The following is a 72,089-nucleotide window of genomic DNA, read 5'->3' on the forward strand; positions in this document are numbered from 1 at the left end:
CTAAAAGTAGTACTTTTGACTAATGGAAACAACCCCATTGACTTGCAGCAGTAGCAATTAATAGAAGGAGAAATGGATTTTAAGAATTATTAGTCAAAAATTATTAGCGCTTGTTTTTTCTCCCTGTAGATTGTGGGAATTTTCGAGCTTAATCTTGGTGTTTTCGGTAACAAAATGTCATTCGCACCCTGGTTGCATGAATGTCCACAGTTATATTCAAATTTCAGAAGCGTAGAACATGGAAAGTAACTTGGCGACGAAGCGGTTGAGCAATCTTGGCGACGCCTTCTCACAAATGCCGGTATTTCTCGAGTAACTACTTCAGGGAGCTGCCATTCATCGGTTCATCTCGGAGAGCAGTCGGAATCATCCGCTGCAGTTACCGTTACACAGATGCTCGTCATCCTTTAAACTTCGAACAAATATTTCATGACATTTTCGGATTATGGAAAGTAAGGTGAATTCGAATCATGGCAACTGTTCTTTTCTCTCTTATTCCTTCCCTTTTTTCGCTCTTCACCATCTTCTACTTAATATCCGATAACAGTTTTGTGCCTCCGACGAACATTGGATTTGACTCCGAGTATGATTACATCATTGGTGAGTAAAATAATTTTATAAAACTTATAGATAATTCAACTATCAATGCTTCAAAACAAATCTTCCTAATTTTTAGGCAGAATGTTATGTTTAATGTTTCGTAAAATCAAGTATTTAGCCGTTTAAAATCCATAATGAGACATTCATGTCCCGAAAGTTCAAGTTTATTTAATACTAGTGGTACCCGCACGGCTTTGCCCGTAATAGAAAAATTAAAAGGTCTTTTGGTTCGCCTGTGTATTTACAAATGATGTATGGTGAATTTTCTCGCCAATTGGCTTGTACCCATGTTACGGTTCCACATTATGATAATTTCGTATCTCGCCAGCTGGCTTGTGCCTATGTTACGGTTCCACGTTATGATAATTTCGTAATTTACTCGTCCATCTTATGATAATTTCGTTATTAAAATTGGAATAGAAAAAGAACCACATTGAATTTTCGAAAAATCGCTTCGAGGTGCACACCCCCATGCTACAAAATACCTTTGTGCCAAATTTCATGAAAATCGGCCGAACGGTCTAGGCGCTATGCGCGTCACAGCGATCCTGATAGACAGACAGAGATCCGGACAGAGAGAGATCCTGATAGACAGAGATCCGGAGAGAGAGACTTTCAGCTTTATTATTAGTGAAGAAAATATGGAATACCATAAAAAATTCTTTATTTTAGTAGCTTATATGTTCTACTGCACATTAAGTGGAAAATAGAAATTTTAGCTTTTGATGTTAAAACAATTGTTTGAATTTTTTTATTGGTTATTTTAGGGTAAATATCGAAACAGTATTACTTTTCGAGCATACAGGTTTTTTTAGAACTGAAAAATCTTCATTTTTGACCGAGTTATAAGGAAAACAAAAAGTACTAGGCGGCCATCTTTGATCCGCCATTTTGGATGGAAGCTCACATGGGATCTTAGGGGACTTTTTAGGATTTACTCTACATGCTATGAGGAACTAATTCTGAAAATATTTCTTAATTATAAATTTGTGGTGCAAAAAATCCTAAATTTACTGGGCTATTAGAAATTCAACAATTGAGGCAGTGGGAAGCAAAGGGATGTGTGTGAGTGACAAAATTGAAAATTTGGAGATAACCAGTACAAATGGAAAGTGAACCTCTCTTCTGTTCTGGTGCAAGAGATGGTACAAGTAGCCCTGGTAGGTGCTTCTATTCAGCATGATTTAGGAAAACTTTTCAATGAGAGCCTACCTTGGATCGGAACTTTAAAAGCGTTTTACTCAAAACTTAAAAATGTCCACTCACATCCATCTCGCTGCTTCATTTGTGTTCTTCGCTATTCATTTCCAATACCTTTCGATAGGTGGCAGTGACAGGTGTACCAAAATTTACTTATCATCGTTCCCTCGATTGGGGATAACTGTTGCTCTATGTTAAAAGCGAGAAAGCGACACACATTAAGTATCAAGGGGGCATTGGTTGGATTACAAAGTAAATGAAAAAATAAATTAATAAATTAATAAAATAAATCTTTACTAATAATAAAGCTCAAAGTCTCTCTGTCTGGATATCGAGATCTCTCTCTGTCTGGATGTCTGGATCTCTCTCTGTCTGGATGTCTGGATCTCTCTCTGTCTGGATGTCTGGATCTCTCTCTGTCTGGATCTCTGTGATGCGCACAGCGCCTAAACCGATCGGCCGATTTTCATGAAATTTGACACAAAACTAGTTTGTATCATGAGGGTGTGCACCTAGAAGCGATTTTTCGAAAATTCGATTTTGTTCTTTTTGTATTCTAGTTTTAAGAACATTTTACCGAGCAAATTATCACATCGTGGACGAGTAAATTACCAAATTATCATAACGTGGAACCATAACATGGGCGAGAAATTCATCATCCATTATTTTTAAATATACAGGCGAACCAAATGACTTTTTAATTTTCTACTACGGACAAAGCCGTGCGGGTACCTCTAGTAAATAAATAAAGCTCAAATTGTCAAGAAAAGTCTTCATCAGTGCAAAAGTGTTCATCGCACAACAAGAACGTTGTGAGAGAACACGCGTACTCTCAAAAAGTGACAAAACCATGCTGTGTTTTTGAGATTATTACAACTGTAAATATTAATTTTCAATTTCAATAAAATATCGGCGTCAACTACACAATTTTGATCAAACTTCGTGAGCTTCCTTTGAATGAATATTAAGTGGCTATGTGACGTGACCGCCTGTAAAACCGTTTTTCATGATTTAAGAAATATCACGATCAGAAGAAAATGGAGCGGTGTGACAATTTTTGAAGAAGGACTGCAGAAGCTTATGTTCATAGTCTATTTTTTAGGGCAAGAAAAGGAATTATTGAATGGAAATTTCGTGATTTTTTCTAGTTTGATAATTTTTACATATGGGAGTAGGAGTTGCCTACTGGTTCTGTCGGATCCCCGTTTGATCTCTCTCTCTCTCTCTCTCTCTTTTTTTTTTTTGTTTATATATATATATTTTTCTTTCTTTATTTTTGAAATGTATTTGGAGAGATTTATTTTGCATTTGATTCTTTGATTATATGAATTGTTTATATTACCAACTCACGATCGAATTGTTAATAATATTTGTATTGAATAAAGACCTATTAATGATCAGTAAGTTTTAAAATTTGTTCATTTATGAATTTTTGTAAGTTGACCCCATAAGAAATATTTTTACGTTTTTTATTAAAACAAAATAAAATAAACAAATGGTTGATACGTTTATCAAATATTATTTTAATATCCAACTTTTTACTTTCTATTTTTATAATTAAATAAAATTCAACTATTGATAATATTTATATCAATTTTCTGTTTTACTTGGAGAGCATTGTTATCATTTGCCACACTTAATTTCAATAAAATATAAGAACTCTTTATAACGTAATTAAATTAAAACAAATTTATAACTGCTTATTGAGTAGAAAGTTCCCAATTCGAAGATCTGAAATTCGGAAAATTCGCACATACCGGAGTCCCGAATACCGTCGCCAATTAAAGTCGCCTCCCAGTAAATTTGCAATAGCTACAAGTCTGAGCCCTCAGCCATATATTTCTAATGATAATGCTGAAAGAAGTTTTAGAGCTATTCAGAAAAACTCCTATAATATGGCTCTGATAAGTTGAAATTTGACCTTGACAGTATTTACTTCGTATATCTTCTTACTTCGTATATCTCGATGGCTTCGTATCCGTGCCTATAACTTCGAGACGCGTTATAGGTACGGATTTCGGTAGGAGTACTTTCGCAAAACCACTGCAAAATTAACCCAACGCAACTCAGCACCAGAAATCCTTTTTTGCAACCCAAAACGAAGTAAATACTGTCAAGGTCAAGCTTTACCTTATCATGGCCGCACAGTAACTTCGTCGCCACAAAAACAACAATTGCGGAAAAGTTAGATGAAGAAAAAACCGGGTCATTGAAAAAGAAAGATGCTAACTAAAGGACTACTAAAGGAACAGGGCTTCAACAGCTTACGAAGAAAATGGGTTATTTTTCACGTCTGTTTTATATCTATTTGAACTGCAAACGAATGATTGATGAAAAACAAAGTTATTTTATCTTGCTTTTTTTGTAGTACCCCCATAATAAGCGCCATCCTGTGAAAATTTCCCGATTTTTTTTTCAAACATAAAAGTTATGGTTAAAAGCTTTGAGCTTTGAAACTCAATTGATTCTAATTCCAAAATTCAATCAAAAACAAAAGCTACCCCGTATTCGGTGCTTTCACACTACCAATAAACTGCATGAAAAAAAATTTCAACTTTTACTGATAAATAACGATATAACTATATATATATATATATATATATATATATATATATATATATATATATATATATATATATATATATATATATATATATATATATATATATATATATATATATATATATATATATGTATATATATATATATATATATATATATATATATATGTATATATATATATATGTGTGTGTGTGTGCGTGTGTGTGTGTTACTTCTGTGAAAGATCCAACTGGTAAATGTCTATATTCGCCGGTGAGTACCAACATTCATGTAGCAAAGAAATAGGCGAAAAACAGTATATTTCCGGTGAATTTTCGGTGAATGTTGACATTTTCTAATTTCGGTGTTTTGCAGTAACACAACTATTTTAAATATCTTAGACACCTACTTCTTTTTTTCGGAAATCATAACATTAAACTCAGAAAGACTTTCAAGAACTTGCCTTCAAAACATTGCCATTTTTTTCTTGAAAACTCTGAAGAGCATACCGATACATTAACCTCACATTGACATGTATGTCAGACCGTAACTGTACAAAATCGGGCAGAAATAAGAGCTACCACCTGTTGACAAAAAGGGTGGTGTCCTGTAGTTGGAAACTTTTCCGCACACTTGGTGACATTTCAAATAAGCTCATCAAAAGGGGCAAATTAAAAATCGGTGACGCTTTTTTGGATCCTTCTCGGAATGCTATTTCATTCTGACGTAATAAGGACAAAGATAACAATTTAGTAAAACTAGAGCCAGAAAATATAATTTGTGCCATTAAACTAGCAAACATAACTACTATGAAGGAAAAAACATTTTTTGAATGAAATGTATGGTCATGTCAACGATTGGTAAAGTCGAGCTCTAAAATAATGCAACAAATCTTATTTTCATGGAAGTCAAGCATGATTTTGTTTTTATGCGGTCTTCAGGCGTAACAATTTTAAATGAATTTTTCCTCTCCGTTATAGTCAACAAGTCACATCATTTGATTTATGAACAATGAAAGAAGTTGAGTTTGAACTTCCATCATCATATTTAGTGAAAATCTTTGTTGTCAAAGCAGATGAAAATTATTTAACTCTTACGATCACAAGAAAATAACTCTTAAATTATTAAAAGTCAAGATTTCTTCTTTCTTCTTCATTTTTTGAAAAAAAAAATATTACGGAAACTTCGTTTTTTACAGAGCTTTTGGAAGGGAAAGGCTCACGTAAACTCTTTTTTGAAAAATGCAATTGACATATGGATGGAATAAAAGAAACATTGCAAATCATCTGAGTCACAAAATTAAGATTGTCTCTTTTATTAAATTCGCGCACTGACTAAGCAGTTTTTTAGCTCAAAAGAAGCAAATGAAAAATTGTAGCTTCTCTTAGATAGTATAATGTTAGATATGTGTCAAAAAATTCAAATGTTATAAGTAGTTTTAGAAGTGTAGCGTATAGTAAAGTAGATAAAATCCAAATTTATCGTCGTTTTAACCTAGCCGAAACCAAAGCATTCATTATTGTATTATATTACTGAAAAAAGTACATAATACAACAATAGTCGATGTTTTCCCTCGAGTATTTTTTGTTAAAAAAATACTGATGCATGTATCCGTCCGTGTTATCAGCTTTCAAAATGGCAAAGCTATACCCTACTCTTTTTTTCATGGTTTGTATTTAAACAAAATATTAGCAAGTATCCGAAAAATGAAAATGTTATTTCAACACATACAACTAGAATTAAAAATTAAAGCTCCAATAGAATTTAAAGTTTAATTTAGTTAATTTTTTTAAAGACTTCATAAATAAGTCTAAAACTGGGACTCTCCACCGCTGGTCCGGCGGGCCGGTAACGGTCCACGGAAAAATTTGACCGGCTCTCAGCGATTCTTAACTATCTGATTTAAAAACACGAATCAAATTAAAAACAAATAAATAGATTAATTAGTTGCATTAAAGTAGTAGCATTTAAATTTTATTGTTAGGTCAATAATAGAAGAAAAAAACCTTGCAGTTGACTAATGTAACAATCCTTTAGCACTCAATAAATACTTTTTAAATTTTTTTTTTCAAAAATGTTTTCCAGTCTACGGTTCAAAAAAAAAAAAAAAAAAAAAAAAAAAAAAAAAAATGCAGATCTTAAGCAGAGATTTTCAACCTGGGTCCCAAGTGGTCACTAATGCTTTATCAAAACACCAAAGTTTCAGTGAATTTTTATTATTTACAAAAGATCAAACTCTTGCGTTTTGCTGGTAAAAAATCTCTTTCTCTCAGAGAAATCTTTTGACGCTCAGGAACTCACATAAAGAAAAAATTGTAATCTAAACAAAATCCAAAGAGGCCAACACTTACATTTTGAGTTATAAAATTGCTATTTTCTACTCGTTAACGGGACATTTAACATTACTTTCTTTTTCCTTTTATTTAATCCTAATGGGTTGTTTCCTGCAGTCAAAAGTACCACTTTTAGTCACTAAAATTGAATAAGCAAAAAGAAAAAAAACAAAAAAACATGGCGTCACTTGACACAGCTTTTATTTTCGAGGTAGATCGTGCGGCGCAGCAACCAGCCGCGCAGTTAGTTAATTATCAATTAACATTTCATGGATTAAATACTGTCATACCAGCTTTAAAAATCTGCAATAAAAAGCGATAAAAAGCAATATATTTGCAATAAAAAAAAATTTCAGCCGAGTCAAAAAAAAAAAAAAACTTTTTATTGTTGTAATTTTTTTTTTATTTTTAACTTATTGTTCATAGAATACATTTTCGAAGGAAAAAAAAACATTAGCTAGTTTGCTATTTAAAAATTTTAAAGATATTTGTATTATGACAAATTTAGAATGCAATTATTATCTTGTAAATTTAATTATGGATGAAACTTTGTTAACTCGTTTTTTCTTCTCATGTGATCAAGAGGTTTCTTCAACATGATGGCAAGCTCAAAGGATTCCCTACAAAAATATAAGTTTGAATACCTTTGGTAAAAAGAAACAATCAAAAGTCTTTATTTTAAGTCTTATCGCTTTTATCATGCATTATATGATCAGTTATTTTTTCAATGTTCAGAATGCAGACTTTAAGTTAATTTATACACTTTTGTGCAGTTCAAGAATACAGAAGACTGAATTATTTTCTCAAAAATTCTTAAAAGTGTAGGGGAGGAAGGGATAAATAAAATTTCCTTACTTGCCAACTTTTTAACTTTGAAGGCTCATTTATTTGAAATGGAGGAGTAAGCCTAATACTTTTTTAAAAAAAAACTGTTTTGTTTTATGTTCAGTATTTGGTAGAGACTGATACTACAAATACCATGATGAAAGGTTTGAGTAAATTTAAAACTTTCCGTCGTAAATAAATCAAAGAAAATAGGCAAAACTAAGAGATGGTATACTTGGCGAAATTTCATGCAGGAGTGTAGTCTACCTCACTATTGTTGACGCTTACTTAAAAAATCAATTATAATCAAACTTAAAAAATCAATTTATGAGCATAACGCTTTGCAAAATCGTAAGCAACGATGCTTCGCGAAGAAAACGTGTTTTGACACTTCTTGATTGTTTCAACCCTCGTTTCTCTTGCTCTCAATCCATTTTGTGGATCATTTAAAAACAAATGCTAACAATCGATAGGTGGACAATAATAAGATTAATGGCACAAAAATGTGTGTTGCTGTGGCTGGATGAATATATTCTAGATCGTGTGGCTATTGAACATAAATTATGGTTACATTACGGTAATTTTTAAATGCAAAACGCATAGGCTCTCTCGAATAAAACCTCGATACAAACCTCAAAAATTTGCGTGTTTCAAAAGCTCTTTGAGCTTGGTGAAATATTTGAGCTGTAATATATTTTGAAGAATTAAAACCAGACCAAACAATAACTTCATTTTTTTTCACTACAACAGAACAGACGATTTAAGTTTAAAAAAATAACATGAAGTGCTAGTATTTTGATTCAAGATTTGAGAAAACTACAAAGAGAAATGAAATCAAAAGGCTATGTTTTTTCCACAAAGGAGAAAACTATAGATGATTTTTTTTAAACTAATGATTTTTTAAATGAAATATAGTCATTTTTATACGTAATAGTTAAAATATTTATTTATTTATTTTGTACACGTGACAGTAGTTTTTGTTTTTAGTTCCGAACGAATTATTTTGTTTTCTCATATTTTTTGATATATTTAATGCACATATTTAATCTAAAAAAAACCCTTTTTTTTGTTGCTTTGAACAAAATATTCACTATTTAAACTTCTCACTAATTCATTAGAAAAAAGTGTTTTAAGTTTACAAGCATATTAATGTTTTCAGAATTAAACGTCACTTCATAATACGTATTCTAAATTGAAACAGAAATATTTTTTATGGAATGTTGTTGATAATGTTCTAATTCTGTGTCAATTTTTCTATGCGTTCCAATATATTTTTTAGCAGTGTTTGAAAAATTCTACGCTATAATTGTGCTTTTCTCTGAAAATTTGCAAGATTTCTTTTATCAGTGTCACAGCAATTCAAACTTTACTTTATTGTTTTGTTTTTTTTTGTAATGAGTCTATTGAAATGCAAAAATGTGAGGCCAGGATATTGAAGTAAGGCATTTTATTTACTTATTATTTTATTTCTCTTAAGCTGAAATTTGTCCACAGAACGGACCTGGAATGTTTGATTTCAAGCAGCAGTTCTGATTATTTAAAGATTTGAAATCCTCAATACTTGAGTGAAATTCACTTTTCAGGAGGAGTGACTACTTATACGAACGACTTATTTATTAAATGAACAAATCTAGGACAAATCTGAATAAAATGCAAAACCGTATTGACGCATGAAATTTCAGTGCGGGGAAAAAAACACGAAAATGATATCAAAGAAGAAGATCGTCGTCCTAATTTTTGAAATTTGAGAAACGTGCATCGCGATATCTAAAGCAGACGAATCATGCTTTAAAAAAGTCTACGCACGATGTGAAGTTTCCCCTGTTTTTATTGATTCTTGATCAGTTGTAAAGTATGGAATTTTTGATGAAGAACCCTTTATTTTATTTATTTTTCTTTATTTTTTGAAAGGAAGATGCCAAAGTGCAGAATATTAGACACGATTCTGGACTCATCGCTGCCCCTACAATAAGAACGCGTGTACAAAGCAGAATGCTTATAAAATAAGAGCACTAAGGGTAAATTGCGAATAAAAGCCTTGGTGGCCGATTGTTCTAACTTAATATGTGCACTTGTGGAAATTTGATCGCAAGTTTCACCTAAACGAACGCAAAGAGGAATGAACTTCGGAATTTCGGGGAGCGAGCTCGGAATTTTTGAAAACACTATTGGGCATTTTGGAGTAAACAAACTTCTTGACTTTTCTTGTAGCTATTACGTTTTTCTTAACGACGATTTTTTCAAATGATATCATTGCTGAAACTTCTTATATGTTCTCTACAACAAGCTGTTGTTAATGTAAAATTTATAAGGAATTGAAAATAGGTTTGTTGAAGAGGATTTTTTCGTGTTAAATAAGGGTTTAAAATTTTGATTGTTTTTCTGAAAATAAGCATATACAGTAAAACCTGTTTATGTTGACCACTTGCGGTGCACTACTTTAGTAATCAACTTATACAGGTGGTCAACTTACAAAGGTATATTTATATGATAAGGGCTAATTCCGTGCCTGAAAAAAGCTGTTAAATTAGACACGTGGTCAACTTACAAGGGTGGTCAACTTCACAGGTTTTACTATATTAGCAATCCTTGCTAGTATCATCAGATATTATTATGAATAGGATTTTTTGACTTAGCACGATTATTAAAAATCAAATATTCACTTAAATTATTTAAATGTTAAACTACAAGTAAATAAAATATTGTCATTTACGAAATAAATTCAGTTAACTGCAAGGCTAGTGATAATGCATTACACCAGAGGCGTACCTAGAATGGGTGACACCCGTGGCGGTAATTTGTGGTGATACCCCTTTCCCCCCGAGAAAAATTTCAAATTTGTAGTCTTAAAAATGCATTTCAGCATTATATTTTTTAAAAACTTGCAATTTTACTTTAGGTGAAACCTCCAACCCCAGATGGGTGACATCCGGAGAGAACCCCCTCCCCCCCACGTAGCGACGCCACTGATTACACGCAACATTTTAAGAAAAAGGTTAGGTCATTTTCATGAATAACATTAAGAGCCTTAAATTAAATCTTAAATCATCATAACAAAAAGATGAAAACCAAAAACTTAACTTTCATTTCTTTAAACTGCAAGAACATTCCCTGGAATTTTCAAAAATTTCTTCAAAAAATCAGAACGTTTTGATCCTGGGAATAATCCCAGTTGTTCCCCCCCCCTTTTTTTTTTTTTTGCAACCACTACTTCAGGTATGATTTCCACCAGTGTGCTCCGAAGTTTTGTCTATATCGGTTGTAGAATACATTACTGGCTGTCCGGAAATCTGCAAGTCTGAGCCAGACGGACGTAAATCCAAAAATTGCAATTTTCTGTTTATTAGTGCATTAGATGTGGATGCCTATCCCGCATCGAGCCATGTGAAGGTAATTCTTTAATAATTTGAATTTTTGGCATCTTGAATTCAAATTATGTTTTTCGCAATCACGAGCGTGTGTGTTTGTGTAGGCGCATGTGTGTGGGTGCGTAAGTGTATGTATGTGTAAAACTTAAAAGCTTTTATTCAATAACAACGTAAACATCAAAAACGTTACATCACTTAATCATCAAACGTAAATCTCTTTCTCAAACCCGGTAATTCCGAAAAACATCCAACGTCTTACAAAAATCGTAATTCCAATCCCCATCGTTGCCATTCTCAATAACCCAAGTTCTTGCTTACAATCGGCCATCCTACAATCTAGTCGCCCACGACCTAGAGTATATAGTCTTGCAAGTGAATAGGCAACTTCTTGGCTCTTTGCTTACGGAATGTATATACTTCGTCGTTCATATGCTGTGTAGTCTCATCAGTCTCGGGAAACGGGGAGATGAGTTCGCTCGACTGTAACGGTTCGCTAGCTTGTAATTCATCATCTGAATAGCTGCACGTCACATTGTCTAGTGTGCTATCTTCTTCGTTCACAATGTGAAATAGTTTGATTTGTGAAGCGTGTGCAGTAGTTGTATGTGGCCGCCTTTTGCGCCCTTGCCCTTGTGTTCGGAAGTCCGCAACTTGATACACATCTGATGGTAGGACTTTAATTATTGCAAAAGGACCTCGGTACTTGACTTGAGTTTTAGTGCTACTTCCAGTACATTCTGGCGCTCGTTTTATCACAACCACATCGCCAACTGAATACTTATAAGCTTCGCAATGACGTTTGTCAAAACCATGTTTCATTTTCTTCTGAGCTTTCAAAATGTTTTCCCGGGCTTCTTCTCGGAGTGATTCAGGTCGTGAGTATTCATCGGAATCAGGCAACAATTCTTTTGGAAAATCTCCAAGCTTCACTGGTTTAAAACCGTATAACAGTTCAAAGGGTGGTTTACCTGTCGATTTGCTTGGGGTCCAATTTATACACCGTTGAACATCAGATAGCGTTTTATCCCAATCTTTGTGAGAATCCTTTCGAACAGCTGACGATATCATTGGGATAAGAACACGATTTATTCTCTCGACTTGACCGTTTGCTTGTGGTCTTTGACTGCAATTCAATGTATGTTTTATACCATACTTTGAACAAAACTCTTCAAAACTATCTGACTTGAAACATTGTGCACGATCTGTTACCACACGATTAGGACTTTCAAAATCATTTATAAATTCTTCAAAGTGTTTTAAAACACATTTAGATGAGCAGCTGGAACAAGGACGTAAACGTACAAATTTTGTCAAGTTATCAACAAATACCAAGAGTTCGTTATTGCGATTTGAACTTAGAACAAAAGGACCCAGAAAATCTAAATGAATTATGTCAAATGGTCGTTTTCCTGGTGGGATAGGGTTTAGTTTTCCTTGAACTTTTCCTGATGGAATTTTCGCAAAGGCACATGTTACGCATTGTCGTATATGTTGTCTAATGTAGCTGATCATCCGGGGAAACCAAAACTGTTGAGATATTAAAGAGACAACTTTATCTACTCCAAAATGTCCAGTAAAATCATGAAATCGTACAGCAAGATACTTTCGCATTGACTTGGGCATTACGAATTGTTTTCTTTTCTTCCCATCTATAACTGGCACATGGTATAAAATGCCGTTGATTAGTTCAAATTTGGCATCAAGATTCTTCTGCTTATTCAGTTTAGGGTTTTTCAACATTTCAATAATAGCTTGCAGTTCCTCATCTTGTGACTGTATCAGGGCTACTTTGTCCTCTTCCGTAGCAATGTATAACACTTTAGGCTCCGACTGATTATCGTTTCCCTTGTCTTGCCTACACTGATTTTCATCATCAGCGTTTTCAATTGGAGCACGACTTAGGGCATCCACATGCAGCATTTGAGATCCAGGTCTTTGTTTTACTTCGTAGTCAAATTCGCTCAATTGCTCAGCCCACCTGGCAATTTGTGGTTTTATATTTCTTTGACTGTTCAAATAAGCTACTGCAGAACAATCCGTAACTAGTGTGAATCTGAGACCAAGAAGCAAGGGTCGAAGTCTATTAACGGACCAAACTACAGCTAATAATTCTAATCTGCTAGAGTGATACTTTTCTTCATCTGTGGTTGTTCTTCGACTAACACAGTAAACAAGATGTAAAAAATTATTTTCATCCCGTTGAAGTAACATACCCGCCAATCCCAAAGAACTTGCATCAGTGTGAAGTTCAGTTTCATGACGTGGATCAAATAATTTCAAAACTGGCTTTGACGTTAATATTCTACGAAGCCTCTCAAATGCTTCTTGGTGCCTATAATTCCAGAGAAACGATTGACCACTCTTCAATAATAGAGTAAGTGGAGCAGCAATGGAGGCATATCTTTTAATGAATCGTCGAAAGAATCCTGTCAGTCCTAAGAATCGGCGTACTTCTTCCTTAGACTTTGGTACAGGAAATTCAGAAATTGCAGAGAGCTTTCTCGGTCCAGGTCGAATACCTTCTCTGGTCACAACAAATCCCAAGTATTCAACTTCAGACATTCCAAACTCACATTTTGATAATTTCAGAGTTAATCCTGCATTACTTAAACGTTTAAGCACTTCTCGCAGTTTAATCATCATGGTTTCAAAATCTAAGCATCCAAAAAAAATATCATCCACGAAACACGATACACCATTCCACAATAAATCTCCCAAAGCTAGCGACATACACCGTTGAAACACGGAAGGACCATTCGCTAAGCCGAAAAACATACGTGTTGGTTCAAAATGCCCATCGGGAGTCGTAAATGCTGCTTTTCGAGAGGATTCATTGTCCATTGGGATCTGGTTAAAACCTTGGCAAGCGTCAAGTATGCAAAACAAATTATAACCAGATAGTTGGTCGAGCAAATCATCAAGGCATGGTAAGGGGAATTTATCTTTGACTGTTTGAGAATTTAATTGCCTGTAATCGATTACCATCCGATATTCCCCCGTTTTTTTCTTTACTAGCAAAACTGGACTACTATATTCGGAAGAGCTGTCTCTAACTATTCCTTGTTCTTTTAATTCTTGAATAATATGGCGTAACACTTCCCGTTCATGATGAGAAGCACGATAAGGTGAGCGAGCTACAGGTGAGCTACCTGGTTTTTCAGAAATACACATCAATGTATTATTGACGCATCCAAGTTCATCCGGTTTTAGTGCTATGCATGCTCTGTATTCATTCAATAAATTGCAAATTTCCTGTTGTTGTCGAATGTCTATGCAAGGGCCGACTTTAATGTCTTCACGTGTAATCTTTTGCCTAATGACTTCTTTTGCCATCAAAATATTAATTTTTCTACTATCTTCTATTGAATCAGTTTCATTAGGGATTTGGTCGATCTTGAGAGGCTCAGGTTGTAAAATCCCTCTTTTAATAACGTGATTTTTTTTGAGATGCATAGTTTGGTAACTAAAGTTGGCGACTGGTAGTATTGTTTTACCACCATCAAGGTAAACTGCTGTTTCAAGATCTTCACTTTGTTCCTTAACTAACACAATTCCATTTTTCTGATCAAAGTTGCTTACTACATGGATTAATTGCACCGTACGGGGTTTATCACCGTACGGGGTTGTATTTGAACAGGTTCGGAAACTCTGAATACAACTTTTTCTGGGACTTCATCGACTTCGATATTGCACATCTTCTTAAACTCACTGATATGAAACAGTTTAGACATCCCCTGCTTTCGAATCATGACTAAATCGGGAAAATCTATAATGTCATTTCCAATGAGAATATTAGGTCCCTCAAAAGTGCCATCGGACACCACATAAAGCTTGACATCTGTCAAATGTACATTGTCCACTGTTACTTGTGCTGTGACTATTTTAAAAGACTCCGTAACTCCACCGATACCCCGTATATTGGTTGAAATTTTACTTAAGATGATCGCATTTATTTTAGTTACAAATGTTTCTTTAATCATTGATATGTCTGCTGCGGTATCCATAATTGCCTCCGTAGTGATGCCGTTAATAACGATAGTCTTAGTACTTACGTTTCTGTCCGAAGGATTCGAATGAGAAATGTTCACTAGAGGAGAAATAGAGGGTTTTTGTGGACAATCCTTTGTTCCATGACCTTCCATTCTACACCTGGTACACAACTTGGGTCGTCTCAATTTTAGACAGTCACGAGAAAAATGTCCCTTTTCATTGCAGTTATAACATACTATGGATTCTGTAGCTCTAACACGCGAAATGTCTTTATTCCAACTTTCGTTTGAAGTATGATTCTTTCTCAAAATAAACTCTGGACGGTCATTCACTTGAAGTTTACCCTTAAAAGAATTGTCCAGTTCTATGTATTCATCTATCTTATTAGTCAATTCAATTGGTGTATTTAATGATGACCATGTGCTCAAATAGTAATCTCTTACTGCAGAAGGAGCCACCTCTTTGATACGATCAGAGATTATCAGTCCTTTTAAGTCGTTCACACTCTCAATTTTCAGTCCTGTAGTCCATCCGGTAAAATATGTTTCTAACTCATAATAATATTCACGCCAGCTCTTTCCATCCTTAATCTTATGTGAGTAAAATAGTTGTCTGAACTTTTCGGGACTTAATTTATATCGCTTTAAAAGCAAATCTTTCACGTAAGCATAATCTTCGGCATTTTTTTCTAGTTCTTTCAGAATTAATTCAACAATATCACTTGGCAATACTCCAGTAAGACACGCCATCCACAATGTCGATTCCATTTTAACTCGCGTCATCACTCTCTCGAAATGGACAAGATACAACCCTATGTCGTCGTTAATTGAATCGAATTTTCTTAACTGAGCTTGCCAATCCACCTTTGGTAATTCTGACACTGCGCTGCTGGTAATAGTCTTTGCTTCTGACTCTAATTTCTTTAACTGAAGTTCGTGTTGGCGCTTTTCGCGCTCAATTTCATGTTGGCGCTTTTCTCGCTCAATTTCCTTTTGGTACTGGAGCTGTTCCCTTTCAAATTCCTGTTGGCGTTGCAACTTTTCAATTTCCTGTTGGCGCTTTTCCCGTTCGATTTCTTGTTGGCGCTGTTCATTTTCATGTTGGCGCTTTTCCCGTTCGATTTCTTGTTGGCGCTGTTCATTTTCATGTTGGCGCTTTTCCCGTTCAATTTCCTGTTGGCGCTTTTCCCGTTCAATTTCCTGTTGGCGCTTTTCCCGTTCGATTTCCTGTTGTCGCTTTTCCCTTTCAATTTCTTGTTGGCGCAGTTCATTTTCATGTTGGCGCTTTTCCCTTTCAATTTCTTGTTGGCGCTGTTCATTTTCATGTTGGCGCTTTTCACGTTCTTCTTCACTGAGTCGTTCGACATCTAAGCTCGAAATGATGCCCTTAACTATTTCTTCTTCATAATTGTCATTACTTAAAATAACTTTGATCAAACGTATAACTGTTAGGTTTTTAACATCATCTTCTCCTAACTCAGTGGCAATATATTGCAAATCTCTCTTCCTAACTCTTGATAAATAGGACATTGCTTCAAAAAAAAATTTTATTATCCCACTTCTGAAGTGTAAAACTTAAAAGCTTTTATTCAATAACAACGTAAACATCAAAAACGTTACATCACTTAATCATCAAACGTAAATCTCTTTCTCAAACCCGGTAATTCCGAAAAACATCCAACGTCTTACAAAAATCGTAATTCCAATCCCCATCGTTGCCATTCTCAATAACCCAAGTTCTTGCTTACATATGCATGTGTGTGAGTGAGTGTTGTGTACGTGCGTGTAGGTGTTCGTGTGTGTGTGTGTGTGTAGGCGTTCGTGTGTGTGTCTGTGTAGGCGTTCGTGTGTGTGTGTAGGCGTTCGTGTGTGTGGGTGCGTAAGTGTATGTATGCATGTGTGTGAGTGAGTGTTGTGTAAGTGCGTGTGCGTGTAGGCGTTCGTGTGTCTGTCTGTGTAGGCGTTCGTGTGTGTGTAGGCGTTCGTGTGTGTGTGTGTGTAGGCGTTCGTGTGTGTGTGTGTGTAGGCGTTCGTGTGTGTGTGTGTAGGCGTTCGTGTGTGTGTGTGTAGGCGTTCGTGTGTGTGTGTGTGTGTGTAGGCGTTCGTGTGTGTGGGACATGGACGCCACCGCCCAGCAAAAGTGGATTTCGGGGGACAGTGCTCAGGACCAGCCGCGCCGCCGCCGGTGGTGCTGCAGGCCTGGTCCAAGCTGAAAAAGGAACCACAACGCCAAAGACAGTCAAATGAAAGCAATAAGCAATCGTGATTGCTCAAAAAAAAAAAAAAAAACCTTTTAAATTTTTTTACCGGGGTGAAAAGAGCACGAGTCCCATGCTTTGCATGCACCACAAAAAGTTTTTCCTCTGTCCTGTAAAATTATCATAAAGTGACTTACATTCTTCTGGCTCTGAGGTACGGAAATGATGTCGCTTTTTCAAGGGGAGAGGAAGGGTTCATGAAATTGTGACAGTTTGAGACAAGGGAGAGGGACAAGAAGTGTGGCATTACGCCTTTTTTATAAAAATGTTTATTAAAAATAGCGAGACATGTGACAATGGGACGGAGGGTATAGTGACATATGCCACTTTGTGACAGTACGGGAGGGATGTCACAAATGTAGAAAAAAAAGTGTGATATCATTTATATGGAGTGCCACTCATCTGTTATAAAATAAAATGCATGTAACGAATGGGAGATATTCTAAAAAAAAAACCTCTACTCAATAGAACAATGGCATACTAGTCGACCCGTACGGAACTCCGCACTGTGCTTCGAATCGTTTCATAAGGCATTTCGCTCCTTAAAAATTTCAAAGAAAGAACATTATGAAGAGGAACCGAAAAAAGTAAACGGAAAAAAGTAAGCGCACAAGAGAAGGCATGTAATTTGAAGATATCAGTAACAAAACCTCGTTAAATATAACGTTGTGATAATTTGATCATCGCTCACCTCTTGGTTGTACGTATTTTCAAAAGGCAAACATAAATATCATTAAAAGTGTGGCTGAGTGACTCGTGAAAAGCAGTAATTTTGCATGTGAAAAACAGGTTGTGGCAAATACAGTCCTGCCCATCTGAGCGCCTGACGGAAAAAAAAGAAATATTAAAGAGATATTTATTAGCACGGTTTCGAACTGGCGTCATTCTGATTAACAGCACGACACTCCAACAATCTGAGCAATTGCGCCTTCCTTTTCGAGTGCTATTCATTGAAGGAATGTGTAATAAAAAACAGCAAAAAAGCTTTTTGCCGAAAAAAAAAAAAGATCATGCGTCTATATAGTTTGTCATTAGCCAGCATGGTACCATTTAAAATTATTCGTAAAACATGGAATTTGATTAAAGAACGAGGAAGATCTCACGTAGCGATTGAAAGAAACATTCTAGAGATGTAATAAATTCGATTGAAAACAAGTGTTTTTATTTTTGAATATTGAACATTTTCCCATAGCTGCTTTAACCGTTACGGCTTAAATGCCCGCACATGTTTTTCTTTTAATCGAACAATTAAAATTCAAAACCAATACCAGTTGAACTGAGTCCATTTTTTATGCGTAATTTTTTCGAACGTAGACAAAATGTTCGTTTTTTTCCAGTCGAAAGCAGTGGAGTAGAAAATGGTTTCTTACTAATGAAGTTGATAATAATTTTAATGTTTGATATCGTATTTAAATAAGTAATTAAACGTTTACTGGGTGAAACTCGTAGTTTCAATTTGGCGTAGTATTTTTTCATTTGTACAAAAGGTTGAACGCTGCTATTGGAAAAATCTACATTTCAGAATACAATGAAAATGTTTTTCTCACAAAAAGGATTCCCTGGAGGTAAATCGAATACTTTTTTATGCTTACATTATGCTTAATGGTCTGCACGGAGTCAAAGCTTTAAAAAAAGAAGGAAGAACACCCTTCGATTTACAGTCAACTTTTCTGAATGTTAACTGTAGCCTGCATAAAGGGGTCGAAACACCAAGTAGCATTCCCACTGCATTTATTTTATTACGTGTGTTATCTGTTGTAAGTTATGAATACATGTAATGCGTAATATTAATGAAAATTTGCTATTATGTCGGACAGCCCGAGCTTGCCCGAAGTTCAGAGCCGAACGCTCTACCGAAAAAAATTATCAGTTTAACCGAACAACTAAGTCCAGTGCTTTCAAGCTTTATTAAACACACACACACACACACACACACAGGTTATTTTTTTTTCTTGCCGAAAGCGACGCAAAAAATTGGAAAATTGTATTAGAACTTTGCTTTAAAAAAATTGCTTAAGAACTAAAGACTGCATCAAGGTTTTGCAACAGCCAGGGGCGTTTCCGAAAACTTGATATTTAGACCGTAAGTCTATTTTTCGTCATTAGTCGGCCTGATTAGTTTTAAAATGAGGAGGGAATTTCTTCAAGAGATAAGAAAGATCTCGCATATTGACAGAAAAAAAATCCACAAAAATAATATGTAAGATAAGATATTGAAGAGAAGTGCTTTTATTTTTGAAAATTTTTACAATTTGTTATGGCAGGCTGCTTGAACCGTTGTGGCTTAGATGGCAGCACGTGTTCATCATTTAACAGCACGGTTAAAATACAAAATAATTTGAGCTAAGTTCTTTTTTAAGCATAGCTTTTTGAATGTAGTAAAAATGTGATAGGCTATTTGTTTTTTTTTTTTTTTTTGCAAAAAGAAGAAGAAAAATATATTTTATCGTTCAAATTGAGGTAGTATTTTTTTTTTTTGTACAAAGAGTCAAAAACTCATTAGAAGAATCTATATTGCAATACACGATTTATTATTTTTTTCTGAACAAAAAACAATTCCATTGTAGTCTGAAATCTTAAACCTGATACTTATATTTTCGCTTACATTACGCTTTAATTTTCTTACCGGAATCAAAGTTAAAAAAAAAAAAAAAACCTTACAATTAAGAATCATTTTAGCTCTATTTTGCTTCAAGTTTTCATGACAGCAAGGAGCGTTTCCTTCTCATTTATTCTATTCCCTCATATTTGTTATTCATTGTTATTAAGTGTTCATGTAATGCGCGATATTTCTCTAATTTTTTGATACAGATTGTCCGGGCGTGGGCCCGAACACTCGTTCTCCTGATTACCAGTCGAACGCTCTGCCAATCAAGCTATTCAGCTCTGTCGGTAACAGTTGAAGTTAAAGTTATAAATTTAACCGAAAACCTCATTCTAGTTCTTTAAAACAGACTTTTTTTGACAAAAAAAAAAAACAATTTTTAGACCGTGGGTCTATTTTTCGTCAGTAGCCTGCACGATAAACTTTAAAATAAGGTGTAAATCAAAGAAATCGATCAATAATTGAGGAAGATCTCGTGTAGAAACCAAAAAACAGAAATAATAGCATATAGTACTTAATGTAGATGATAGGATTCAAGTTCAACTGCAATTAAAAATTATGCTTCAATTTCGCAGAAACGCTTTACACAATCTTTCATTTACGGAAAACATGTTGCAGTTTCAAAACCAAACCATAGAAGAAAAAAATGTTGATTTTCATTCTAAGGTTTATTCAAGAAAAGCCAGTAAATCTCACTTCTAAACATGGTTGTTTGGTTTAAACCATGGTTTAAACCGTTGTTTAAACCAATTGTTTTTTTTAAAACCATTTGGTTTTTATCAAAAATGTTTTTATTGAAAAAACTTCATTGTTTTCCCCTAAATGTTTTCATAAATTTTACATAATATTGCAAAGAGCAAGATCTAAGTAATGCAAAGAAACTAGCAAAGCTTTTTTTAGATAAATTGCAGATTTAATAAATTTAGAAACTTATATATTTTTTTAAGGTAATGCACGTTTGCTAAACATTTTTTCTTTTGTTTTCGTTTTTTAAATCAATGCAGCTTTCCTTTTAAGTACATAAATATACAAGGCAGACTAACTAAATTTTTCTAACATTACATGGAGAAAAAATCCAAGTAGCTCTTTTTTTATTTATTCAATTATCATTATTTTCAGTCTTTTGCATTTCAAAATAGTCCAAAAAGCATATTTTAACCACAATTTTATTTACTACCTCATTTGCTTGATTACTTAAGATTTATTGAGATAGAATTTGTACCATTGAAGCAATGCATAATGTATATAAATCGTAGCGCTAGAATATTTAAATGACAAGAGAAAAAAGTAACTAAAGTAGTCCAAAAACACTTAGAGCAAGCATTGAATTGCGCTTATACCTGCACACTTTTTGTATCCTCGAAAAACAATACAGTCAGATCAAGAAAAAAAATATGTAAAATTATAAAAGCAGAAAATATCCGTGTAATCTGTGCTCTTATAAAAAAAAAAATAACGCCAAATTTTCATCTTTCAAAGAATTTTTTTGATCCCAATATAATAAAAGAAGTTTCGTGTATGAATGGTGGAAGAATCAATAAACATTAATTTTTTTGAGTCTTCATTATTAAAATATGTTAAAAGAGTATTTTCTTTTAAGTTTGTACTGTTGCTTTTAATTAAAAGATTTTTTTTTTCCTTTGATAAAAAAAAAATCTTAAATGCATTAAACCGGGAGAAATAATGTCTACAGTCGAAAACATATTGATTTTCTTAAAACCTACTTGTCCTGTTTCTATAATTGTTATCACTGATACATTAGGTAAATTAATTGCATGATTTGTAACTTTTTTAAAAATCTTTAAACACAATATGCGTTAATCTTTTGATTTTTAAAGTTCTGTAATGTGTACATCAGACTAGTGATTCATTTGTAGATACTGTTAAAAGTGTTTAAACCAACTTTCCATGTTTAAGAATGCGTGGTTTTAACTTTCCTTTTATTTTTTATTTTTCAAAGATAGATATGATTATGAGGAAATTAATTTACAAGAATTTTTTCGTGGTTCTTTGTAATTACTAATGTCTGAACTACCACAGTAAATAATTTCTTTGATTATTTATACCGAGGCCCATTTATTTTTTTAATAATAGTTAAAGATTTTCAAGCAATATTCTCCTATAGAAATAAATCTCTGCGCATGAGGAAATGAAATTACAAGATTTTACTTTTAATCATTTAATTAATTACGAAGAAATTAGGTACAAATATGAATATTAAACGATCCTTAATAATTAATTCATAAAATCTTCATGATTTTCCAAAAATAAAATTGATTTTCTTACAAAAAGTGTTTAAATCAAATAAACCCGTTTTAAACCGAAAAAAACTGGTAAAAAAACGTTTTTTTTTGGTTAAAAAAAACTTTTTTTACTAACTCTGTTTCTAAATACTTTCTGTGTGTTGAAAACAATAAAAGAATTATTATAATAAAACAACATGAGCAGTAATAGAGCAAAAAAAAAGTTATTTTACTATAAACAATAAACAAATGTAAGAAACTGTAAAACATTTTTATACTTCTCTAAATTTTTATGTTACATTTTGTTTTCTCTCAAACTACTATCTTAGCTGAATTTAAATGTTCTGCGAGCAAAATCTGATGCGTTCCGAAATACGTATACCATTAAAGTAACAAATAACAACATCATAAAGCACAAATTACAGTTTAATGAGGACACGTGTTTCGGCGTTACAAGGAACACCTTTTTCAGTGCAAAAAGTAATGAGTAATGCTCATTACTTAAAAAAAAAATAGTGATGACTAAAACTTGCCGCAAGGTTAAAATCCATTATTAAAGAAAGTAAAAAATTGTTTTCTAAATGAATTGAAGAACATGGGAAAATCCAATATCAATGAGGAACTGCTATGGAACTTGGTAACCGTTTAGATCTGAACTTTTTTTTATCGGTGACACCGTCTCCTACGAACTTCATTTCGACTGAACTTGGCTTCTTTTTCACATTTATGTTTTGTTGGGATATTTATCTTATGTAATTTATCTTATGTACACCATTGTTTCCATCAAAAACTTCAAACAACTTTTAATTTCACACACACACACACACACAAAGGTCGAGTAAATATTACCCTGGAAATGTTTTTATATTCTATATTTTTCAACTCTTAACTGAACAATAGAGAATTCAAGCTGTCCACTCCTTCTTTCGGAAATGCAGCTTTTAAAGGTAAAAAACAAGTTTTTATTCTTTTAATGTTCGGCATTGGTGAAATTAAATTTTGTAGTCAAGTTGAGATTATTGAATTCAATAGACAAGTAATCTATTGCATCACAGCTGCTCAAGTTAGGGATAATTTTGAAACGTAATTCTTTTAGTATTCCTAAACTTTCTTTTGCTTCTTCGACTTTACAAAACGACAATTTCATTTCAACATTTTAATAGACGCATAAATTGTTGCTCTAATTACATTAGATTACTGTTTTAGTGCATGAATTTTAAGAATAACATGGACTCTACTTCTATATAATATACAATAAAATTTTGAAAGTTTCCACAAACAATAATTAAATAATATTTTTTAGCTCAGTAGCGGGCACATCTTACGTCCGTTACTGAACGAAAAAAAAAATTAAATATTGTTTGTGGAACTCCTTACAGTTTAATTGCCTCATATAGTCTTGCCTTGAAACAAGGATCTAATTCAGGGGTTCCCAACCTGGAGCGACAGCCCACAAAGAGGCTAATTGGTTTCTCAAGGGGGAGGGGGATCAATTTTTCAAAGGAGATATGGGGCAGCGAGCATTTAAAAGATAAAGTGATGATAATAAAAAGCCAGCAAGTATCGAAATTGGAAACGTATACCACACCGATTGTTTCGAGTTCAGACGAGAAATTACAATTAAAAAAAAAAATTGAAGTTAAGGAGCTTTTTCCTCACACCTCACTTGAACCTTAAGGAGGTATTTCATCCTTCAACACCAAGTTTATGAATTTTCAAATTTTCATTTTTTTTTAAATTTAAAATCAGAATTTTTAATCCCCCAGATTCCAATTTAAAAAAGTCATTAACTATTTTTTGAAAAGTACGTCAATGATCTTAGTTAGGGATTTCTCTTCAAATAACTACGAGTCCGTTTAGAAAAGAATAGTAAAACAAGGTTCTTTTAACTATTATTAGTAGTAGAAGTCTTTTTAGTTTAATGTGATAGGGTGAGAAATTTATTACTCACAACTTACTTCAAATTAAAGTGAGACATTTGTATTTTCATTAATATGGATGTTCACAAGCGCCAACTTCCTATATAAGTCTTTCAACTTCTAGACGGGGCATTGGGAATCCCTGATTTTTTTTATTTGGAACCTTTGTAGCGTGTTTTGTTCAACCGTTGATTCTTCTCTTACCGTATGACTGACTTAACGTAAAATAGAATGCCAAAATGAAAATAATGAAATAATTTCAATCAATGACTATTTCTTGTTTTTTTTTACTCAAAAGTTGAGCCAAGGAGTTTTCAAAAGACTAAAAATCGCTTTCCCTCAAATTTGAAAAAGTTTTTTTCTTCTGAAAGAAATGACTTGGCCAAAAAAAAAAAAAAAGACTTAAAAGCATGTAATTTTTAAGGTAGATCACCGTACATATAAAGGAGGATTGGGGGAATAATTGAATATGAAATGCTATGTTTTGTAGGTTTGTACGGTATTGCTGCGTCTCCGATTAACTTTCTGTTTTCATAATCAATTATGTTCGCCAAGCATACGCCTGGGCGATTGATATGCGACATCGATGATAAAACATCGATGCTCAAAACCGAAAATGCTCATCGATGGTCGGTTGGTTACATTTTTATAAATATGATTATCAAGGGTTTTAAAGGAAAAATGTTAATAATATTATTGATTAAACTACAAAACCTATTGGTAAAAAACAAATATTGACCCTAATACATTGATAGTAAAACACTAAAATTTTAACCAAAACATCGATTTTCGGAAACATCGAAATCTAGACCAGGACGACTAACCCTGAACTGTGGAAATTTATACTACATTAAAGAAAAAAAGAATATAAGCATGACGTGGGAAGGTAAAGGGCAGTATCTGCAGAAATGAGTTTTTGAGATGTTTGAAGAAGCACGTTTTGGACTCCATACTAACCAGGGCCGTAGTCAGACTTTTATTTCTGGGAGGGTTTTACCAAACACATTTCTCGGGATATCTATATGATCAATAAAATTCAATTTCATTCGAATATTCTATTAATTTTTGTCACAATAGGCCATTGAAATGAGGGAGGACAACTTTAGCGGGCATTTTTTACATGAGCAAATAGAAAAGATACTTTGTCTATCAAATGAAGAGAGAAATCTGATACATGTAACATAACATATAACTTTATTTCAGTTTTCGTCTCAGTCCCAGTTTTCATCATTTCAATGTAACTTCAGCCCGAAATTTCGCTAAAGGGTTTGATCCTTGAAAATCCACTCCCTGAATACGACTTTGATACTTACAATAGTAAAAAGATGGAGCTTGACGTTCTTTTCGTGCTTTATTTTCAGCGTAAACTAGATATACAGGTTTGTACAACAAAGCTGAAATAAAATACAGGTGGATGAGAAAATGGCAAATAATAATAATAATAATAATGATAATAATAATTTGAATTTTGACATCTTGAATTCAAATTATGTTTTTTGCAATCACGAGTGTATGTGTGTGTCTGTGTCCAGGCATGAGTGTATAGGTAGTTGTGTGTATGTGTGTTTGTGTGTGTGGGGGGGGGTATCTGTGAGTGTGTGTATTTGTTTGTGTGGCTGTATGCGTGTATGTGGTTGTGTGTGTGTATGTGTAGGTGTCTGTATGTATGCGTGTGCGTGTATGTGTTTGTGTGTGTGTGTAGATGAGTGTATGTATGCGTGTGTGTGTAGGATATGGACGCAACCTCGAGACGGCTTTCGCTAGAGGAGCAGCATCGTGAGAAGCCGGTCGACGGTGATGCTGCAGAGGGTACTGGCAGGAAAATAAAATCGCAGGAACGCCAAAAACAGTCAAATGAAATCAATAAGCAATCGTGATTGCTCAAAAAAAAAGTGAAAAATTTGCGGATATTGCTCCTTATCTTCCCCCAGCGGATAAGAGCTTTTCTAAAACCTATCCCATACAAATGAAAATAATTATAAAAGCAAAATGAATGCGTGAACGTATCTTGTTGCCCAGTTTTTCTGGGGCAATGGGCATTCTTGAGACGTGAAATACACATTACACGATCTTTGTCTTTACTAATAGCCTGAATGGGAACTGAAGGGTAATAGACTCGTGCACTCATGCCACTGATTGCTCCGGTAGTTTTCATATTCCTGTTTGCATTTCGTTTTAAATGCTGCATGACAAAGCATTCTTTTACCTTTTGTCGAAAAAAGAATCCATCAAACTTTGTCGTCCCGGATTTGAAAGCGGTTACGTTCGACGAGAAATTATTTAACTGGGCCTGCTTCTGTAGAATATCGGTAAAGCGTAGCGCAGAATTTAAATACAACTGTTCGAAGGGCGTACCGTCATATTTCACTTTTCTTCTGCATTTTATTTATTTTCTTTTTTAAAACTTTTTACGTTCGTAAACTCGCGAACTTACACTTTTCGGTTTTGGATTCGAAGGCAGCCTCGACTTTTACGACTTTTGAAAAACGGCGTTCATTGTCACTTTTCATTTACGATTTAAGGGCTTCCACCGTCATGACATTGAAAGTGAATCAGCTATGACATGGAATGTCTGAAAGTGTTTTGTCGTCTGAAAGAAAGGTAGTTTGTTTGAAGTGGAATAAACGTTTTTATTTCTGAAGGAAATTTCGTCTATAAAACTGACAAAAGCCGTACCGTTATCTCATCTTTTCCACATACAATTCTCGAATCATTTATCGGAAAAAAATTAAGTTGTCTCCCCTTAAAAGCTGATGGCACCATAGTTCGATATTAAATTGAAACTTTGTAAGCATTTATAGTGTTACATTAATTTTATATAATTGAATAACACATCAGGTGCAAAGTTGCTTTTGATTTCATTTTAATGAACTACAACGTATTCCATATGTAGCACATTTGTTTTATGAATTTCTGGACGGTGAAGATACTCGCCGCTTTGCCGGATATATTAGCGCAACTTATCTTCACATTTAAATTTTGTATAACATATTCTGGTTCGAAATATGATTGTTACGTCTTCAGGGATATTTAATTCATATTACTGGAAGATTTAAATCACATGACGCATAACCAGAGCTAACTTCTTTAAAAAAAAAAAGAAAAAAAAGCCCTTTCCTAACATAGAGGAGTCCTATATTCTGCAGAATTTATATTTACGCTTAAAATAAATGAAATTCTTAACGAATAACATATATAATTGATTATTTTATAATAATTAAGTAAGTAACTAAATAAAATAATTGATTATTTTATTTTAACTGAAATTTTGCCTAATCTGTAAATATCATCGAAAAAGGAAATAATTGCAAAAACTGAGCTTCCGCGAGTTTCCCTGCAAATTAAGACCTGTTCGCAAGGAATCTTTAGGGACTCAGAGAGAGAAAAAGAGAGAAAATAGACTTGTGTTTTTTTTTTTTTTTTTTTTTGAACATTTTATTTGTGTTATTTATTTTCATTTACTTTGGTAATTACATTTGGATAAAATTCTCTTGCGTGGAAGAACAGTGCAATGAGTTAATTATGAAAGTAAAGTTACTTAACTACATTATGCAAATTTTAAAAAATATGTTTCAAAGCTGAAGAACTTTTTAAGTTTCGATTTTGTAAAAGTTTTATAGTGAAGTCCATTTTTGGGTAGATTTTGATTTTTATTAAATTTTGATGAAATAATAAAAAAATATATTGGAAAATCAAATATAGCAGAAGTTAGAGAGACATACTTCATTAAAACACTCTAACACATTTCATGCAGAAATCAGTTTCATGTTACACTTTAGGAGATCTATTCATATTGTATATTATTTATTATTTATTTATTAAAAGCATTGCACACTACAGAAATAATCCAATTACACTGCCAACCATCTAGAAAAATTAATTGAAACAAACTATACACTTAAAATATTAAAATATAAAGATTTAAAATTGTAAAATGACAAGTTAAAAATATCTAAATCATGACAATAAATGTTTAAAAGTTCGTAAAATTTAAAAAGACAAAAATTATCAACATAGTTCCGTCTGGTAAAAATATTTTTAAAAGAAGAATGACTCCTAAGAGTCCTACTTGGGACAGCAAGTTGTATCAAATGGACGATATCTGAGCAGTCAATTAAATTATGTGGAACCTTGTACAAAAGAAGAAGACACAAAAGCTCACGGCGTGATTTAAGAGTGGGAACGTTATAAATATTACATAAATGAGAGTAAGAATAAGTTTAAAAAAATTGATTATTAGTTCTGTAACATAAATAATAAACAAATTTGGATTGAACCTGCTTAAGAATTTTAGATTTATTATTGTAATAGGGATTTCAAATAAGACTGCAGTACTCGAGACTATATCAACCAGTTAACTTCATCCCTACTGTGTCAGTAATTATTTTCCCACGGTTTTTAACTGTGTCGTTTTGTCTTTAGTGGGTGGCGGTTCTGCCGGCGCCGTTATTGCCAATCGTCTGTCCGAAGACCCTAACATCAAGGTCCTCCTTCTGGAAGCAGGTGGTATTCCGAAGTTGAAAAGTGAAGTGCCCATCTTGGCTGCTCAATTGCAGATGACCAGGAACGATTGGAAGTACAAAACCGTACCCCAAAAATACTCTTGTTTTGGCCTCATTAACAGAGTGAGTAGTAAGAACTGTTGCAGTTCGAAACTTTTTTTATTTCTTTTTTTTTCCCGGAGTGTGGTCAGATATCAAAATGAAAGGTTTGACAAGTTGAAAAACCAAGGACTAACTCTCATTCGATGGAATATGTCACTAGGCTTCGACAACAAACTACACTTTGTTCCATCAAAATTTGATTTCAATCAAATCTTGTTTCTTAGCGAACGAGATTAATTCATTTTTCAATGTATTTATCTATTGAATATTTTCCTTCTTTTAAAGGAAGTCGATTAAAAATATATCGATTGTATCGACATATCGATATATTTGGGTGTACTTTTAAGTTCTAAGGTTGAAAAATTCAAACAGGATTGTGTAATAACTAAATGCAAGCAGAGTTGCCAACCTTGGAGAAACAAGCAACTCGGTATTTTGTGTAAAAATCAATAAAAAAAAATATTGTTTTTGAGCTTTGATAATCATTTTAAGTACTATAATAAGAATAATTATTTTTAAATTAATAGCACTTTAACCACTTTAACCCTATAACTTTAAACATTATGTCACGCACTTTAAACGCTATGTTCTGCTTTGAGTATAAGGATTTAATTTTCATATTTACATGCCTAACAAACTGGTAAAATATAATAGAAATAAATTTTATTTTATTCAAATCTTTGGTGAGCCTGGTCAGGATAAAGTCAAAACGGGAAGTGCGGAGCAAAATAACTTCTTTGCGGAGCTGCGGAGTTGCGCAATTTTTGCAGAGCAACTACGCAAAATGCGAAGCAGTTGGCAAACCTGTGAAAGTGTTTGCGTTCGCGGATCACAAAATTTAACAAAAAAATGTCAGAAATAAAAATTTAAATTTAATACCTTGAGCAGAAAATGCCATTAGATACGTAAAGATGCAAACACATTCCCGAGTTATACCATTCCCGTGGAACCGTATGCATGCTTGAGCTACTCTTAGCTTCTTAATTGAGTTAACAGATGGCAGCACTATAACAATGCAACCACTGTTAAGGAAATTTTATGTTTATCAAATCAATGGTAGGGGACGAACAACAAAACGCTGCAGAAGATAATTGTGTATACATTGATCACTACGATTTTCTCAATTTCCCATTTGTTCTTATTTTGTTATTCTTCACAATTTTAGTGTATGTTTCTAATTTGATAAATTGTATGAAGCATTGTGCTTTCCAAGGGGGGGAGCAAGACCGGAACCGTACCTCCGGGCGGCAACGGCAAATTCACCCTATTTCTGTGTTTTTTTTTTTTTTTTTTTTCATTGAAACGCGATACAAAACTTGAAGGAAGAAATGAAAAATCGAAGTTAGGCACAGAGTATAAAGCAGGGGCAGTCATGGGTGCTGGGAGTTCCGCATGAAAATTAAGTTAATTGCTTAGGGAAAATGACTGATATGCATAGCGCAGAGTTATTTAATTGGTTTTATTTTGCACATCTTACGCTTCTTGTTACATCATAAATTCTAAGGTATAAGCCTCTCTTTTTACGTCACATTTCTCAATTTCTAATGATCCTCCCTTTGATTCCTCGTTGCCTATTTTTGGCATTTTTCTTTAAACCGGCGGTTCCTCAACCTTTTTTTCAGTCGTAACCTTTTTTGATCCCTTTTAACGATTGAGCACTACGGTACGCGATGTAGAGTTTTACAGACAACTACCATACCCTCATATGGCACATGTTTACATGATTGTAATATGTTTAAGATATTTCCTTTATTAGTAAAACACACAATCATCCCAGGAAACAGAAAACGCTAGGTGTTAAAATTTTTGGTATCAGTTTTGAACACTAATTTTTGCATTTTAATGTTACTTTTCCGGTAAAATCTCAAATTTTTATGAATTTACGAGACGTAATAAAATTAATTATCCATAAATTAGGAACTGAAAATAATATAGGTGAACAAGATGGAAAAATGTTTCAGTTGGTTTCATACAACCAAAACTGCCAAACTATCAAAAATGTTTAACAAGAAAAAAAAAAAAAAAGAAAAGAAAAGAAAGATCAAAATATATGAAAAATTAACATGGATGTAATAATCAATTAATTTTTAAAAATAGAAATAGTTTCTTGACCCCATAAGAAATGCATCCCTACAATATCACGGTCACGACCCACAGATTGGTAACACCTGCTTTAAAAAAGTAAAAACAAAATGATTACTCGCAAGGAAGAAAGATTTAGAAACTAATGTATATAGTTGGGGCAAAACCAGATACACAACTGGAAGCTGGTTCCATGAGCAACGAACTCTTCTAGTATAGACGAACAAATTTCCGAAAAGCGCGTTCACGCTACAACTAACAGCACGGCATCCGCATAGGCTACGTTTTTGCCAGGTTTGTTTCAAGTTTCGCGCTTTCTATGGCGGTTATTGGCTTTCGCTACGGAGTTGCGCACCTAGTTATACCACATCTGTTGGGAAAACCTAACTTAGCAGCATTGGAAAGGCTTCACAAATCCTAATCACATCATTACGACGCTTCCAGGTTAGGTTTGCACCCTACTATAGAAATGTGTTATAGAAAACAAAATGCAAAGCCTATCTAAGCTTATAGTTTCTGCTGATTTCGTCTTGCTTTTACGTATCATTACTTTTTCCTGCAGGAACTACCCATACCACGAGGGAAAGTTCTTGGCGGATCCAGCGTACTGAATTACATGCTGTACATCAGGGGCAATCGCAGGGACTACAACAAGTGGGCTGACAATGGAGCGTACGGGTGGAGCTGGGATCAAGTGTTTCCGTATTTCCTCAAGTCGGAGGACAATAGGGATCCAGATAAAGTAATCAATGGTTTGTACGAACCGCATATCTCACTGGTGTCTTTTGTGACATTATCTCAAGAAATTATGAATTTGGTTGTTTGTAGTTAAAGAATAAAACCCTTTTGATGAATGTTTAGCACGCAAATAAACTTGAATGCTGATGATTTTTATTTTGAGGAGGATTCCTATATTAAGGAACGTATGAGGCACTGAGAAGTAAAGGGATGCAAGTGGACATTTTCAAGTTTTGAGTAAAACGCGTTTAAAGGTAAGGTGCTAGGTAGGCTTTCATTGAAAAGTTTTCTTAATCATGATGTAAAACAGAACCTACCAGTGCTACTAGTACTATCTCTTGCCCCAAGACAGAGGAGAGATTCGCCTACCATTTTTTCTGGTTATCTCCAAATTTTTAATTGTGCCACTGACATCCCTTTGCTTCTCTCTGAGTCATGTATTAAAATAATTATTCGTAAAAACTGAAGTGAAGTGTAATTGACCAGAAAAGTTGTCAGAAAGCAGCATAAAACAAAAAGCACATATCAAAATGTATAAAAAATACAAAGTGTAAGATATAATATTACAAAAATTATAATTTACTAGATTACTAGACTAAAAAGTACTTAAATACTTGTTTAAGATTATTAGAAGATTTGCTAATAATTACTAGACGATGTGGAGTACTTAAATACTTCTTAAATAATATAAGAACCCTCCTTAGCTGACTCACGTGACAGATACCGAAGCATCTAATGCTGCATTCAATACAAATTTTAAGTTAAATTGCGCAGAGATTTCATTTAAAGAGTTAAAAATTGAATAGTTCAATTAATCTGTAATATGGCGTTTTGTGACTGAAATTAATTGCAAGAAACTTCAATACTTTTCTAACTATTTAACAGAGCTGATTGCTTTTTATGATGCATCCCTAAGATGTGATTAATTGCAATCTGGTTGCAGACATGACTACAAAAAGGAAACTCCACCGGTATTTGGGGTAAAACTGGAAAGATTCCTTTTTCGAGGCCCACCCTGTATTTTATTTAAAATTGAAGGGCTGGGGGCAGAAATATAACAAGCCACAAAGAGTAAATTTTTGATCAAAATTTTTGTTTCTCATAACAAAAATTGAAATAAACATGACAATGGATAATGTCATTTGGAGAAAAACATATCTGGTTTTAGTATTGCAGAATATGGAATGTATAATATCTTTGAAACATTTTACAAATATTTTTTAATAAGTTGGAAAATGGCCAATTGAAAAATTAACATGGTGGCAAATCACATTCCTGCCCCGAACCCTTCAATTGATTTATTTTCGACATGTTTTGTTTCTAGTAATATGCTTACTTAACATTAAGCCTGCTTAAGGGCTTTTATTTGCATTAGTTACTATGGTTCCTGGATTTTTGTTATTTTTTTTTTGGAAATAAAGCTATAAATCAGTCTTATATCCCGTAATTTTTATGTATTCCTGTCTTTATTAATTCATCAGTCCTCCAGGTCTCATCCTTTCCCTTGCTTTCTTAAATACTGTCAATACTGGCAGAACGTCAGGCAGCACAAGCTGATTCGCTGTTGAAAGCTTGCTGCAGACTGGGAAAGGAGAAGATACAAAGACAAAAAGTATGAAAACAAAAAATGAAAGTTTAAAGTTTAAGAAATTCACTGAAACAAGAGTCTAAAATCGTACGTGATTACGTTTTCAACACTTTCCATGAAGAGTAAAAGTGATGATCATTCTTTTCAATCAACAATTTCCAACTGAATGTGTTTTTTTTTCTTTCTAGGTTACCATGGCACTAATGGTTATTTGACTGTATCAACTCCACCATTTTCAACTCCTTTGGGTTATGCTTTTGAGAAGGCCGCTAAATACTTGGGGTACCCGAAAGTCGATCTCAACGGTCCACGACAAACAGGTGATTTTATAAGATACTAAATAGAAAAATAAATTCCAATACATAACTTCTGTTAACTTTATTAAATGTTCTTTAAAATACTCTATTTAATTTGCTTCGTTACGATCCAAAGTAACTACAGTATCCGATAGATGACACCAGTAGCGTTTTGAAGGAGCGAGGAGTCTGCCGTGTGCAGGTAAACGCAGTATCTGCAGAAATGAGTTTTCGAGATATTTGAAGAAACGCGTTTTGGATTTAGTACTAACAATAGGGAAATGTTGGAATTATACGTCTTTTTCGCGCCTTTTTTTCAGCGCAAACCAAATAAGCGAGCTTGTACAGTAAAGATAGCGTACAATAGATGACAAAAATGAAAAAAAATGAAAAATGAAAAATTTGCAGTTACTGCTCTTTACCTGCACACGGCAGAGTTGCGCTTAAAGGCCAAGCGGCATACTGCCGTGGGAAGGTAATAGACTATGATCCAACTAATGAGAAACAGTAGTTTAAACCATTGAAAAAAAAAATGTATTGAGCTATTCTTCGAAAAAGAAGTCACTTTGTCCCGCACGTGATGGTTCATGTATTTCATTAAAAAGTAATTAAAAACGCAATGACGAAAACGCTTGCTTATCACACATCTGTTCGTAATTTATTAGGCAATAAAGTTTTTATGTTTAATATTTCAAAGTATTATTTTAATTGAAATATATGAGGCTTCACGTGCGGGACAAAATGACCGTCTTTTGTGGAATGACCCTAAATCACTTTGGTTCTAAAAGGCTCATGCGAAAAAAATGCATTTATATTTTGTATATGAAGTGCATCATCCACTAATATGATGTTGTCACTGACATTTTTAACTACCCAAGTAATATTAATGTTTAAACTTTTCAGGTGCTTCCATTCCTCAAGGAACAATTCGAAGAGGAGCTCGATGTAGCACGGCAAAGGCTTTTCTATCTTCTGCTAGCAGTAGAAAAAATTTAGACATCCTTCTGAAAGCATTTGTCACTAAGGTTACATCATCATGAAATTAATTTTGTTGCTTACATTCACATATTGCTCATTTAAGTAGACTTTCTTCAACATTGGAAAACAATTTAGCACAATCAAGTTTGAACCACAGGGTCATGGTTCAATATTTAATGAAAGTTAATAAAGATATAAAATAGTTTCTTTAATTCTCGCTAAAAAACCAAAGCGGGTTTTTTTTTTTTTGGCTAAATATCCTTGATGTACAGAGCATGTCCTAATACAAATTCTGCCATTAGATAGATAGATAGATAGATAGATAGATAGATAGATAGATAGGTAGGTAGATAGGTAGATAGATAGGTAGGTAGATAGGTAGATAGGTAGATAGGTAGATAGATAGATAGATAGATAGAGATGCTATAACTGAAATTATTACCATAAAATAGCATTTAGTATAATGTAGCGCAGGGGTTTCAAACTTTTCCGATTCGTGCTACTATGTGGAATTGGAATTTTCTCACGACACTCTTCGACACACATAATACATCATAACTTTAATTCTAACGAAAATATTAAGACCATACTTCAAAATTAATATGAATACACTCTTTCGACTAATATATTTACAAATTTTCAAAGCGGCTACCTTTAGCCTTAAAACAGGCTACAGTTAGGGGTTTAAACGTGCTTTATCGCATGCCTTGCGCAAAGATTTCTTAAGAGATGCCAAAGTTTTATATGGTTTAGCACATACCCTTGTCTCCACGATGGACCAAACAGGTTCCATTGGGTTCAAATTTGAGGAATACGGTGACCATTCAGGAGCTTCAATTAAGTCCAGAAAATGTGTCTTGCACCAATTTTGAGTGTCTTTAACTCTGTATGCAGGCGCGGAATCTTGTTAGAAGCTCCATCTTTTGTTTCCAAAGAACTTTTGCGACAAAAAAGAAACAATTCTTTCAAAATGCGTCTGAGGTACGTTTCTTGATTAATCTTTATCCCTTGATCAGCAAAAACAAGTGATATTTTCCCCTAGCACATATCCCACCCCAAACCATTAGGTTGGTGTCGTTGACGCCGTTTAACAACGCAAGAAGGTCTTGGGGACAAGAATGTGTGCTAAACCTCATAAAACTTTGGCATCCCAGGGGTAAAATATCAGTAAGTGAGTTGCGGCCCACAGCCGAAAATATTGTGACACGTTTAAAGCTCAAGGCTAAAGGTAGCCACTTTGAAAATTTGTAAATACGAGGCATGTTTTTAAAGTAAGTACGGTTTTTAAATAAAAAAAGAACAAGCACAGATAGGAAAAAGAAATTTATTGCACAAAAATTTACCACCGTTACGCTATTTTTCGACATTGCTTCCATGATTTTCCAAGCATTTATTATAGGTTTTTGCATACCTAAACGTAGAAAGTTTCCGCCTGTTTAATCAACCATGGGGTAACATGTTCTCTGAGCTCATCACTGATGTTGTGCCATCGACGGCTAAGGAAAGACTCCAGATGCCGAAACAAATGAAAGTTGCTGCAACCGAGGTCGGGGTAGTCCGGAGGATGTTCAAAAACGTTCCAGACATAGCCCTGTTAGAGTCCTTATGGTTGACTACACAGGCGGCAACTTTCTACGAATAGGTATACAAAAACCTGTACCACGCTACGATAAATGCTTGGAAAATCATGGGAGCAATGTCGAAAAATAGCGTAACGGTGGTAGATTTTTGTGCAATAAATTTCTTTGTTCTATCTGCACTTGTTCTTTTTTTATTTGAAAACGGTACTTACTTTAAAAACATTCCTCGTATGTTAGACGAAAGAATGTATTCATATTAATTTTGAAGTTTGGTCTTAATGTATTTATTAGCATTAATATTTTAATGTATTATGTGTGTCCAAGTTATTTCTTGTCACCCTGTATACATCCATATTGATACCAATGCACACTGCGCGGCTCCCCTCGTCGCTCCCTGCGGCACTCACTTTGGAAACCCCGATTCAAGAAACATAAATTGTTTTTCTTGCATTGATACTGTTCTAGCAGAAAAACACCGTTTACAGAATGAATTTACCTTTATTGAGTTAATAGGGTTCGGCGAGATAATGCCTGCTGAAAGTAAGGGGCGATTCTAAAACTTTCCCAGCTCGAGATCCGTAGTGTTTGACCTCCATATATCGAACTTCCACATATCGAAATTTTCTATATATCGAAATCCCAGCAAATTTCTATGTTCATTACATAGAAAAATTGTTTCTATATATCGAAAAGTCTCTACATATCGAAATTTTTTCGAGACATTCGTAGGTTTTTTTCCACTTTAGACTGTTTGTCTTATGAAAAGTGAAGGTTAGCGGAGAAAACTATAATCACTAAAGGTTGCTACGAAACTCATAAGGAATATAGGGGTTCAGGGGTGTGTAGATAGGGTCGTTATTCCGTTCTGGAGTTTTTACATTCCCTCAAGTTTATTTCAAATCTTAGTTTTGTTCAAGTTATCCCTTTTGTCTGTTGATTATCATTCCTAGTATTTTAGCTTCAGTAAAAATCATTCAAGTTAAGTAGATTGATTTTTTACTTTTCTCTCGATTACATTGTTAAAACGAAAATCCCCTATTGTGGCGGTTCAAGTTGAATTTCCGAAGAATGAAGGTGTATGAAGGAGCAAAAATGTAATTTCTGTTAATTTTTTAATTATTAACTTTCATTTAATCCGATGCTCGTTTAAATTAGCAGTTGGGTTTCATGCACGAAAATTAGTTTTAATTTTAATGTTTTAGGATATTTTTATGATAAAATAAGATTGTTTCTATGTATTGAAATTTCTATATATCGAATTTTTTTCCGGCAATTTGCTACTTCGATATATGGAGGTCCGACTGTATTTCCAAGATGCTAGACTCTTAGCCATAAAATAAAAAAATAAAATAAAAAAGTTGAAAAATAACTGATACATTAGGTAAGATTGTTATATGAGTATGATTGTGATATGTTTTAACAGCTTGTGATCGTTTTCAGAGTGATTAAAATATAATTTGGTGCCGGTGTTTGTTACTAAAAGGGTAGTAGTGCAGTTTCTGTGCAAATATAGACATACCTTAGTTAAACTATTCGTTATTTGACTGCAGTTTAATAATTGTCGGTAGCTCTTACAGATAACTTTTTTAAAATGCTTTAATTTATCCTAGTTTGGATCATCGCTGAAGCATCAACGTAAAAACAAAAAAGATAAGAGCAAGATCTCGCTTTAAAATACAGGAGAAACCTGTATAAGTTGAGTACTTGCGGTGTAGCAACAATTTCAGTACTCAACTTTGACAGGTGGTCACCTTATAGGGGTTGCTATTATATTATATAGAAATAATTCTGTGCCTGTGAAAAGCTGTGAACTTAAGCAGATGGTCAACTTTACTGGTTTCACTGTAAACATTTTTCGAGTTCTTGGTAAGAAGAAAGTGCTCCTGCACACGCTTCCTGATTTCGGAGAAAATTCCTTTTAACACTTTCAGAAATATAATTATAATTTGTATTGAGGTCTACAAGGATGAGTGCCAAAAAGCGCTTGCTCTGACAGCTGCCCACGAGCAGTCAAGAAGGTCTAGTGCAATAGTGCTCAAACTTTTTCTACTCTAGGGTCGCACCTCATATTAAGATAAATCTCGCAGGCTAGAATTCATACACAAATTATATAGATTTGATTGTTTTCCTAGGTAACAAAGGAGAACACGCAAAACGAAGGAAAATTGCAACCCAAGAATTGCTGTAATTATTACCCCATGCTTATCTTGGCAATAACAAGTTTCTATCTGTCTTTCATAGAACCCAATTTCTGACCATTTGTCTTCAAAGTCCAACATTCTTAACCCCAAATGGATTATAGGTTGTTTTGAAAGTTGCCAGGACTAAGTTTTCGTTCCGTAACAAAACACATAGCAACAGGCCAGACGGGTCAGCTGCGCGAGCCACATATGGAACGCAGGTCGTAGGTTGGGAATCACTGGTCTAGTGGGTACGATTCCCACCAGTGCCCTAATTTTTATTTCTTTCTCTTTGTGACGAAGGTCGACGAGAGGCCATGTTAGCCCTGTCGAAAACTAGGGGCCCAGCCTTCAGGAGGGACCTGTTCGGAATCGGAGTAATAAATATTTTATAAGTTTCATGGGGGAAGGGGGTCCGGTGACCAAACTGATAAGGGCCCCGCCTTGGCTCTCGGTGGCACTGTTTGTGATGTTAGGGTTTCCTGTGTATTTGTTTGAAGGTAAGGCGCTTTGCTCGTAGTCCTTCGCTGCATATGAAGCTGGTTAGCTTCTTACATAGCAATAGTAATTTTTATTGTGAGGTTTACAGTTGTTATTTAAGTATATAGTTTATTTGTTTATTTATTTTTCAGTTTTTGATTATTTTCTAGTGAGTTTTAAAATTCCATAGTTTTTTTAACATAATAATTTTTATTTCAAATGAAGCAAACTACTTGAACAGACAATGTTGTTCTTTGAAATATGGTATTTGGTGCCGCTTTATGAAAACTTTTACTTTTTTAACATTCGAATTAATTTTTGTAATTACAATCACTAATTTTTAAACAGTTTATTAGTTCGAATGCATAAAAAAGAAAAAAAAAAGAAAGAAGAATTAGTTCCCTTATAACACAACTTATCACGACAAAGTAAAAGGCAGATCAATGCAAGTCAAAATAGTTTCACAAAGTGACAGAATTATGATTTCACTACCACGTAGCTGCAACAGCTATTTTGTGACTGGTAACTTCCTGACATTTTGTGGATGTCAGTGCTTTTCACTTGGTGACATTGCCGCGGACTGACATTCTTAAGTTGCTGCAACCCGATGAGGACATGACAGTAAAGTTTCGTGACAGTCACGTGGCTTTCGCATAAGGGTCTCATTTTAGTGACTGTGCTATTCTGGAACTTTTCCTTTTTGCAATAGTAAATGCTTTTAAAATATTTAGAACAAATGATAATTCTATTTTTCAGTTATGATATCAGTGAGTTAGTATTATTAACAAGCATTTCTTTTAGATTATAATTGACAAATACCGTATTGCTCGTGGTGTTCTGTTCGACCGACTGGGACGCTCTTACAAAGTAACAGCCAGAAGAGAAGTCATTGTTTCAGCGGGAACCATTAATTCTGCTCAGTTACTCATGCTATCGGGTATTGGACCAAGAAAACAACTAAGCAGATATGGAGTGAGTAACACTGAATCAGATTGATATCAAGTAAAGCGTTCAATGAGGAATTAATTAGTAAATTAACCCTGTTACATTAAAAATTACCAAACATATTGCATACGTTAACGGTAAAGCATGAAACTCCAGAATTCGACAGAACACTTTGGCATTGTATATAACGCCAGATTTTTAAAGCAAAGTAAGAAATACAAAGATTATTACACATTTTCTTTAAGCATTGTGCGTAATACCTAGACATTTCACAGAATGCCAAATATTATTTGAAAAAAGTATGGAAAAGGTCATGAAAAGGTTATTAGCAAATTTGGCAGCAAAATTTGATATCCAGCATTTTATAGCATGTTTAAACATTGTATATATATATTGCTTGAATCTAGCCGGTAGCGATTCATATTTCACAAAGTAAAAACTATAATTTTTTGCATTGACACTAATGAACAAACTCTTAAGTACAACTGACACATTCTGAGATTGAGGCTTGTGTTAAAAGTTATGTGCCACGCCACGTGATATTTGCTTCGAATCGAAGATACATTCATACTTTGCGAGTTTCTCACTTGCGTGCTATAGAATGTCTAGGAAATGTATGAAATATAAGAATCGTTTCATACACTGCCTGTTAGTTTTAAGCATTATATACAATGCTTAGTCATTTTATAGAATGCCGGATTTCAAACTTTGTCGGTAATGCAGTGTTACGGGATTTAAAAATTCCTTGTACCTGAAAACAGTAAATGCATTTTCAAAACTATGTGCTATAACACCGTTGGTTTGCTCCTTCTCAATCCCAGGAGCACATGTTGACCACTTTTCTGGCTCTATGGGGTAATGCTTAGTAATCCTAAAAGACTTCATTCTTACAATAAAGGGAGTTCCGGGTTGGGGGAGAAAAGTAAACTGAACTTTTACTAGAAATTTAAATAGAATGCGCCTTTTATGGTAGCTTTATATATCAGAGCTATACAAAACGATGCGGGCCCAAAAAAGTGTTCAACTACTTTTTTTTTTTTTTTTTGTAGAGAAATCCAACTGCTATGAAACTATAGTTCGGGCAAGTCTAAATAATAGTTGGGGCAATACTGTACCATGTTGTATTAGAATCTGCTTAGCCTTCACAATGCTACCAGTTTAGGTTTGCCTCGACTATAGTATATGCTTAGTTGAATTTAAGTGACTAAAGGCATGCGTTTTCTACTGTGTTAAAGTCAAAATTAAAGCAGTGTGTTCATTTCGAATGACGCCTACACTAAAAAAAATATTTAAAAAAAATTAAATTTTAAGGTTTAAAATTATATGTGTGATTTTTCAAGCTGTACGAGCTTTTGTAGTTTGTTTTTACGTATCATAGCTTAACTTTTGCGTCAGTTTTTCAATAGAATAACTTTCAATAGAAAAATATAAATGTTTTGTTTTTTTACTTCGACAACGTGTCATTCTTCTGAAATGGCGACATGTTACAATCTCCTCTTCTGCAGGGTTACAACTAATGTTAAACTGGAATATCTCTGAATTTTTGTCGTAAATGTTTCTAATTTTTTGTGTTGTTATAATTTTTCAATGGGGATTATTTCCCTCAATACAAAAAAAGGGAACTTTGAAACCATATAAAAGGTTTAACTTTTTCGCTAATTTTTTTCCCCGTTTCAAACTTTTAATATCTTAACTCTGCATCGTGTTTTGAGTATTTTTGCAGTTGGAAGTATGCAACTAAGACCAAAGTTTGCGAAAATATAGGTCTTGCCCTAAACGAAGACACGCTTTGTAATACAATACAAATTTCTGTTTTCTTAAGGACTTTCTCAAGAATCTGCAACGCACGTCGCACTTTTTCTATTATCGGGGTCCTCTTATTGAGCTAAATATTTTACAATTATGCAATCAGATATTTGTTTCTATTGGACGTAGATGTAGCATATTTAAGTGTACTCCTATGGAACAAGCTAGAAATAATTTTTCGCATTTTTTTGCAGCTGTTTCATTCTCCCGACTCTCGCTTATAATTGTACGTGTATTACTATGCTTTATGTTTAACTATAAGGAATAGTAAGCGGGATCGTAAAGAAGTATCTTTTTGTCAAATATTGCTGACATGTATCAAGTGTAGCATCTTTTCTTTTGACATTTAAAATAATCAATTTTCTTTTATTTAGATACCGGTAGTGGCCGATCTTCCTGTCGGAGAAAATTTGCAAGATCATGTCGGATCTGCTGGTATTCATTTTGTAATGGATGCGCCAGTTTCTTTGTTGCCAAATCGAATTTTGAATGTTCGGAACTTTCTGGATTTCATCACCTCAGGGAAAGGTAAACATTTTATAAGGCTTAGTTGAAATATACTGCCGCATCAATATTTCTGAATTAAAACTCAATAGAAATTATGACAATCTTTGTAAGAGAATCAGGAGAAGTGACTTACGACCATGTCTACTTTCTTACAGGATAAGTTTTAAATTTTGATGTGGTATTTATTTGAATCATTATTTATTTTTACTTAAAAAATATTTCTTTTTTGTTAAAAAAATTCACACGTTTCATATTATGAATCAAATTTGTTTTGTTTGTGTTGTAGAATCAAAAAGAGTGTGGTTCATTAATCTTGTAATGGCCAACAGTGGTGGATCCAGACAAATATTGACCCTTGACATCCCTTGTCATCAAGATCGGAGCTTTGGAACTGGACTGACAGAGTTTAATTTCAAAAAAAAAAAAAAGTTAAAATTTTAGGGCTTAGCAGAACCTCAAATTTAGAAACCTCAGTGCATAGTGGTTGGGCTTTACCTGAGATCGAGAGCTATTACATATCTCGTCCAGAGTGCAAACGACTACAAGCAGTATTTATAGAAAATGTAGACTCCTATCGTGCTACATCTCCTATTTCACAAAAAGTGACATCAGATGTAAACTAAACATTCAAGATACAAGATTGGCGTTTTATATCCAAACTTTGCCCCATTTGCAGTTTAACCGCTAAAAGGGCGGTTCTCTTCGAGTTGAGCGAAGGTTGTTTTGCCGACTTCATTCGCTTTTACTTTCCTTTATATCTAGTACATATAAGAAAGTATTGAATTTGGAAAAAATTTCGATTTTTGACGGAATTTCACTTTTTTAGGTGCGTTGAGTCCATTTGGGACATTTTTTACGAAACGTCTATCTGTATGCGTGTGACCGGCTTTTCGTGGACGCTCTAAAGCAAGAACTACTGCATGAAATCTAACGGAATTCAATGCACGTATGTAACCCTCATGTGAAGTACTGCACATTAGTTTTTGACGCCAATTTCTCCAAGGGAATGAAGCAATCAAACATTTTCTCCGTAATGCGTGCACATTACATCTCAGGTTGTAACGGGAGGAATGAAACAAGATTGGGTCCATATTTTGACCCTAGAGACTACAGGTGTTGATTCAACTTTGGTGCTAATAACTCAAAAGGAGGTTGAGCAATCGAACGTTTTTTCTCGTTACTTGTGCCTGCTATGTGTCTATAAATAATGAACGGAATCAAACAAAAATTGATCGACAACTAGACTTTAGAGGGCACAGTATCTGATTAAATTTAACTCCAATATCTCAAAAGGAAGTTGTGTAAGAGAACGTTTTTTCTTGTTCATTACGAGTTTTATTTAAAGTATTACTTAGTAAAGCCACAATTTTCTCAAATACTGTTTTTTTGAGTTGTGTCAATCGTGTTGTCGGGATGGAATATGTCAAACACAGTTGCAAATTTTGAAGTAATCTTTAAATGTTTGGATGGCAACAGGAAAAACAAACAATGCAAAAACTGTAATAGGCACCAATTTGCAAGAAACTGCAGATATGCATTTAGGGACTACAAGGAACTCTTTTTTGATTGTACAGAAGAAAGCTAACGCAGAAGGAGACATTCGGCAAGAGATTTTATCCATAAGCTCACTTCAGAAACGACGACACATCCACAAGTTCACTTCTTGAGTACTTAATAAAAAAATTTTGAAAAAAAAAATAGAACCGACTTCAAAATTGCTCTAAAAAGTGAAAAATAATTTTATTCTTTAAACACCATTGATAGTACTTTTAAACATATTTTTTGAAGTTGGCGCAAAAACGATCGATAAAATCATTCACAACCATAACTCAACTACAAGTATAAATTTAACCAGGTCCAGTTTCTTCACTACCACATGCATTACGCATTGATGACAGCATATTTGAGTAACGATATAAATGTTACGTTCCTAACTTTGGATGATTTTTTGATAAAAATATGAACGAAGCATGGTTACAATGGAATTTACTTTTTGTTTTGGCGCCAACTTCAAAAATTATGTTTAAAAGTATTATCGATGGTGTTTAAAGAATAAAGTTATTTTTCACTTTTTAGAGCAATTTTGAAGTCGGTTCTATTTTTTTCAAATTTTTTTTATTTCATTCTTTTTAGTGTAAATGTAGATATTTCAGTAAAAGTAAGAAGTTACCTAGTAAGAAGTTCGGCTCTATATCACTGTATTGCTTTAGAAAAGCCTTTATTCAAAATTATCATTACAATTACTATTAATGTTACTGTTATATGGCACCAAACTTTTATAACAATGAGTTTCATATTGTCGCGTAGATGAAGATAGCGAAGACAATGTGAAAGCCAAATGAAGCGAATACTCGTTAGTCTCAACTCGAGATCTTTATTCAGAACCACGAATGAACGTTACATCTCGTTATATACAACTTGAGAAAGTGCTGAAACTTTCCAGACTTGGAAAGATACAGAAATTAATAGAACATTCGAGAAAATACGGGAAACAGTAGAAACGAAATTTTAGTAAAATTCACTTTGTCCTAGTCGGGATTTGAACACGGGTCGCTCGTGTGGGAGGCGAGAATTCTACCACTGAGCCACCGTTATCCACGGATGAAAAGTGCGAACTTCGCTACAATATCATTTTAATCATTTAATAGGGAAATTGCATAAAATTTACTGTTTTTTGCCCATAACTTTTTTTCTAGAGAACAAATATGGTCAAACAAAGTAATGGGACCTAAGTTGAGCCATTCTCTATCCATTAAAAAAAGAATCATCAAAATCGGTTCACTAGGTAAGACGCTATGAGTGGACAAAAAAAAAAAAAAAAAAACATACATACGGTATGAACTGATAACCGCCTCCTTTTTGAAGTCGGTTAAAAAAGGGTTCCTTGACACTCCAAAACATGTGTCTGGAGTTTTAGGAAAGTTTGTGCCTATTACCTTGTTTCATTTTCAATTACTTTTCAGGAAAGCGGTATTGAATTAATCCTTACAATACGATCTTTGTTTCAGGTCCTATGTCTATTTTGGGTGGCTGCGAAGGCATAGCGTTCGTCAACACCCCCCATGCAAACAAATCGGAGGACTGGCCTGACATAGAAATCCATTTCATCTCCAGTTCTCCTTCATCGGACGAAGGCCAGTCAATCAGGAAAGTCATGGGTCTCAACGATCAAGTGAGTATGTCTAAAGAACCTTTTCTTGACTTTTTCGTTGTAAGCACCTAGCCGACATAACAAGAGAGCTCTGGATTCAGCCTTGTTTCAATTATTTCAAAATACGCTATTGAAATTGTTGGGCGCTACGCAGAGCCTGATTACAGCAGGGGCATGTGGGGCAAAGGCCCCTCCTCTTAGATTTCAGGGGGGCCCAAAATCCCCTTAATTTATCATGTTAATTAAAAATAAATGATGATTTAAATCAGAATCTAGAGTACAATGATATCATTGATAGTTTTGCAAATGTCAAAACAAGGAAAAAATCTATTTGTTGATAAAAATTCCCTTTAAAAATATGATCTCTTTGCAAATCAGAAAACTACTCCAAATTTAGTCAACGTTTACTGTAGTACATTTATATCATAGATAATTTTGGTATTCACGGTTTACTGCAATGGGCAAAGTTTAACCACATTTTTATATTTATCGTATACTACTATATCTCTTCTACTTTTTAAATGTATTTATTACATTGTGATATGAGGTACCACCAAACTTAGTATGGTTGTGTAAAAACGCAAGTATTGAAATATTTTATTGATTCAACATGTAAAAAAAGCTGGAATGGGGGGGGGGCGGGGCACAAAATGAATTTCGTTCCCAGTGTCTTCAAAAATCTTAGGGGGGCCCTGAAATAGAAATGTGCCCCATGTTCAATGTCAGGATGATCAGGCTCTGGCGCTACGACGAAAATTATCTAATGAGAAGTTAGGTAAAACTGATTTCTGAAATTTCATCATACGTAGTTTATCGGATAATGTTATGAAAGATAATGAAAAAATGCAGTAATAATCTATTTTTTTTATAGACTACTAGTGGTACCTGCACGGCTTTGCCCGTAGTATTAAAAGGTCTTTTGGTTCGCCTGTATATTTACAAATAATGTATGGTGAATTTCTCGCTAATTGGCCTGCCATGTTACGGTTCTACGTTATGATATCTTGGTAATTTACTCGTCTATCTTGTGATAATTTTGCTCGGAAAAATGTTCTTAAAATTGGAATAGAAAAAGAACAAAATCGAATTTTCGAAAAAGGTGCACACCCCCATGCTACAAACTAGTTCTGTGCCAAATTTCATGAAAATCGGACCAACGGGCTAGGAGCTATGCGCGTCACAGAGATCCTGATAGAGAGAGATCCAGACTGACAGACATCCAGACTTTCAGCTTTATTATTAGTATAGAAAATAGGCAAAAATCAACAAGGCAACTCATCTGAAGTAACGCCGTTTTGGTACGCATTTTATATTAAATCACTCGTCCTCTTTTAAAACCAAAAGTTTCGGATGAGTCGGCTCCAAGGGCCTTCCGGTTTTGTAGGAGGTGTCCGAAAGGGGGGCTAAAGTGTCTCTTTTGATCCTGAAAATCGCCGTGGGCAGGTAAATGTCAGTAACTGCAAATTTGTCATTTTTCATACTTTTTGTGTTTTTGTCATCTGTTGTACGTTAGCTTTGTTGTATAAACTTGTTTATTTTGCTTCCTTTGAAAAACAATACCTAATACCAACATTTCTTTATAGTTAGTGTTGAATCCGAAACGCGTTTCTTTAAACATCTTGAAAACTCATTTCTGCTGTTTACCTGCCCACGGCAAAACAGGGGTTGTGTGGAGAATTTTTCTCAATGTAAGTTCCCAAACTCAACTTAGGTTCTTTGGCCCCTTAAAGGATGTGGGTCATGATCCCCCTGATTCCCAATGGATCCACGCTTTATTGGTCTCCCTAATAAAGTGATTTAAAAGCACTAACGACACATGGTGCATTTTTAACTGTTATTTTTCATTTCATTTATTGGCACCATCTGCGGTGAAAGTTAAACAGAAAGTTGGAATTATCGAAGTGCGCAGCAAATTTGGTTGGATAAAAGAGCATGCTTGTATGTAGTTGAATCAATTTTTATTTCTTTAAGAAATGTTTACGTTTTTTAAACGATTTTTCTATGATAAACTGTTTTAAAATACATTTTTTTTTACAATAGGTATTTAATGCAGTGTATGTGCCATATATAGGAAGAGACTCCTTCACTATGTACCCTGTGCTGTTACGACCAAAAAGCAGAGGAAGAATTACTTTGCAGTCTTCTAGTCCGTACATGCCTCCAAAAATAGATCCCAGCTATTTCAATCGTCCCGAAGACATTAAAGTTCTAGTTGAAGGTAACGATATGCTTATATTCTTTGCCCTTTCTTACTACAGCGGTTCACTTGATCAATATACAGTAAAACCTGCGAAGTTGACCACCTGTCTAAGTTGACCACTTTTTTCAGGCACGGAATTAGCCCTTATCATACAAATCACCTTTGTAAGTTGACCACCTGTTTAAGTTGAACACTAAAGTAGGGCACCACAAGTGGTCAACTTACATAGGTTTCAATGCAATAACAAAAATTTGTGTCCATGTGTCGTGCTGACCAGGATTTATATATACAAATGTCAGGTGTCTAGGCCATTTTCCTTTCGACATTCCAATACTTTTGAACACTTCAGTTAAAATGTGTAAGTGCAAAGTACGTGTCTACATAGCAACTGTTCATTGAGAGTCTAGAATAAGATAGTCTGTAAGCCGGTGTGTCTTTCAGTCCTAATTTAAAAAGATGGGTTTTAAGGTTGTCATGTCTGCTAAAAAGCCCAAAAAAGGGCAACAGTAGAATTACCTCCTGATAGGGATTAGTATTTTGAAATGCAGCTCTGACTTGATTTTAGAACTGTCACTGTCATTCTTTTAGGGACTAATGTCCTTATTCGACGTGCAATGTTTAGAGAATAGTGTCCTCACGGCAATGAGGTTTTTCAGGAACTGTTGTCATTATTGTAAAGGGAAAAGTTACCATAAATTTCTTCTAATTTATTCATGCCTTAGGATTGAATCATGATTCACTTGATATCGCTTTTATTTTTCAGGCAGACCCTGCAATGCCAGGCGATACATCAAGTGAGGTATTTTTCACGGCATACTAATAACAGTACATTTGGACAAATTGCAGTCAAAATCAATTTTAAAATAATACCGACACAAATCAAGTTAACAGCTATAATCTTTAAAATTTTAATCAGGAAGGAAAGAAAAAAAACTCCCGTATTTCTTTTCCCAATGCAAATTTCAAAGAACAGAAATTGTAAGCAAAGTTCAGACACACACTTTAGCACTTGCAGTAAACTGCCGATTATCCGCAAGTCAATCAACACTCAAGAACATGTATTTTCGTATTAAAAACCGAATACCAATAGCTGTTTTTTCCCCCTTTTTGTCTAAAAATTGTAAGTTTAAACTCAGTTGCTTTTGTGTTTTATTTATCTATTTGTTTATTGAGCTTTTTTACGCTTGTTTTTTTTTTATTAATGTTAAGTTCTGTTGGGCAAAAAACAAAACATTTTTTCTGTACTGTATAGATTTTCACTGTTTGCAGAAAGTATTACGCATCAATACAGCCAAGTTTTTGAGGAAAAACAATTTTTACTTTGTTAGACCCTCACTTTAGCCTTTTTACCTTTATCCGCGATTTGTATAATCCGAGGCACTTGTGCCTCTCAATCCCGCGTTACGAAACGCTGGTTCGTAATGCAGACTGAATTTTTCTTTTAGGCATGAAATTGTGTATCAAGCTTGGACTCAAGCCACCTTTCCTTAAAATGGGGGCTCGGTTGTTCGGTACAACTTTCCCGGGTTGCGAAACGTACGCATTGTGGAGCGAGCCCTACCTCGAATGCGTTGCCCGCACCTACACTATCACCATATATCATCCAGTAGGGACTTGTAAAATGGGAAGTCCTTGGGACCCGACAGCTGTTGTGGACCCGCATTTAAGGTAAGTGGGCTGATTTCGAACTCTGGAAACTGTAACAGGTGTCTGAAAGTATTGGGGAAGAATAAAGTTTGTCTTTGTGCAAGTGGTTGGAAAAAAACAAATATAATAATCGAAAACACTATCTACAGTTTAATTGAGCTTAATAATCATTTAATATCGGAACCAAAGTTTTGGTATGTGTAATTGAGGGTGACGGGGGGGAGGGGGGGTTCAAGGAGAGTAATGTATTTTCCGAGCGTATAAGACCTTTTCTATCCATTATTTTGCTGGTTATCGTTTTGAGAGTCCTCTCTTTAGAAAACGCGTAATTGCTAACTAATAGAAAAAGTTATTTCCGTAAGGGTATAAAACATCATATGCATTATAAAAATCTAAAATCGGAAATGTGTGTCTTGATATATGCTTCTGTAGGGGCATATATCAAGTCTTCTGTCTTTTCTTTAAAAAATACAAAATTTGTTAACTACTATGATGAAGCTAAAAACTAACAGTAATTATCAAGTAAATGCCCCTTCATTATAGAAATAACTCCACAGGCATCCATGGCTAACATTTAGCACTTTAAACGTATTTAGTGAAATTGTGAATTATAAAACGAATGTAATCATTTTATTTACTCCTCCCTTTTAATGTCAGCTTGTAAATTACTCAGAACTTTGAACTAATTCAGTAGCCTAGTTCTGTTAAAGTAGCTGAGGATATGGTCTTCAAAGTTCCTTTAATAAATAAGTGTAGGATTGTTTAACTGTTCCGTCCCATCTCGGAAGTTTTACATTCAAAATGTCAGAATGAACATACATTACAGCTCAATATAAATAAATATATAACAGATGGATATTCTGGAATAAACTCTCTGAAGTACATTAGTACCTCTAGTTAGACTACATTTTTGTAGTTGAGTCATTTTGCCATCTATTAAGATGAAGAAATAACTGAAAAGAACAAACTGTTTATGAAATTGAGTTTTCAGAAGACGCAGCAAGATAAAACCGAACCGTCCCGGTTCGAATGAATACCACATGCTGTATGAGCAAATAAGAAATTTTTGTTTCTCTATGTTCTTAAACTTTCCTTTCTTCTCTTGCGTCTTACAAAGATTTTTTCTTTACATAATAACATTAATTTTTTTCTTTACAGGGTTAAAGGAATTGGTAGTTTGAGGGTTGTGGATGCTTCTGTCATGCCTACTATCGTATCAGGGAACACCAATGCTCCTGTCATCATGATAGCCGAGAAGGCTTCCGATCTCATCAAAATGGCCCGATACTCGAAGGCGAACTCATGAGGATGATTCTCCTGTTACCAAGACAAGAATAAATGGTCGAGAGCTGTGATTACTATGAACAAACACCACGTCACTAAAGTGACAAGATCATTTGAAATCTGTTATACCTATTTATGTAACTCCGTCTCGATTTCTAAGAATGAAAGAGGCGAAAAACATTAAGCACGTCATACTGCTTGATGGCTTGATGGTTAATTGAAGTACAATACAATGTCGTTTATACGGACTAACTGGGATCAAAGGATATCGAAAAATTGATAATTTGCACAATGGGGGGGGGGGGGATATGGGCAGTAAATAAAGCAAATCCTTAAGTAAGCAGACATCGTTTATCTCTTTATATTAAAAAAAAAGTAAGGTCAAAGAAATTCTCAAAGGAAGTCTGCGGCGGGCCAGCGTCCAAGAGAACCCATAGCACCTACAACCTTGAGATTTTGTACAAAATTATTTCGAGCCCTGGTGGTTTGCACTTGGGGTTTTGCTTTTCAAATTTCGAATTAATTTTTTTGTAAGTAATTTTTTTAAACGCAAATTTCGCATAAATTGCCTACTGAAGGGGTGAAAATTACTTGCTTATATTAGTATTACATATCGTTGGGAAGGGTGGAATTTTACGTGCTCTATGCAATTTGTTTCAGTGCTCCAACTTAATTACGGCTTGAGTTATTTGCGTTTTTAGCTCGAATTTTTTAAGTCTTATTAGCTGAATTTCAGGCACTACACTGTAAAAAAAATCCGGAAACGTTTCTGAGTATATCGTGCAGCTGTGGTTCATGAAAGTTTCAAAAACGTTTCTGAGTATTTCGGAATCCTCTTTCTGTAATGTCCAGAAACGTGTCTGAGTATTTCGGAATCCTCTTTCTGTAATGTCCAGAAACGTGTCTGAGTATTTCGGAATCCTCTTTCTATAATTTTCAGAAACGTTTCTGACTATTTCGGAATCCTCTTTCCGTAATTTCCAGAAATGTTTCTGAGTATTCTGTGCAGCTGTGGTTCATGAAAGTTTCGAAAACGTTTCCGAGTATTTCGGAGTTCTCCAAACAATTTTTAAAAACGTTTCCGAGAATTTCGGAATCCTTTTTCCGTGATTTTTTCTAAAACATAATTCTTTATTATAGTATTGCATACCATATCAGTTTCAATTCTTTCATATCTAAGAGCAATAATACAAGCAATTTTAGAATTATTCGTGTTTTTTTTTTTTTTTTTTGGAATTTCTAATGACAAATAGCATGGTTAACAGCATAACATATGCACAGTTATAAATTTTTGAAAAATTATGAAATAATCTAGTAGTTTCATTCCTAATCACAAAATCGTCGGGGAATTGGAGTGGGGGTACCTTCTGAAAAGTGGGGATTGTTTGTTAAACAATCTTAAACTTCAGTTTTTCTCTCAATATTTTCAAGACAAAACTATCAACATATTGTATTTTTAATGCAGAACTTAAAAACATATCTTGTATCAAACTTGATAGCTTTTATCTTCGGATAAAATTTGACAGGACTTACCTACCCTTCGCGTTCCGGAATTCGTTCACCTCAAGTCAATTTCTCTGACGAACAAAGTGTACCGAAAAGTACCAACAGAGAAATTGATGAATTTAAATATGACACCAAGTCCCCCTGCTGGAACCATTCGGGTTGATTCTTCTGTTCTTGCCCTTTTCCAGCTCATCACAAATATAATTACTTATTCAAAATAGGTTACTGATTTTATTTTTACAGTGTGCACAAAATGCATTATATATTTTATTTATTAAAACATTGAACTCTATTACATGATTATTCCATTTCATATATACGAGAATAACCCCTCCCCCACCATAAAAGTGATGGTGCACCCATAAAATGCTATGAAGCGCCCCCCCCCCCCTTGAAAAAGCAACATCATATACATTATAAATCAAAGTATCACATACATTATAAATCAAAGTATCATATAAATTATAAGTCAAATACTTTAATATGGTGTAAAAATACAAAATTATTTTATTAAGTCTTTTTTTTTTCTTTTTTTTTTTTTTTGCTTTTGGTAAAATTGAGGCTCGTAAAACGAAAAAAATGAAGACACTTTTAAATACATATATGTATCTATTTGTTAAATAAATTAATACACATTTAACTAATTTAAAGCGTTTCGCTAATGCAAATATTTAAAGAGATATCGTCATTTAGATAATACTGAAGCACTATGTTCCTAATTACAAGAGATAGTTTTTTTTTTTTTTTTACTTCATACAATCTAGCTACACTGTTTACAAGAGAATGAAAACATGCAACCTTAAAGACGAACTATCAAACCTGACAATTTGCATATTATAACATTTAATTCATAATGCTTGATACATAGCCAAATATTAACTGAGATTGACACATAAAAACAAAGTACACAATAACACATATTTAAATTTTTTTATAATCTTCAATTCATAAATTTTACAGAATAAAACTAGACACACTAGCACTTTAAATATGTGTTCTATGTAATGTAAAATATTTTCAAATTGCAATAGTTCACAACGAAAAAATAATACTGAAGAAAATAGTTTTTTTTTAACGAGATTTATATGAACTAAATCTCTTTAAAGTAATAGAGTTGCAAAGCGACTTACCTATTCGTCGGTGGTGGTCTTTTGCAGGCTTTGGTCACCAAAAAGGTGATTTTTATGACAGAATAAAATTCTGCCAACAAAAATTACCCATTTGGTAGAAAGAAGAAAAGTATCCAAGAAAAAAGTAAATTACCTACACAAGTTATGCGACGCAATGAATTTACATGGCGTCCTCTCGGTAGTTCTTTGGTTTTCAATTTCAGTTTGTATTCCTTCCGCGAGCATGCGTCGAGAATTTGCACTTCGTACTTAAAAATAAGTGACATAGCTTCAAATTCAATCTCATGACGATACATATGCAAGAAAATATAAGACTTCAGAATTATCTTCAGTGAATTCATGCGAGGAACAAAACTTCTACTAATCCCCTTGATGAGTGTTACTTCGCATACATGAGTCAGCACTTGTTTCATTGCGTGCTTTCGAAAGTTTCAGTTTAGATTTTCTGCTGGACTATAAAATTGTGAGCTGCGCATGCGTCGACTCTTACTTTCTTGCTATACGGGAAACGTTTTTGATTATAGCAGAAAACTGCGGAGGGCGTACGAATCTGTGTATTACGGAAAACTTTTTTATATATTCAGAGAGTTTTCCGAGATTTTTTACAGTGTACTTTCTTCATTAAATCTATGAGTAAAAAGTCGAAAAACTAAGCTTCTATCTCAAAAGGAAAAAAAGTTACAAGCCGTTTTAATCAAATTCGAAAAATCTTATCTCCATTAAAATTATTGATGTTTTGTTTGACGTTGCCATAGTTACGTCTTTCAGATTCGCTTGTTTCTTTTTTCTTATTCACAAATTTTAAGGGTTTTGATTTTAACGGAAAATTTTAGGCTCAACTTAATTCAAGCCACGAGCTAAAGAGCAAAACATATTACTAGAGATCACGAATGTAAAAGCGACATTTAAAACCTACAAAACTGCAGTTTTGCAATGCTCAGGAGCCCCTTAGCCTTTACGGCTCTGAAAAATGGTACAAGTTATATAAAAATCAGGGGAAGGGGTGCTTTTTGTTCCAAAGGGAACTCATAATGCGTTTTTAATCCGTTTCTTTCTAATTGACGATTTAAAATCTTTGCGAATCAAATAAAATTGCGGAGCAATCTTCGGGGGTTGGTGAGCGGCAGCGAGCGGTAAAAAAAGCAACAAAACTACATATAATTGCATATAAGATATTTAAAAAATCCCATTCTTTCTTAACAAAGAATTAATTTTATGTCTTCCGTTTCAAACACGTGTGGTTTTAGAGCGAAGGAAGATAACGCAAACGTTTTAAAATTAACATATTTAAATAAAAAGTGAACATTTGAGGAAGTGAACGTTGTGATTAGGACTTACAAGAGCCGGATAAACGAGATTCTACTGTGCCTACTAATAACGTTCTTTCAAACCTTAAGTTACGCTGCAATCAGGGGCACCCCAAATTTAAATTCTTTTAAGGGATGGAATTTCTTACTTTGTCGAATGGAACTCCAAATGTTGCCGATGATAAAATACGCGTATTGCACATATGAGTAAGTTCAATGAAAAGGGACTTTCGGGCAGTTAAAAGATGCAATAATAAAATTTAAATTATGTCCCCAAATTTTCCGAATTTTGATTAGAAAAAAATGCCGCAGAAGGAAATTTTTGGGATGTCCCTGTGACCTCCAGTGACTTCCAAGCAGAGTGCCCCTGGCTGCAGAATTTTTTCTCATAAAGTTTATTGTGCAATCAATGCAGTAAGTCCGAAAACTGCAATGCCAACTGCAGATAAGTATTGCTGCGTTACAAAAAATTCGCAACGTAGGTTGAAGCGACTGGAAAATTTTATAGGAATAATAAAATCCAAGTTCAGTAACGGTTCTCGAGAACTTAATTAGCGGCACTTGCTGCAACTGCGAAAATTTACACATAATTAACGTCGCATAAGGTTCAATGGGTTGAACCTTACTAGTGGGTTGGTTAAGTAATGCCTATGACAGTCCTGTCCTGGTAAGGACACTACCTAAATCACACCTTATATACCATAGCTTTTTTTTTTTCTTGTAACTGCATAGCAATCCCATTAAAGAGCGTATGGTCAGTTTTTAGCTTTTATACTCGCGTTCTCAAATTCAAACCCTAATATTGTGTTGTCAAATTTCATCGGAAACGATTTTATTGAAAAATGCATTTCATTAACTTTATTTTTGTTAGGTCTGTGTATAAGCTGTACTACAAGTACATGTACTTCATCCAATTAACCTATTATTGGTATTTAACCTCCTTTCATTGATAGTGTGCCGTCAAAATTTTAAATTATTAAAGTGCACTGTAACGCAGACAAAAAAACTTTGAGTTACTGATCTAATCCAGTGGGATATTTTGATGAATTTAAATTAGCTTTTTTATATTTATTCCATACCTACATAGCAATGAAAAGAATATCTGTAATTTCGAAACAAATACAGTAGACCCTCGTTTTACGCGGGTTTATTTCACGCGGTTTCGATTATACGCGATTTAAGATTTGACACCTTTATTTTATTTTACGCGGATGTGGCAATGCAAACAGATAAAATTTTCCCCTCTTTCAAAATTCAAACCCCTAAAGATTGCAGATTACGCGTAATCAACTGCATTTTGGCGTGCTAATGATCGAGCTTGGGCCACTGGGAACATTTTATGCGATTGGTTAAAGAGCTCTTTCCAGAAGTAAAGTTAGTTAACTTACACAGTTCAAAACTCACTGGAAAAAAAACTTTTTAGAGTGACAAAGGAGGCCAAAACCAACGAGGATACCGACGTCGGTGACGTACAACCAAAAACGTTGAAAACACCACATTGAAACTTTTGAGCCATTCCTAGACAATTGAAATGATCTTTCTGATTTGTTAGTGAAGGAAGATTCTATCATGGAAATGAAGCAAGTGATCATGGATACGTTAATGCTCTGCAAAGAATTACAGAGCAAAATTCTTTATGACTGCCAAAAGACTATCATAGCCAGCTCCTCTTTATAAACTGAATACGAAATTATGTTTTCTTTATGCATGTTGTGCATAAAAGTCGATTCACATTAAACGTATTATACAATTAGCGATCACTAGAATGAAGTATTTTGTTACCTACGGGACCAAACCCCTATTTTAACACTAGTATTAGGTCTGAAGTTACGCGTTTTCGATTTACACGGCATTTTTGTAGACCGTAACCCCGGCGTAAAACGAGGGTATACTGTACTAAAATTTTGTTTCGTTTTTGTTACATTTGTCACCTGATATGCTCTTTCTAAAATCTGTATTTGCAGAAATTCTGTAAAAAACTTCAAAATATACGTTTTTAGTAGTTTGCTAAAAGTCATTATTTTAGAATAGTAAGCCTGACCTTTGGATTGAAATCTATAGACATCTAAGTTTTAAGCTGAATCGGAAAGTAATTCTGAGATGTGTCTGGATTTTTATCCTAAGCAGTTATTTCAAATAAATTGAAAGTTTTTCAAAAAGGTGTTTATACACATCTCTAGAAATTATTCTGCAAAAAGTGTTTTTGAAGAAAAACACAAAAATGTTAAAGTTGTAAAAACTAATCACGTAAAAGAAATTAAATAGGGTATGGTATTTTGCAGTTTTTAATTGTATATCGATTTTGTTTTCAATTTCACTGACAAGAGGCGGTATAAACTTGTTTTACCAAAAAAAAAAAAAAAAAAAATCGAAGGACTTTTCGATTGTCATTGGTCGTCTTCTTAAACAGCCGATTAGTTTCCATGGCCAGTAATTATGTTTGGTGTCCATTTATAACGTAGTCCCAATTCAGTTCTTATATTTGCTAAAATTTTTCGGATCCTGTCCGACACATCTAAATTTACGCTAAAGTAATATGCTGCCGTGGTCAGGTAAAGAACAGTAAGAGCAAATTTTTCATTTATTTTGCCATCTAGTGTACGTTAGCTTTGTTGTCTAAGCTTGCTTTTTCGGATTCCGCTGAAAAAATAAAGAAAAAATTAATTTGAATTCTGAAATCTTGAATTCAAATTATGTTTTTCGCAATCACGAACTGAGACAGGACCATACTCATTGGAGTTATTGTTTCTAGAAACGGCTCCCCCCCCCCCCAAGTCTGCCTCTCCTCCTGGGCGGTTACGTGTGCATAGTTGTGTGTGTAGACCTGTGTGTATGCACGTAGGCGTGTGTGTGTATGTGTGTGAGCGTGCGTGTGTGTAGGACATGGACGCATCCGACCAGGAGAAACGGATAACTCAGGACCGGAGCAGCCGCGCCGCCTGCAGAGGACGGTGGTGCTGCAGAGGCTTCTGGTCCAAGCTGAAAAAGGCACGGAACATCAAAAACGGTCAAATGAGAACAATAAGCAATCGTGATTGCTCAAAAAATATATATAATTTGAATTCCGACATTTTGAATTCAAATTATGTTTTTCGCAATCACGAGCGTGTGTATGTATACGCGTGCTTGTGTAGGCGTATATGTGTGTGTTTGTGTAGGTGCATGTGTGTGGGTGCGTGTGTGTGTGAGTATGTATGCATGTGTGTGAGTGTTGTGGATGCAGTGCTGTGCGTGTAGGCGTTCGTGTGTGTAGGCGTTCGTGTGTTTGTGTTTGTGTGCAGGCACGAGTGTATGTGTGTATGTAGGAGTGTGTGTATGTGTATGTAGGAGTATGTGTAGGTGTGTGTATGTATGCGTGTGTAGGATATGGACGTAACCTGGACACGGTTTTCGCAAGAGGAGCAGCATCGTGAGGCCGGTCGACGCGACGCTGGTGCTGGCGGGAAAATAAAATCAGCGTAACGCCAAAAACAGTCAAATGAGAACAATAAGCAATCGTGATTGCTCAAAAAAAAAAAAAAAAAAAATCCCTCCTAATTCCAACATTTTTCTATCAGTATGGAATCCAAAACGCATTTCTTCAGCTATCTCGAAACCCCATTTCTGCAGATACTGCCCACTACTTACCTGCCCACGGCAGTATAGTATTCTATGCTATATTTCGATCGCGTGCATCTTGAAAACGAATTCAACGTCCTAGATACGTGTAAGAACTATTGTTCGCATTTTTTTTCCAGGAAAAATAAATTCACACCGTCCCCTAGTGAGGCGATAATCTCTAAGAATTTCCTTTACTTTTGGTTTCGAAATCAATGACTCAACATAATTGATTGACACATTTCTGTTTCTACCACGACGAATGTACTGCGCTAAAAAATAAATATAGTTATAAAAGCAAACAAAACGAGTTTTTAGAAATGCATTTGGACATGAATATCGATTGTTCCCTAAATGACCTATTACTTCATCTTATTGTAGAAGCATAAAGGTAAGTACTCAAATAGGTCTTCCCCAATCTAAATAGAATTCGCGTGCGTTATTACGAAGTGAAATTACTTGAAGGGGGAAGAGTAAATAATCCGGAAAAATAAGGGTGAGCAATAGGGAAGAAAGCATCGGTTTTAATACTACGTGAAATTATCTTCTAGAATTTTTTTTTCTTTGGTGGTGGTACTTCAGTCCTTGCTTTGCTACAAATATCTAATGGAGGAAAACGGAGCAATGACGCGTTTGCACACACAGAATAAATACTCACAAAATGATTGTTATTTATTTGACAGGAAAAGACATTTATGCGTTGCTTTTTAAGAAAATAAGCATTCGTTTTGTATCAATGTCCCATTTGGACTAAGTGCGATGAAATTTTACATCCTCCTTGTGAAAATTCTTGTGCGAAAGGCAAACAAAGGTACTCTTTAGTGGTGTTTATTTCGGAGTGTTTATGTCAGGAAATTTAAAATACCGCCATCCTTGCAGCTTCATTTTAAGTTCAATCGGCAAGAGCTAGTTTTAGGCAGTATTGCAAAACCTTTTTCTAACTCGCGGGCGGCATACCTTACTAAAATGATTCTGGCGGGCCAGAACACATAAAATTTCAAAATATTTTTTAAATAATCGAAATAACATGGGGAACTATTAAAAAGGAAAACGAATTAAAAACCAATAATTGTCGTTGTCGTTACTATGCTTTTTTTTATAATTAAATGCGTTTGTTTTTCAAGAACCAATTTCTGAATATTTTGGTCCAAATATGTAACATTGTCAGTAATCGATTTGTAACATTCTTGTTTTTTGTTTTGTAACAATAAAAAATAAAAAACACGGGCCGCATGGATTAGTTTCGCGGAAGATTTGGAATTTAAGGAATGGCTTTCTTTTGCTTGAACATATTAATGTAGATTTCAATATTTTTCAAGTAATGTAATGAAAAAAATACACCAAGCTGTCTGAAATAAGAACTGGTTGACAGAGGTGCCCATTTCTTCAAAGAGCGATGGTGCACCCCCTTCAAATTCTATGGAGCCCCGATCCCAAAAGAATGAGATTCAAAAATACATTAACCCATTAAAAAAAATTAAAAAAAAACCGCCTAGAAATTCCATACCTCAGTGTTCTAATTCTATTCAAGTGGGTATCCCTGTATTCGAATGAATTCGATGTAACTTTACGATAAATTATCGCTACGGCATGAAAAGTTTTTCTACCCATTTTGAACATTCCAAGTACTAATTATATAATCCAAGATAGCCGACACAACTGTGTGCAGCTGGATACCAGATTATCGTCGTGTGTCGGTTAGAATCCACTCAGAAGCAGGGCTGCTCCCTTCCCAAGAACGATGACACACACCCTATCAAATGCTACAGAATACTCATACCAGCGAAATAAGAGCCCTCCCCTTACAAAAATACCCTTAATGCAACCTCCCTTAAAAATTTCAATGTCGCAATCTGCTCCATGCCCCCCCCCCCTCTTGTGGACACTTTTGCTCTAGTGTTACTTCAAGGATTTAATCTGAAACAGCGGAAACAATCGCTTTGGGATAATTTGAAGAAATCTCAAGTTCTTGAATAAAAATAACGCAATTTCGGAAGAATCAAGGAAAACTTCGACCGTTATTCGAAGCACCGAATCCATGAATGGACCCAATATATTTTGTGTTAATCCATCGGAGATTTTTTCGCACAAAAAATAAATCAGGGGTCAAATTTGTTTTTGAATTGGTATTTTAAACAGCAAAGAAAAGAATCATTTTTAATTAGAAAAGTTTCTCTATGGTCGAAAGTCATAGGGAATAAAGCCCCCCCCCCCCGAGAAGGGAGGGGGCTTGCGTGGCAATAGCTTATTTTAGCTTCAGAAATTTAAGGTACTTTAGTCTTTTCTTTTAATTTTTAAATATTGCATGTACTATTTCCTTTCCAGGAAAAATTGAAATTTTGAGCATGCAAGAAAGTTGTCTTTGAAAAGTTGTTTGCATGTCATTTTGGTAGATCGTCAGTACTGTGTTTTTGGATAAAGTGAGATAATTTAAGAGAAGACCATTACAAATATGAAGACAACTATTTTTCAGATAAGTAAAATATGCAAAAAATATGAATCCAGTTTTTTTAGAAAGTAAATACCTTTAGTTAATGTTTTATTTGCTAGGACTGAAAGTCTAATCAGACCTTTAGGAACTGAATTTTTTTCTACGTAAAAATACATTGTTAGAATATATAAAAAATTTTTACTCTTAGAAGCAGATTCTCTTACCACTAAAAACCGTCGATTTTAATAAATTTGACGAAATAAATGAATAATTAATGTCAATAATCGTAAAGGTCTCATCTTAAATTGCAGCACAGAATAAGTTTCATTGTATTTGATCATAATCAAACTATTTAATTGAACCATAAAGGAATGTATTTATTTGATAATGTTGAAGTAGATGAAATAAATGAAATATGTATATTATAATCTGTGTATTCATTCCCAAACTGTGCAAAACATAAGCTACCATTACCCAGTTCTCACTTATTACTTACTTTTACAAAAAAGGAAGTATTGTATTAGCGAAAAAATTTTCACTCAAAAATCGGCCTTAATTTCCATTTTGCTCACCCCCGAATGAATGTTGAGTGTTTTTTTCAACCCGACCACACGTGGATATATACCTAGGAACGTACAGACACCCGAAATATCCATTTTGACGATCCCCGAGTTAATCACGAGTTTTTTCGTGACGTCTGTATGTCGCGTAGCTCAAGAACGGAATGTCCTAGAAAGTTTAAACTTGGTACTAAGACTCCTAGTGGGGTCTAGTAAGGCCCCTATAGTGGAGGAGCCGACGCATCCGCTATTTTGGAGCAAACTTGATCCAGTGCTTCGTAGCGATAGCATTGCTGCTGATGTTTATATTTCTTTAGCTTGTGTTAAAATGAGTCAAATGGGTGGTTGTCCGGCTGTTAATTGTGCAAACAGCTCTAAGAAAGGATTTCAACTCTTCAGATTTCCATCAGATGCAGAAAGAAAAAAAGAAATGGATAACTAATAGCCCGCGAAGTGACTGGTAGCCTGGAAGCGACGCAAACTGTTTCCGAAAATTCACCAATGTTCACCTCCGCTCTCCGACTCTCTCGTTCCGTTTGGCGAACGATTGCCAATAAAGGTAGCTTTCCCTGTTGTACGCTTGTTCCAAAATGGCGGATGTGTCGGTCCTCCATTTATAGGGGTTCTAGGGTCTAGTTGTGCACCTTCCCTTCTGGTTGCATTCGGGTGTTTCTAAAAGGGTCTTTTGCTCCTTTTTGGGAGGAAATCAATTTCGATGTAAACTCAAGTGGTGTTATAATTTGGCGGACACTTGGCGATATATCGCCAGTCTTTTGGTCGCCAAGTTTTTGTTGCCAACTTAGTGACAAATTTGGTGAATTTTTTTTTTTTTTTTTAATCTGGATTCAATTTGGCTACTGTTGGTGATATTTAGAGAGTTAACTATTGAATTACATTAAAACTGCAAATAATGAGAAAATGACATTTAATTGGAGTAAAAGGTAGTCATGTGATGCACACATCAGCTCGTTTTAATTAAATTTGCATGTGCATTTTGAAACGTTTAAACTGGTAATATTTGTTACGATTAATAATGAGTTGATATTTGGGGGGAAAAAAGATTCAAAACTTTTTTTCCCACTACAACTATTAATATGTTTTAAAACTGAAAGCAAAAAGGGAAATATTTTTTATAAAAATACTTTGAGAAACTTTCTGATTTCCTTGAATGTTAAAGGTAGGCGAACACCCTAAATTTTTTTCTTCAATATTCATAGCACCGAAAAAAATAATTATTTTAAGTTTTAGAAAACTTAAAATAATTATTTTTTTCTTTCAAAAAACTACCGTTTCCTTAGTCCTTCCGACGAATTCACTTTTTCATAATTTTTAAAACCTTTTGTATACAAGAAAATGATACGACCCTCCAAAAACATGTTTAGTAACAAATTTGTATAAAATTTTCACGAAAAACGTGGTTTTCGTCACCTACCTTAAATTAATCATTATTTGAAATTCGTATTGCAAGCACATTAGCTTTTGATGGTTTTTATCGCACTAAAATATTCAATTATCACTTAGCAAAGCTTCAAAAGCATAGAATTAATACTTTTTTTGCTAGAGTAGTTGCCGTAAATAAAAACTTTAAAAACGTGATTACGAGAAAAGCAAAAAATAAAAAGTTAATTTCAAAAAGCAATGCACTTGAGCTAACTAAATTTCTTTTATCAATAATTCAATTAAAATAATTTTTGCGGATTTACAAAGAATATTGGGGCTATCTAAATTTCTCAAAATCGATTTATTTTAAAAATTAGGGTGTTTGCCTAACGTTGTGTACATGAATACTACACTTTTAATAACAATGAGAATTCATGAAATGATTTTTGAAATAAATGTTTTTAATTACGTAATTCTGTCGAAATTGATCGATTTCGACAGTTTCAAGTTGAAATATTTTGGAATTTCAAGCCCTGGATAGCCCTGGATTCTAACTTTGAAAAACGTTTTGAGCACAAGTTCAGTTGAGAGATTTTTTCAGTTGATAAAATTTATTTTTAGAATTAGTTTGCCTCGTGTTTTGGATTTTAAGAATAGGTTACACTGTAACTATCGAAACATTACTCCATAACTGCAGAGCGTAGCAGATCAACATGTTACAAAAACCGTCTAAATTATAGAAATTGAGTTGGAAAGAAAGATCTTTGTACCGTAAATAGCAAAGTCATAATACCGTTGGAAAATTTTTTGTGAAGTTTTAGAGAAGGAACAAGTAAAAAACTTTGAAGCAAGTTTGAAAATTTACTAATTTTTCACGTAGCATTTTTATTCCTTAAGTTTTCAATTTGCATTGTAGCCATTTGTTCAATACCTCTATAATTTATAATTCGGTAATATTTCATTCAATATCATTATAATTCAGTATCAGTAGTTCAATAATTTATAAATTTATTTATGCATAAATTTACAATGCCATTTTTATTAATTTACAAATGAATTAATGGAATACTTGGTTTAACTCCTTACAAAAAAAGGATAAACATTAAACTTTATTTTTCTTTCATAAATTAAAAAACCATCACAATAAAGATCTAGAAATCTAAAATAATTTTAAAATTATTACAGACTGTAAATGCAACAATAAATATAGAATGCTAAAAACCATAAATGAAAGACTCAAATGTAAGCAATTTTCCCCAGCAGGAAAACTTTTTATAATACCATGGCCTTGTATGTTTGTTCTTTTCAGTAAACAAAACACATTTCTTTAGCTCGGAACGAAGTTTGGCATAACTTGCAAAAAAAGAACATTTCTTCATTAAAATGCACATGCTTTGATCTTTCAGTTACAACTCGTTCCATTCACAAACTTGAGTACTGACTTCTTAAAAGTTAAGTTGTTGAAGTTCAGGATCATTTTTTCTTAGTTTTTTTCTTTATAATAGTCTTCTTCCCTCGAATAATATCGGCTGCTTTTTCTCCGATCATTATACAAGGTGCATTTGTGTTTCCGGATACAATTTCTGGCATTATTGAAGCGTCCGCTACTCTCAGACCATGGACACCCTTCACCCTGAAATGGAGAAAAATCCATTATTTTTGATGAAGGAAAGACTATTTTTTAGAGCAAATTAATGTTTTTTCAATAATGGTATTAGTTTACATCCATTGCGATAGAGTAAGAGCTTTTCAGATGCTCATTATAGTACGTCATGGATTCTGTATTAACATGAGCTTGTTGCAAATCGCTTTTTTTATTCATTGGTTGTCATTAATTTCTTTATTAAATACTAGTGGTACCCGCTCGGCTTTGCCCGTAATAGAAAAATTAAAAGGTCTTTTGGTTCGCCTGTATATTTACAAATAATGGATGGTGAATTTTCTCGCCAATTGGCTTGTACCCAAGTTACGGTTCCACGTTATGATAATTTCATTTCTCGCCAATTGGCCTGTACCCATGTTACGGTTCCACGTTATGATAATTTCGTAATTTACTCGTCCATCTTATGATAATTTTGTTCTTAAAATTGGAATAGAAAAAGAACCACAACGAATTTTCGAAACATCACTTCGAAGTGCACACCCCCATGCTAGAAACTAACTTTGTGCCAAATTTCATGAAAATCAGCCGAACGGTCTAGGCGCGTCACAGAGATCCGGACAGAGAGAGATCCTGACAGAGAGACTTTCTGCTTTATTATTAGTAAAGATCAGTTTTAGCTAAAAGACTGACTGACTGCTTGTTCTGATATCTTGTATGATAGAGTAATCCACAGTTTATGAGATAACCATACAACAGTCAATTGCAGCCGACTATTTTACACTGTCGTATCTGGTATTGGTTTAACAAAACTCCTTTTTAATGAAATTCGCTAACCAATCATACAACGAATAAAAAAATTTAAAAACCACAAATTTTAATTTAAACTACAGTAAGAGGTAAAAATATTTCGGAAAAGAATTATGAAAAATATTTTCTCTGGAGGTTGCTGAAAATTTCTGAAAAACTCCAACATTATGCCACAATTTTTCTTCCCTGAGTTATTTATTATTTTACACGAAGAATCATTTTGAAGAATGTTATATGTTTCAAAAGGTTATATTCAAAGCTTATAAAATATTTAAATTATGTATCCTTCAGTTGAAAATTGTTATTATGAAGTTTAATTTTCTTAAGAGTAGGGTAGAACAATTGAACCTTTCGAGTTCTCTGAAGGAAAAACATGATAAAAAGACTATCTAATTTTTTAGGCACATATTTTTTTGATTAGAATTAAAATTCTAAAAACGCAAATACACAAAACATAGTTGAACATCTTAGCACTTTTTTTTTTTTTTGCCTCACTTAAAGGCATAAATGTTAAAATGCTTTTATGAGCCTGGAAAACAGTTCCTTTTTCAAAAATGAGCTTTTATTATCATAACTACATAAAGCTATCATCTAAAGCTCATTGGTGTTACAATAAGATAAGCTCTCCAACAAATTATCTTACCTTAAATGAGGGTCTACCACAGTCGTCGGATCCCAGACATTTCCCATCTTGCAAGTACCAGTTGGATGATATAAAGTAGCCGTATACGTTCTCGCCAAGCATGCCAAGAAAGCGTCACTTCCTCTTGGATACTGATCACATCCGGGGAGAGGCGATTCAAAAAGTTTGCCCCCATACTTCTGAATAGCTGGAGTTTTCATTGCTGCTATGCAAATTTTCATAGCTAGGAGAAAGAACATGTAACAGCTTTACTTTCTTTTCTAAGACATCGTACGAGGCTGGATCGAACCAATAACTTTTCAGAAAAATGATTACCAAACGGCACGAAATTGAGGGTCACAGATCTGGACGAAATTCTAGATTTTGGTTAATGCCCACTAGATATGAACCCAGGGGAAGCGGTTTGACTGCATAGGCGCTAGTTTGACTGTAACGGGGGTCCAAAGTTGTTATTTGAGTCCAGAAAAGCAATGGTTTTTCCTTAGAAATTAGACTTTTTTTTTAAACTCTTTTCTGGCATTTGGATTGCAGTATGAGCCAATTACATGCATTCACAACACAGAATAAATCTCCCCCCTCCCCCTCCTTTGTTGTACTGAAAAGTGACGCCGAATGTCTTGGAAGGGTAGATATTGTCCCAAAGCTTCCTATTTCAATAAAACTCCATTGCATTTCTCTGGATTTCTACCAATTAGTGTGGTACAGAAGGCAAAAACTTGAATCACGAATCTGGATGAACTTCTGGATTTAGGTCAATTCGTACTATACAGGGTGTCCCAAAAGGTCGTTTACAAACTTAACATGCTGGTCTGCCATATCATGATGAACAAGATTTACATAGTAACATACGTTCGCAAGCCCTATGCTGGCGCACTACGCACACCAAGTCAAGCACTAACGGATGCAGAACATGTCGCATATTTATTACACAAAGACGATTTTACACAACATTTTAGTTTTCAAGGAAGGCTTATAGCTGTTGTTGAAATGTGCTGCCTTTAACTGTCAGACACCGTCGCAGCGAACGAAGTACCGACCGTCGTAATAACGATCCATTCTGACAAGATTTCTCTGATCGCTGCGTTGTCGTTGCAACGTGATTATGAGAGCTGGCAGGACTAAAATTTTAGCAACTGCTTTAAGCTTTCCTAAAAGACTAAAATGTTGTATAAAACCGTCTTTATATAATAGATATGTGACATGTTGTGCATCCGTTAGTGTCTGACTTTGTGTGCATGAAGTGCGCCAGCATTGCGTTTGCGAACACATGTTCCTATGTAAATCTTGTTCATCATGATATGACAGACCAGCATGTTAAGTTTGTAAACGACCTTTTGAGACACCCTGTATATGAGCCCAGGTAAAATAGTCAAGTGCATATTCTCTAGTTCGGCACCAAGATGGGTCTAAATTTGCTTGTTTGGCTCTGAAACTGCGACAGCGGTTTCTTTGGAATTTTACACTTGGCACAATATTTGCTCTCCGAATATCTGTCGCGTCTCGTTAGTATAATGTAGGAGCAGTGAAATTTACTCTATACTGTGAATGCATTCAGTTATGCGATACTGCAATGCGATATCAAGAAAAGAGTAAGAAAAGGTTTATTTCAAAGGAAAACCATTGCTTTTCTGGAGCCAAACACGAAACTTTGGACCCCCATTACGACCAAACTAGGGCCTATGCAGTCAAACCGCTTCACCTGGGTTCATATCTAGTGGGAATTAACCTAAAACCAAAATTTCGTTTAAATCTGTAACCCTTAAGTTCGTGCCGTTTGGTAGTGAGAAGAAAATATTTCTTTAAGAATACTTACAATCTACCATGGTCAAAATGTCTTGAGGATGAGTCAGGTACTTAGGATCAATTATTGGAGGTTCATAAGGATCTTTCGATCTCAGTTTGATGAAGCCTTTGCTGTGTGGTCTCAATAAAACAGGATTCATAGAGAAAGTATCCCTGAAGACATATGGCTTGTAAAAGGCATCCCAAACCTTGAATTGGAAATTTTATTTGAAAAAAATTTCGCTTGAACTATAACACTGACATGAAATGAAGAACAGATTTCAACTGGAAAGATAACATTTTGAAATTGTCTTTTGCGTTATTTCCAATGGGGTCGTTTCCAAAATTTTAAAAGTATTTTTTTTCTGAAAGAACATGGTTAAAAACATAGGATTTGACCATTTTTTAAACAATTTGAAAAAGTTTAGTATTAAAAAAAATATATTTAAATTGGTGCGCAGACTCATTTTCCCTTTTTACGCTTCTGCACATGACATCACAAGTGATGAAATGCCGTTCACTGATGCCATCAGCGCAGAGTGCAATATGTAATTCGCTTCTTTACTCACATGTACTGGCAATGGTTGATAGCAAGCGTAGAGCGCAATATTTATTCGCTTCTGAATCACGCATAACCTGGAAACGCGGTAGACAGCAAACTTGAGCATTCAGCGCGCCAGTGGAGTGCGCGCCTAATCTCATCAGTTGTGACGTCATAAAGACCATGCCTTATTTGAAAAATCAGGCATTTTAAAAAAGTAATTAAAAACTAAACGTTTTGAAAATAAAACATTTTCCTCGCTCCATGTTATTTATTTTGCTCATTCTATCAACTTCAGTGACTAAAAGTAGTACTTTTGACTGATGGAAACAACCTCATTGTAAGAAAATAAAGACGAGAACATAAGAAACTGTTCTTTTCATTCTGTCTCTTGCCCTAGTCACTCAAATTATTTTCAGAAACGTGCAGAAATAAATAAATTCCATATGACATACCTCTTGGCTAACTCCCATGACCCTCTGAAATGTTTGTCCGCCGTCCGACACGGGACTTCCGGACACAAAATGAATCTCAACGTCTGGCCAGTCCTGCGATACATTCGCGTACTTCGTGTTGATGAATCCTAAAGTTTCAACTCCGCCAAGAGTGGTGAAAGGACCTGGATTTAAGGACCGCAACGTCAATTAACAGAACATTTTGTACATTACACTTAAACAGATAAAAAGGAAAAAATAAATTGAGTATTATTTGAAACAAGAAAACTATTTGTGAGAAATTAAGACTTCAGAACACTTTGTGGTGACAAAATACTATGTGTTTTTTCTCTTTTAACGGGACTGCATATTTTCTCTTGGCCATTTGCAGACCTCTAGAGCATTTGACTAGGAGGGGAGGGCAAAGCGGTGATTTTGTAAAGAGAAAATTCAACTGGAGCGGAAGATCTATCCCAAGAGTCAAAAAAGACTATCATACTTCAAGATACTTCCAGTACTAATAGAAGTGGAGAGTAATTCCACCAAGTATCTTTTATTATTGATGAAGTAGACCAGTTTCCTTTATGAACGTGGTTAATAGCCATTGATGAAAATCACACGGGTTGTCAAAATCTCGTGGCTTTGCAACGGTGAATCTTTGCAACGATATTCGCGTAGCTGTTCAAGGATTGGTACGCATCGAGTTTATCGTAATGATTAATAGATCATTTAAATTTTTTTTAGACATTTATACCACCAAAAAAAGAGGACATCGTGGACTGATGTATAAACTGGCGTCGTGATCTAGATAAGAATAATTCTATGGAAATGATAAATAATGAAATGATCCTCAAAATTCTCCTTGCTGGAAAAACTCGATTTTATTTTTGATATACTCAACGAGCGAGTTGTTTACTTCTAGTCTATACAAAGCTGAAATGATACTTAGAACAAACGTCTACCAAACAAAAATAGTTAGTAATTTTCAATAGATAAAAACTATGAATTTACGTATTACGCAAGAAAAGAAATTTGTTATTTTGCAAAGGTGGTATTCACAGAGCTGTTCAAAGACAGGCAAACAAGTTTCCTTACCACCAAACACCGTCATGATCAATCGATCCTTACTCAATACGGCTATCAATCGATAAATACTTTCTATCAATAGATAAAAACAGTTGTCTCCAGAAAAGCTGGACGAAATTGTTAATACGCGAAAAAAAATAATTTACAACATTAAAAAAAAAAAATCCCCTAACAAAATACAATTCCTTGAATTTTTTAGCGTATCCGTACCTTTAGAAGATGGCTAATTTGTATGCAACACAGAAATGAATTAACTACAAGTTATCTATTAAAACTCACCTCTACCAAACAGAATAAAATTGTTTATGTCCATGAGATTGATGATACGGGGCTGCACAATCGACAGAGGTTTGTTTATAAGTACGTGCATTCCTCCAGGATAAATGTGGTCTTGTAGATTGTATCCAACGGGAAGATCAGCAATCACGGGGATCTAAAGTTTTGAATGCAAAGACACATTGAATAAATAAATTTTCTAAAATTTCCTCTAAGTACTTTATCAGTAAAACAGAAGTATCTCATGAGACTTCAAGAAAACAATTACGCAAAATTTGGAAAGCAACTTCAATGTCCATCCTATTAGATAAAGATGTGGTATTATACTTAAAATTTTGGCCTCGATGTAATCTAACTTGATTAGTCTCTTTTTTATCTTAATTGGGTGGATAAAGAGTATTTTCTTGTGTGAAACATAAATTTCAATGTGCAAAAGGGGGAAAAGGAACTATCTACGTTTAGAAAATAGTGATATTTATTACCGGACTTTAATTTCCTCCTTGATGCAACAAGCGTATACATGTGTCTTAACAATTCACGCCGGAAAGACGAGCCTTGTTCAGATAAGTTTTTATCGAAACTGCTAAGACGTGCCTGTATGTTGTCAGAAAAGTACTGCAGAATGACTTGCGTGGCACGTCACGGTTCGACATTTGCTTTTTTAACCCTCGACACACAAAGGAAGGGGGTTATAAGTTTGACGCGTCTCCGTGTCTGTGCATCTGGTCTGGCACTCTAGCGCCTAAACGGATGGACCGATTTTGGAAAAAAAAATTTATTCGACAGGAGATTTGATCGAGAGTGTTCTTAGCTAGGTTGCGTCTTCGGATGACATTAGTTATTGACGATATTAATCGAAAACCTCTGAAAGGTTTTTCGTGATTTTTGCAGTGAAAACACATTTAAAAATTTAAAAATTTATTACCAAAAGAAAGAGTTATTTCTTCTGTGTCAGATAGGATGTGTTGGAACTTCCATGTTATATAGAATTCGAGTTACGGAGAAGCCTTTATTCACGCAATTAGTAACTGAATTTATTGTTGGCCGACAAGGAAAGAAAACGCAATGATTTGAAATTTTTACCTGTTGCTGGTTTCGATTTGTTAACAAATCAATTTCTTGTAGTTTAATTTTAATAGTGCGAGGCTTTGAAAAGAAGTTTCAATTTTCCCTCTTGATTGTACATTTGCCACTCAGTCGAGGTTTTTTAAAATTTTTAATTTTAGTTACTTACTGTAAGGAAACTGAATGTCTGACATCCAGGTGCGTTAGTTTTATGCGATTACTTGTGGAAGAGTACTCACAGAATGATGTTGGACTTAAGAGTGCGCTAACTCTGAATTTCCAAACTAATTTAATAAGGGATGGCTAAGCAAGTAAATGTTAATTGATAGCATAGCTTTCATTAAATATCCTTCGTATTCATGTGTGCAGGAATTCCGAGTTTTACTTTGTCCAGGGACTCACAATTCATACTCGGTAGGGGAAAGAAGGGTAAGATGACGAATTTAATTTATATAACTCATATTTAAGTACTTTTTGAGACTTATCAGCTGTCTAACAAAGTTCATTCCAAGGAATGTCGGAACGGTTTGTTTAGCGATCTGTAACTACCAAGATGGGTGTTCCTTGCTCGTGCTTGCAATTTTTTGACTTGACGTCAGGGATTATTCGAGAACATTAAGTTTTATGTATTTCTTCCACTTATCCTTTGATAAATGCGTCGTAAGTTAAAGAATAATCATTGGTGTAGGATGTTGACGATAATCTACGGTACAGAGAAACTCAAACCGAAAATTGCAGAATGGGTAATGTAAGATGACGAATGGCTGGGCGGGTAAGGTGACGATAGATTGCTCATCATTTGAAATTACCTCATTAGGTTGTTGAGTACGTTACTTATTTGAATAAAACCCTGAACATTACCATTCGTGCAGATAAAGATTTTCCAGATTCGTAAACTACTGATGCATTTGGTACCAAAAAAAATAAAATAAAGAATGCTCAAGTCATCGACTCTCCCATTTTCTCAGAGCTTCATCCAGACCCAACCAAGTGGTCAAGACTACCTTCGTAGATTGGAAATTCTTCAAATGTCCTCCTATAACCACCAAGTTCCTTTTGACACTTGTTCTGCAGCTCCCTATACTTATTCACCTCTGTCTTTATTACCAATGACCTTCAACAAAACATAGAAACAAAGGAAGAAGCTGTCTTCTCGAAAATTCTGTGCTCAACTATGTAGAAAACGCTACATCGAACCCCAGGCAGTTTTTGCGACTATTCTTCAACAGTCAGCAAATTCCTTGATATGTACTCCACAGGTCTTCATCTGCTCAGTATTTTCTCCATCTCAGAAGAGTATATTAACACACAATCAGGAAAGAAAAGAAGTTACTTATTTCAAGCTTTTGAGTCGAAATTGGTAAGAAATAGTCAAATGTCAGCAGGTTTGGCGGCTTTATGAACCTTACAGATCATCAAGATCGCGTGACATCTATAATGACGTCATCCAACATTAGAGTTAAACAGAAACGTCCTTTAGGTAGAAACATGCATACATAACTAAATATAAATAGATCCAGATGGATTTTGATAATTAGAGATACCTGCAAATTTTATCGCTGCACCCCCCCCCCCCAAATAAATAAATAAATAAATAAAAATAACTATTTTAACCGCTAAGTGTGTTAACAGGGAAAACTTCTTGAAACTCGCAAAAAGCGTATAAATCACGGTATTGATGTATATACATTACTTGAACAGCTATTACCTCAGCAAGAACCCTCATTTTCTAACACCCTCCTGCCTCCATTTAGGAGTTCCGCATTAAATCTCTTATTAAGTTGAATAATAAATGAAGCACAAATAGGAGTTCTAGACAACGTTTGTTAATTGGTTTAATTTGTGAAACTTTTTTTTTAGCCTGTCACTTTCGCTTGTTTAATTCTATTTCTTACAACAAATACTTTTTGCAATAATTCACGGAACCCACGCTGTGTAACGTTGATGCAGTCGAAATTATTTATCGCTTAACAGTCTTGGAGCAAATAATAGCT

General features: G+C 34.4%; 2 protein-coding genes across 2 annotated transcripts in view; one reads left to right on the forward strand and one right to left on the reverse strand.

Moving 5' to 3' along the window:
• The first annotated feature begins 470 nt into the window (after window positions 1–470).
• LOC129219236 (glucose dehydrogenase [FAD, quinone]-like) lies at window positions 471–49,969 on the forward strand. Its single transcript, XM_054853563.1, has 11 exons — window positions 471–600; window positions 28,304–28,506; window positions 31,130–31,319; window positions 33,082–33,213; window positions 34,093–34,214; window positions 39,209–39,379; window positions 41,533–41,686; window positions 44,674–44,837; window positions 46,857–47,034; window positions 48,462–48,684; window positions 49,822–49,969. Exons 1-11 carry the CDS (start codon window positions 471–473, stop codon window positions 49,967–49,969), a joined length of 1,815 nt encoding a protein of 604 aa, XP_054709538.1.
• A 13,003-nt stretch (window positions 49,970–62,972) lies between these two features.
• LOC129225821 (glucose dehydrogenase [FAD, quinone]-like) overlaps window positions 62,973–72,089 on the reverse strand; it is a 66,344-nt gene continuing 57,227 nt past the window's right edge. The window contains exons 7-11 of the mRNA XM_054860338.1: window positions 69,034–69,187; window positions 67,690–67,853; window positions 66,725–66,902; window positions 64,912–65,134; window positions 62,973–63,491 (exon numbers count right to left, since the gene is read on the reverse strand). Coding sequence (XP_054716313.1) covers window positions 63,332–63,491; window positions 64,912–65,134; window positions 66,725–66,902; window positions 67,690–67,853; window positions 69,034–69,187 — 879 coding nt within the window. The 3' untranslated portion in view covers window positions 62,973–63,331. The remainder of the gene's footprint in view (window positions 63,492–64,911; window positions 65,135–66,724; window positions 66,903–67,689; window positions 67,854–69,033; window positions 69,188–72,089) is intronic.

This window comes from Uloborus diversus, chromosome 1 (genome assembly GCF_026930045.1).
Source record: "Uloborus diversus isolate 005 chromosome 1, Udiv.v.3.1, whole genome shotgun sequence".
In the NCBI taxonomy this organism is placed as follows: Eukaryota; Metazoa; Arthropoda; class Arachnida; order Araneae; family Uloboridae; genus Uloborus; species Uloborus diversus.

Excerpts from the sequence above, each read along its gene's own strand:
- LOC129219236 (XM_054853563.1), top strand. The coding sequence starts at position 471 with ATGGCAACTGTTCTTTTCTCTCTTATTCCTTCCCTTTTTTCGCTCTTC. Across the intron at positions 31,320-33,081 it reads TCCAGATAAAGTAATCAATG|GTTACCATGGCACTAATGGT; the intron begins GTTTGTACGAAC and ends TTTTCTTTCTAG. Across the intron at positions 41,687-44,673 it reads TTTCATCACCTCAGGGAAAG|GTCCTATGTCTATTTTGGGT; the intron begins GTAAACATTTTA and ends TCTTTGTTTCAG.